Source organism: Cicer arietinum, chromosome 4, assembly GCF_000331145.2.
Source record: "Cicer arietinum cultivar CDC Frontier isolate Library 1 chromosome 4, Cicar.CDCFrontier_v2.0, whole genome shotgun sequence".
NCBI lineage: Eukaryota > Viridiplantae > Streptophyta > Magnoliopsida > Fabales > Fabaceae > Cicer > Cicer arietinum.
In genome coordinates, this window is record NC_021163.2 from 5,285,013 (window position 1) to 5,356,554 (window position 71,542).

At 31.0% G+C, this 71,542-nt stretch overlaps 7 protein-coding genes and 1 long non-coding RNA gene across 17 annotated transcripts in view; 6 read left to right on the top strand and 2 right to left on the bottom strand.

Annotated features, from left to right (window-relative positions):
• LOC101510140 (GDSL esterase/lipase At1g54790) overlaps window positions 1-1,990 on the top strand; it is a 3,099-nt gene extending 1,109 nt beyond the window's left edge. Inside the window, exons 3-5 of the mRNA XM_012714547.3 lie at window positions 1-151; window positions 497-767; window positions 1,012-1,990. The exon at window positions 1-151 is cut by the window's left edge and continues 16 nt beyond it. Coding sequence (XP_012570001.1) covers window positions 1-151; window positions 497-767; window positions 1,012-1,268 — 679 coding nt within the window. The 3' untranslated portion in view covers window positions 1,269-1,990. The remainder of the gene's footprint in view (window positions 152-496; window positions 768-1,011) is intronic.
• On the bottom strand, window positions 1,520-4,097 carry LOC101509826 (UPF0603 protein At1g54780, chloroplastic). Its single transcript, XM_004495693.4, has 3 exons — window positions 3,592-4,097; window positions 2,698-2,890; window positions 1,520-2,007 (listed from the first exon to the last, which is right to left on the bottom strand). Exons 1-3 carry the CDS (start codon window positions 4,018-4,020, stop codon window positions 1,760-1,762), a joined length of 870 nt encoding a protein of 289 aa, XP_004495750.1. The 5' UTR covers window positions 4,021-4,097; the 3' UTR covers window positions 1,520-1,759.
• A 375-nt stretch (window positions 4,098-4,472) lies between these two features.
• On the top strand, window positions 4,473-7,610 carry LOC101509505 (uncharacterized). Of its 3 annotated transcripts, XM_012714425.3 has the most exons (8): window positions 4,721-4,860; window positions 5,069-5,158; window positions 5,820-5,899; window positions 6,006-6,066; window positions 6,350-6,407; window positions 6,609-6,666; window positions 6,908-6,980; window positions 7,125-7,610. In XM_012714425.3, exons 2-8 carry the CDS (start codon window positions 5,096-5,098, stop codon window positions 7,215-7,217), a joined length of 486 nt encoding a protein of 161 aa, XP_012569879.1. In that variant the 5' UTR covers window positions 4,721-4,860; window positions 5,069-5,095; the 3' UTR covers window positions 7,218-7,610. The 3 variants fall into 3 exon arrangements, 2 of the variants coding, with proteins under 2 accessions (XP_004495749.1, XP_012569879.1); XR_003472480.2 differs by lacking the exon at window positions 5,069-5,158 and having other exon boundaries at window positions 4,473-4,860; window positions 6,566-6,666; XM_004495692.4 differs by lacking the exon at window positions 5,069-5,158 and having other exon boundaries at window positions 4,480-4,860.
• A 1,056-nt stretch (window positions 7,611-8,666) lies between these two features.
• On the top strand, window positions 8,667-13,583 carry LOC101509175 (sodium/hydrogen exchanger 1-like). Of its 5 annotated transcripts, none has more exons than XM_027333507.2 (14): window positions 8,667-8,995; window positions 9,090-9,208; window positions 9,299-9,396; window positions 9,666-9,725; window positions 9,825-9,871; window positions 9,963-10,157; window positions 10,807-10,844; window positions 11,305-11,371; window positions 11,817-11,929; window positions 12,240-12,341; window positions 12,431-12,569; window positions 12,644-12,706; window positions 12,796-12,879; window positions 12,990-13,583. In XM_027333507.2, the coding sequence occupies exons 1-14, from the start codon at window positions 8,822-8,824 to the stop codon at window positions 13,308-13,310; spliced, it is 1,620 nt and encodes a 539-aa protein (XP_027189308.1). In that variant the 5' UTR covers window positions 8,667-8,821; the 3' UTR covers window positions 13,311-13,583. The 5 variants fall into 5 exon arrangements, with proteins under 5 accessions (XP_027189308.1, XP_027189310.1, XP_012569860.1 ...); XM_027333509.2 differs by having other exon boundaries at window positions 11,829-11,929; XM_012714406.3 differs by lacking the exon at window positions 10,807-10,844 and adding an exon at window positions 10,845-10,891.
• Window positions 13,584-14,825: 1,242 nt separating this feature from the next.
• Window positions 14,826-23,873, top strand: LOC101513363 (sodium/hydrogen exchanger 1-like). Its single transcript, XM_073367152.1, has 14 exons — window positions 14,826-15,254; window positions 15,336-15,454; window positions 20,232-20,329; window positions 20,509-20,568; window positions 20,661-20,707; window positions 20,803-20,997; window positions 21,331-21,377; window positions 21,886-21,952; window positions 22,043-22,143; window positions 22,418-22,519; window positions 22,688-22,826; window positions 22,903-22,965; window positions 23,052-23,135; window positions 23,223-23,873. Exons 1-14 carry the CDS (start codon window positions 14,973-14,975, stop codon window positions 23,562-23,564), a joined length of 1,746 nt encoding a protein of 581 aa, XP_073223253.1. The 5' UTR covers window positions 14,826-14,972; the 3' UTR covers window positions 23,565-23,873.
• A 3,182-nt stretch (window positions 23,874-27,055) lies between these two features.
• LOC101508851 (branched-chain-amino-acid aminotransferase-like protein 1-like) lies at window positions 27,056-43,272 on the top strand. Of its 4 annotated transcripts, XM_012714398.3 has the most exons (21): window positions 27,056-27,099; window positions 27,303-27,389; window positions 27,497-27,595; window positions 27,688-27,759; window positions 27,944-28,036; window positions 28,159-28,296; window positions 29,393-29,451; window positions 29,691-29,793; window positions 30,072-30,260; window positions 30,370-30,470; window positions 30,698-30,752; window positions 30,939-31,025; window positions 31,895-31,946; window positions 32,886-32,971; window positions 33,801-33,854; window positions 34,289-34,372; window positions 40,574-40,645; window positions 41,276-41,356; window positions 41,853-41,888; window positions 42,689-42,832; window positions 42,944-43,272. In XM_012714398.3, exons 2-20 carry the CDS (start codon window positions 27,309-27,311, stop codon window positions 42,806-42,808), a joined length of 1,662 nt encoding a protein of 553 aa, XP_012569852.1. In that variant the 5' UTR covers window positions 27,056-27,099; window positions 27,303-27,308; the 3' UTR covers window positions 42,809-42,832; window positions 42,944-43,272.
• Window positions 43,273-47,215: 3,943 nt separating this feature from the next.
• LOC101508537 (transcription factor bHLH94) lies at window positions 47,216-49,028 on the bottom strand. Its single transcript, XM_004495689.4, has 3 exons — window positions 48,429-49,028; window positions 47,859-48,245; window positions 47,216-47,751 (listed from the first exon to the last, which is right to left on the bottom strand). The coding sequence occupies exons 1-3, from the start codon at window positions 48,924-48,926 to the stop codon at window positions 47,656-47,658; spliced, it is 981 nt and encodes a 326-aa protein (XP_004495746.1). The 5' UTR covers window positions 48,927-49,028; the 3' UTR covers window positions 47,216-47,655.
• A 21,683-nt stretch (window positions 49,029-70,711) lies between these two features.
• Window positions 70,712-71,542, top strand: part of LOC113786223 (uncharacterized) — a 1,804-nt gene continuing 973 nt past the window's right edge. Inside the window, exon 1 of the long non-coding RNA XR_003472401.2 lies at window positions 70,712-70,854. This is a non-coding gene — a long non-coding RNA (uncharacterized lncRNA). The remainder of the gene's footprint in view (window positions 70,855-71,542) is intronic.

Sequence of the window (71,542 nt, forward strand, 5' to 3'; positions counted from 1 at the left end):
ATATATCCCAGCTGAAGATTATTTCCAGAAGGGGTTATACATTTTTGACATAGGCCAGAATGACCTTGCTGGTGCATTTTATTCAAAAAGCTTGGACCAGATACTTTCATCAATTCCAACAATTCTATTGGAATTTGAAACTGGAATACAGGTTAGTGTTACTATGTCTACCAAAAAAACAATGAATTGAGACTTTTTTTTTAATTCAAAACATTTTATCCTAAAGAAAGAACGATTAAATTCCAAAATATAAAAATAGTTTCAATGTTGCTAGTTACATCCCTGTTTTTTCCAGTTACACTCAAATAGATTATTGACGTAAACTGGGTTTACGTAAAATTAAGTTTATGTACAAAGTAAACTAAGTTTACGCATGATACATGAATTGAGTTTGCATAACCTATTTGAGTGTGTAACTGGAAGAAAAATGAGCGTAACCAACATAAATGAAATAGTTTTGCTGAAATTAACACTCACTCTCTTATTTGTGCGTTAGAGACTATATGACCACGGTGCTAGGAATTTTTGGATACATAACACGGGTCCACTCGGATGCTTGGGTCAAAATGTTGCCAAATTTGGCACTAATCAATCAAATCTTGATGAATTAGGATGTGTTAGTTCACACAACCAAGCTGCTAAAACCTTTAATCAACAATTGCAAGCTTTCTGCAGCAAATTGCAGGGCCAGTATCTAGATGTAAATGTTACATATGTTGATGTCTATACCATCAAATTAGACCTCATTGCAAACTACTCCAAACATGGTAAGTATAACTAGCAAAAATTCATTATTGTCTCATCAAAATTAAACATATTATGACCTTCTTTTTTTTTGTATACAATGTTTCCAAGAGTTTTGGAGGTTAGTTGCTGTAGATTTTGAATTTCTAGCATGAAAGCCTTAGGCATCATGTGTCCTGCAGATTCTGTTATATTCATACCTATTATTGCAGTTCAAGTCATTTTCCTTTTTTAACATAATAAATTTCTGTGATTATTTGTTTGCAGGGTTTGAACAACCAATTATGGCTTGCTGTGGATATGGCGGTCCGCCATTGAACTATGACAGTCGTGTTTCTTGTGGAGTTACAAAGGTCTTGAATGGGACCACAATTACAGCAAAAGGTTGCAAAGATAGTAGTGTGTATGTAAACTGGGACGGGATTCATTACACCGAGGCTGCTAATCAATATGTCGCATCGCAAATTCTAACTGGAAATTATTCCAACACTCATTTGTCAGAAAAAATGCCATTCCTTCTCTAGCTCAAGTTCTAATTCAGTCTAATTATTGTTTTAATAATTTTACTCTATCTATGCTAGTTTCAAATAAAATTTACCAAACAGTAGAATATTAGGATGTTCTTGATGATTGTAAATTCATTTGGAAATTGTTTGAGCATAGCATTTGGTATAACATTTTCCTTTTCTGTTTACTAAGTTGCTTTTATTTTCTTAAACTTCTCTTATCAAAGTTTTATGCTTGATTAGAGTTGTATGACACAAAACACATGATATCATAAACCCTTGTTCCGACAATCGATAAATGTCGGAATCGAGTACATAAAATTTGGCATATAAAAATAGTCCAACATACATATTTTGGAATTACATTTACAAGCCAAAAAAATCTGATCTTATTTGTCAGCTTTCTCAAACTCAATTGTAACATGAGCAAGGTTACAACTGCAGATTATACATCTGAATTTAAATAGTGATAATTTGGAAGACAGATCTAGTTGTATAATACCGTTCCTTTACTTTTTGGCTACATAAGCAAAGTATTGTAACATAGGAACCACGAACGCAACAACCAACAAACCTCCGACTACAAGAGAGAATTGTCCGCGTTTCTCATCTGTCTCTTCCTTGGTTTTGAAGTTAGACTCACGCTTATCGTCTTTAACTGTGGGGCCACCAGGATCTGGAAGCCCGTCAATGGCAGCAACTAGTCGTTTAGCTGTGCTATAAATTGCTTCGTTGTACTTCTCATCCGTAGCCAATACTGCAAATAAAAAATCAGATATGAGTAGTATTGGGCCCTGAAAAAATGATTACAAACATCAACTTAAACAGTTATGGACCATATGCGTTTTGTGATAGCTAAAAAGGGATTATCATGTGTTTATTTCCAAAAATGAAAACATATCTGTCATTATCGATATGGTCGTCGTGATCATTGAGTGTTGGAGTGTTTGCCATCTTGCATGCTGTAAATGCCCTTTATACGGCACAAACTCACCTCAATACTCAATACTCAATGCATCACATGTTATGGCCATAATCATATCAGAGATGATTCCTAAGCAGTTTACTGGTTTGAGCTAAGGGTTCAAACGAGTTAAAAGATCGGGGTTCAAACCCTGGTGAAGGAAGAAGTATTAACATAACGATTAATATACTAATATTTACCTATCCAAAGAAAACGAACAGATGACAATCAACAATTCAGTGATTCACACTTGCCATATTTTCGGTAAGAAAAAAAAAACACTCCAAGCCAGTGTTGTAAATCCTTTAAAACCATTAGGTGATAGATAAATCAAACGGTAGGAAGTAACAACAAGGATCACTCCTCCTACTGTTATGGTTAAAAGAGAAAGACACAACGATGACAATTAAGTTCTTATGTGATTCAAACAGTACATGCGCCAGAAAACAACAGAGTCCATATTCACTGGCCACAAGGAAGTACCTGGAAGGTTCTCCGACACGGTAGCATCAAGGATATTTTCTCCTATGGCTTGGATAAAAGCAGGTCCACCAGTAACTGCTCCTTCTTTCTGACTTGTTACAAGAACCACAACACCCTTATCATTGCCCTCTTCCACAGAAGGATACCAACGCTCCAAAATTTGGTCAGCATACTCAAAGGCATCGGCTTTACTCTGCAACCAAAGCCAACCACATCATCAAAATATTCAACATTTTTGTTTTGCACCATTTTAACAGTTTGTTGATGGAGAGTTACTTGTGTATTGTTTTTACTGTTTTCCGATTACAATTCAACACATAGATTGTCTATTTCAAAAATGTACTTAATATAGATTGGATTTTTAGCAACTTGGATTTTTTCTGATTATCATTTTATATTAGTGGTTATGACCAATTGGTGATATGTTGTTGGGCATAACTCATAGTTAACTGATAAGTGGATAGGTTGCTTGCCCTTTGGGCTTGGCCCAAACGTTTGTTGGGTGTGTGGGGAGCAATATCCATGCAAGGTAGTATTTAAACACTTGTAATTCGTAACCTTAAGCTTAAATCACAATATATAGGTAGTGCAACTACTCTACAATCGAAGACAAATATGTACAATTAATCGAACTTCGTGATCAAATCTCGTATGTTCTTTTAATTAAGTTTTTTCGTATCTATATTCTTTTGAAGCCTGTTCTAACAATTGTAATTGGTCATCGGTTTAGAGGTAAAACAACTTTACACTAAATGTCAATATCTCTATGATAATATTAAATTGAAATTTAACTAAAAAAACAATCAAGCATTTCATCATTTATTGGTGAACAACAACAAACAAAACATATAGAACCAACACCTCAATTCAATGACATATGGTTGTGTAACTAACCGTGAGTTTTCTAAGTGTAATAAAATTGATGTGAAAGTTCTTCCTTGATTCCAAATCAGACAACAACCGTTTTAAATCAGACTTAGTAACTCTACTAAGAACTCCAGCATCATCAACCACATAAGATTCCTTAGGTGGACCCTCATTAAGCACATCAAATTCAGAAGCCAATGCATTGCCACTATGCAGAATTGGGCTAAAGTTAAGTGCTAACGTAATAGCTAAAGCTGCAAGACCCTGTTGAGCATAAGTGAACCATGTTGTGGATGAAGGAAGGGATAGTGGTTTGAGTGATAAAGTTTGATTCTTTTTTAGATTGGAAACAATGGGTTTGCAGGAAAAGAGAGAGTTTGATTTGGGTTGGAGAGAAAGTGAAGATTTGATGTTGAGGAGTGGAGAGAGTGAGTTTGGAGGAAAAAGGGTTCCCATGAGGAAGATAAGGAAGGATTGGAATGAGGAAAGTTGAACTTCCTCTGTTCCACATCAGTCTCATGTTCTCTCATTTGGTTCAGATTTTGAGTGGTCTCAATTTTTTGGCTGTGTTTGGAAGTGGATAACGTATATTGCCATGTGGATCTTTGATATGCTTCAATTTTCCCCTACTTAATTAAGCTCTTTATTATTTATAAAAAAATGAAGAAATCAATATACTTTTCTATTTTTAATCTAGACTTAATTACTTTGCCCTAAAAGTGTAAAATAATTCTAATCATATTAACATACATTTGGAAACACTTTTGCATTCACATCCTAGTGAAAAATAACTATGTATTTTCATAAGCTAGATGACGTAGCTTTGAACTTGTCAACATTTAATTTTTTGCTACTACAAAAACAAACAAATAAAATTGGTGGATTGATTAATAAAAGTAGTGATAAATTTGATAGTGGTACAGTACAGTATATTAAAAAAGCTAGCAGTTTAATAACAGTTATGATAATTATCTGGACGGTGTTCCTTCTTTGATGGCCATTCTTTTATCCAATTTTGGCATTGCCAATACCAAACCCTTCATCTCTTTCACCTCAAAACCCATCATTTCTTCTCTCAATCTCAACCCTACCTCCAAAAGGCACTTCATTCTCCAAACTTCTTTGCTCTCCGTTGGATTTTCCTTTGGCATTTCCCTAACTCCTCAACTTCCACTTGCTCTTTCATCTTCCTCGCTTCTTTCTTCCATTGAAAATACCAATTCTTGGTTTCGATTCTATGGCGATGGCTTTGCTATTCGAATTCCACCACAGTTTCAGGATGTCTTGGAACCTGAGGTACATTCACAAACTCTTCTTACTATTACTATTCTTCTTTGCGTTGATTCTGTTGTTCATTTTTTGTAATATATTTCTTAATTCATATTCAAGTTTATAGCTTTTCATGCAAGTTCTTTAGTTTTTAATTTGTCAATTCTTATCTCTTCAAGTTTGTCAAATGCAATTTAGAAAATTATAATTAAAAACTAATCTGTGAAATGTGTAGTAAACAGAAACTTCAAGTGGACCCACGATGTGTTGGACACCAGAAACATCTTTAATCCAAAGTGCTTCGACGAAGCTAAATTTAGTCACGGTTAGTTGGAAATTGGAATTAGTCACAAATTTGTGCAAAGGACTCATTCAGATCCTCAATAAGGAATCATAGCATACTTAATGTGAGCACGATTAATAAAATACAATTTGTTCCTGGTTGTGATTCCATGCACAAGGATCTCCTCCGGGAGTTGTAGTTGAGACACTAAGTATGAGCCATGGTTGTTAAAGGGATGCAAAAAGAAAAGACTGCTTTGATTCCCCATTGCTGATAATAAAAAAAGGTTTAGAAGATTGAAATTGAAAAGGTTGTAGAGTGTGCGAATAGAAGCTATAGAAACATTTCTGATACCATATAAGAATGTAGACTAATGAAACTTCGAGGGAGAAGGAAAAAACAAATTATTATTGAGTTGTGATAATTAGAAGGTTTATACAGATATGCCCATCAGCTAACTGGTGCGAAATTTACTAACCAACATCAATTAACAGAAAACTAACATCGACTAGCTGCAACCTAATGATAGAAATCTAACAACAGCAACTAACTGAACAAGATGAGTGTAATAGCTATGTATAGCTGATTGATCAGTCTAATGAACCTTTGGAATTCATTTTTAAGAACTTGCATCTTTCAAAAAGTCGCATTGAAGCATTGTGAAATTCTCAGTATAGTGAGCTTATTTTTAATTTGCTTGTAGGATTTTAGTGCTGGAATGTCTCTTTATGGAGACAGGGCAAAGGAGAAGAAAGTCGTAGCACGGTTTGTATCTTCAGATGGGTAATAATTTGTTTTATCAAACTCATAATTTTTTACTTTCTTATTATGCACTTACATGTATGTTTAGAAGGAAAAAATATAAGCATCTCATCCATGATTGTAACAGATATGCGGTTCTGAATGTTATTACTCGGCCAACCAGTCAACTTAAAATCACCTTCTTAGAGGTAATCAGACAGTCAAGGGCATTTCATTTTTTTACTTACACGAACAAAAATATTCACCCTCCATTATATGTCTGTAGGGCATAAAATTTTCACCCAGTCAATGCGATGTGTCTGCACAGGCTTGGCCTTAGATTTTGTACTGTATTGTAAAACTTGTATCTTTTCTGTCTTTTTTTATTGGGTTTTTGTGCCTCAAGTCACTGTAACATAGATTATACCCAGTTGTTCTAATTTTTATTCTTGATATAAGGTCAAGGAACTTACATTTTCTTAAATGTAGTAGGCTCAGGATATAACTGGTTTAGGCTCCTTGAAGGAAGCGGCAAAATTATTTGTTCCAGGTGCAATTATGTTTTAATTTCTGCACAATTTTGTAGGTTCTCAATGAAGTTAATTTTGTTCTATGTTTATCTTTATGGTATAGAATACATTGTTATTTACCAACATTTAATTGAGTAAATGATATGATTACTTCATTGCTCTTTCTGTTTATTCCTAGTTCTTGGTTTTGGCGTCTCATTTCGCCCACGATGTACATGCAGGAGGGTCAACTCTTTACTCAGCAAGATCAATAAAAATTAAGGAAGAAGATGGTTTTAGGTAAGCTCATTTGCAAATTGCAACTGACTTGAACCATTACCGAGGACAACATACAAATTATAGTTTTGTTTTTTGATTTTTTTTTCTTTATTCTTTTTTATTATTATTTTTTTCAAAAAAAGGAAACAAGTTATCCAAGACTAGAAGGTCTGGCCTGTAAATAATGCTAGCATAGAAAACATTGTAAGCAATTTTTCTGTTGCACCAAACTCTGAAGCATTATCGACTTTTCTAATTTCAGGACTTACTATTTCTATGAATTTGGTAAAGATGAGCAGCACTTAGCATTGATGGCAGGCGTAAGAAGTGGAAAGGTTTGTCACTATGCATTTTACTAAACCATCCATATCAAGTTGGGTATGCAATGCCAGAAACATATCATAGGTCACACCAACTTTTGCTATATTTTTGGGAACATAAAATACAGAAAAGTAAATTATCTTGTCATTTTATTATAGGCTATTATTGCTGGCGCAACTGCATCACAGTCCAAGTGGGACACTGATGGTGTAAAACTTCGTTCTGCTGCTATTTCATTGACAATTCTGTAGCTATGTCTTGATATTTTTTAACTGGGTATGCCAACTCATAGTTTCAATGCTTTAGTGATATGGTTTTCAATATTTTTGTATTAAGTAATATTGTTCGCTATTTTAAGTCGAGGTTTCTATGTAAACCTCACGGAGTATAGAAGATCGTCAATTTCTTTGTAATGAGATTATATAATTTTGTAGTGTGTATGTATTCCCCCAAAAAATATGATATTCAAAATGTTTCTTAGTGCAAAGACAGTAGGAGATTCATTCACCAGCTTCATACTCTAAATTTGAATTTGAAGCTGAAGCCTGATCCAGCTGATGAGAGTTGAGAATATTGTTGTATCAATGTAAGCCATTTATGGGATAAACAGTTAATCATTCTATTTTAAGCTACTTCTTGTACTACTTCTAATCACTTGTATAGCATTTCTGTTTATAGTTTTCACATTGATGCTTCTTTCTGATTTGTAACCATTCTCTACCTGTAATGGATGATCACATTAATTTTGTTGCATGGCTCGTTTTATGCTTAACAACCAGTAAAAGCTGAAACACAGTTAATAATGCTTGGACTTCAAATTACTAATATTTTGTTGAATGTATTGAGTCTACTTCTTCTTCTTTTTAATTATTAGTGTAACAATTTTGCTCCAAATATTGACATTTGATGGATATGATTCATTATGGTTACACCCAAAAAAAATTATTTAAAGAGTTACTGAGGTATGATTCTCACTTATTTATATTAAGTCATCTCACATGAATAATAATTAACCACTCCTATACTATACTACTATCAGTGAGCACCGGCTTAGTCACATTTTTTTATTCTAAAGAGTCTAGCGGCGAAACTTACACACAAAATATAGAAAAAGAGGAGATCTCAAGTTTGAACTCCTGTCTTTAACATATTAAATATCCTTGCAACTATTATATGAAATGCATTTAAGAGACGACTTAATCATTTTTTTAATATGGAGTAAGTGGTTATAGCACCAAAATAAAATTAAGGATCTCTGTAATAAATGTAAAATTGTTTAATCCTTCCAATGATGTGATAATAATGAACTTGAGGCAGAATTAATTAACTTGCACAAAATTAACTTGCATAGCAATATCAATGTCATTGAGTTATAAGAGTGACTAGTAACCTTAATAAGAAAAGGAGATACACGTCAGAATGTTTGGTCAATCTTAAAATTGAAAAACATTTCATTTCAACCGAAAAAACTAAAACATAAGACTGGTTGTTTGTTGTCACGCTCAACATTACTAACCAATGGCTCAACAACCAAAGTCCACAACGTAACATATCATTTATAAAAATTGAAATTTGTAAACGTCTCACGGTTATTTTAGTTGATACTCCATGGTAAAATATAAGTAAAAAATATATTTGGTTTAATTCTTGGATCAATATATGTGTTTTTTATTTATATTCTGTTACAAATGTATATAGAATCAAGTGAACCAACTTTATTAATAACTCACTACATTTTGTCATCCAAAAACATGTTTCCTCATTAATTCCTCCATTAATCATAGGGATCAACAGATTCAATTCAACTCTACTGAGAAATGAAAGTCATTCATTCTCAACTTGAGTGAGTGAGTGAATGCTAAATATAGCTATGTTACCCTCACCACTTGATTTTTCAACTTCATATCTAAGCACAAGCACAATTGTTGCACTTTGTGTATTCTTCGGACTCCTCTGCTCTTGCATCATCGTTGGCCACCTTCTCGAAGAGAATCGATGGGCCAATGAATCCATCACTGCCCTCCTTCTTGTACACACACTCAACTCATTCTTCATTTGTTCTCCACTTACAATTATGCAACTTTCTATCTCAAAATTTTCTTGGATTGGTTAAATGAATGCAGGGTTTGTGTTCTGGAGTGGTGGTGTTACTAGTGACCAAGTTCCGAAGTACCAAGATTCTAATATTCAGTGAAGACTTGTTCTTTCTGTACTTGCTTCCACCAATCATTTTCAATGCAGGGTAAGTATGATTAACTTCTCATCCTTCTCTATCTCTTTATTTACTTCATATATTATTTCTTTTGTATAATAATTTCAAATTCCATGTCAGTTTCCAAGACAAGAAGAAGCAGTTCTTCAGGAATTTCATTACTATACTTCTGTTTGGAGTCCTTGGGACAGTTATTTCTTTCTGTCTCATATCTCTTGGTAAGATCATATTTGGCAACCCTCTTGAGTTTCAACTTGTTTTAATATCATTTTTGTGAAATATATTCAAAGTTATAAATAGAGTACATACACTAATTCGTTTAAATAGACTATTCTAAACTTAACGGATCTGATTAACCAGCCGAATACAATTATTAGAAATATACGTCATTTACAACAGTTCTGAACCTCATTCCGAAAGCCATTGATCAATAGTTTCTTTCACTATCAACTACTGAATCCATTAGTTGTTTCTGCAACTTCTCTAGGTGCTTTTCTGCTATTTACAAGAATTGGCATAACCAACCTGGGCATAAAAGATCACCTAGGTGAGACAGTATTTAAAAGCAAATCATGTATATCTATCTCTCTCAATATAATAATCATTTGTCCATATTCTGATTTGTTTGTTCACATTACATGTGAAGCCATTGGTGCCATATTGTCAGCAACTGACTCAGTTTGTACATTACAAGTATATTCTCTTCCCAGCTTAAACATAAATTTACATTTAAAAAATTTATATTTGGATTATTTTATGTCTTCATTTTCCTTTTCTGTTGAAGGTTCTGAGTCAAGATGAAACACCTTTGCTTTACAGCATTGTATTTGGAGAAGGAGTAGTGAATGACGCCACATCTATTGTTCTTTTCAATTCAGTCCAAACACTTAACTTCAGCACCATGAATGCTATTACAGCCTTGAAATTGTTGGGGACCTTCTTTTACCTCTTTTGCACTAGTACTGCCCTTGGTATAATAGTAAGTTCATGGTTGCCAAATCGAGATTCAAATCGTAAATTTGAAGACCTTTTTCTTGAATCGTGAATCAAATCTTATTGTGAATTGTAAGATAAATTACCTATAAAAATATGTCATTTTAAAATAAAAATCAAGTGACATAACAAAACTATAATTTGATATATCATATATGATCCTCAAAATAATTCAAGATTCAAGTCATATATCAAATGACAAAAGAAAAGTGGTTGGTTATACAAAGTTAACAAAAAACAAAAAAGTGCTTGACTACACTAAGTTTAGGTAGTGATTCATTAGAACGAATCAAGATTCATGTCCAAATAGATATACAATAGAGATTCATATTGATTGCATTCGATCTAGTACCGAATCGAGATACGACTCACATGTACTGATAACCCAGATAAGTTCAAAGTTAGTGGGAACAATATAGCCCAGTGAAAATTCCACATTAAGGCAGCACCTTCAAAAAGTGGATTTTATTTTCTAAATGAATTTTCATCACTTTATGTGTCTTGGACATAAAATTTTCTCCAAAAAAGCACTTAATTGATTGATATTCTGACTTATTATCCGATTAATTAATACATCTATGACCCTGCTTGCAAACAAAATTTTGAAAATCTGACTGTTGGTGGTGTTGTTGCAGCTGTATGCTGACTTGCTATATGATGATGAATTTTTCAGGTTGGCCTTTTAAGTGCTTACATTATTAAAACTCTTTACTTTGGAAGGTAAAAGTTTCCTTTGATTCTATAATAAGTTCATATAAATACACTTGAAACTATGGTAAACTGGATAACATTGAAATCTGAATAATTAACAGGCCAATTAACAAGAAAGATGTGAAAAGCGCAAAGAGTATAATAGTGTCACCCGTTGCACTCTCTCTGTTACAATTGTTTATTGCGGAAAAAAACCTGTATTTTTAGTCTTCAATCTTCATGCTTCCATTCTACTTAGAAACAATGCAACAATAAGGACCTATTTGAGATCTCGGATAAATTGAAAAGACGTTTTTGATAGAATGCACAGATCTATAGGTCCTTACAGTTTATTTGAATGCTTAAATAGGTCCTATAGTGTAACAAATGCTTAACAAAGTCTCAATGCCGCGCAACCTGACATAGCATCCTTTCATTTTCAGGCACTCTACAGATCGCGAAGTTGCACTTATGATGTTAATGGCATATTTGTCATATATGATCGCTGAGGTACAATATCACTATCTAAAAAGACACTTTAGTTGATTATTCATTATATTATTTTATTTTCTAAAGGATAGGAGAGTGTTGTTGTCATGTGCCTGGAGGTCAAGGGACCCTATCCCTGACCTCACTATTGTGGAATTATTCAGTTTATAATTTAAAGCTATATATATTTGTATCTGTTAGTCTCTTTTAAATTCAGAAACATAGATCACTTTCATTCACTTCAAAATATTGTTTCTAATACAATATATAAAAACAAAAAAGAGAAAAACAGTAGGACAGCAGTAGTCTGTCACCTAACCATGATTACAAAGTCTTAAACCACTCCAACAAGTATGGGTCACCATACTTTATGCAGAGGTAACTTGGACAGCAAAATAAAACTAAAGATAAAACAAAAGATCACAAAATATTGTTGGTGAACATCTCAAATCTCATGCTTTAACAGTATCTTTTGCAGCTTTTGAATCTCAGTGGGATTTTGACTATTTTCTTCTGTGGCATTGTTATGTCACACTATACATGGCACAACGTTACAGGAAGCTCGAGGACAACAACCAAGTAAGGACAGATCGTCAACATTTTTTCTGATAAAGATTAGTATATGTTAATGTTGATCAATCTGTTAAGATGTGAAGGAAATGCCAATTAACATGAATATATTTATTGAATTTAGAAAAATCATTTCATTCCGTTTTTTCTCCTCTTTTTTTCTCAGTGTTATTGGGCAACCAGCAATCTAAACTTTGTATTGATTCTTATTTCATTGAATCTTAATTAAACAAATAAATTTGTGTAGAAGTAGGAAAAAACTAATTAAACATAAAATTTACGTCAAATCTTGAATTACAAAATGCTTTCGCAATTTCAGGCACGCCTTTGCAACTATCTCATTCATAGCTGAAACCTTTATATTTCTATATGTTGGCATGGATGCTTTCGACGTTGACAAATGGAAAACAAGCAAAGCCAGGTAGCTGAAAACTTCTCTAGCTCAAACTGTAGTGTATATAATGGTTAATTATTCAATTTTTAAAGTTAATCATTTTCTTGTTGGAGCAGCATAGGAACTTCAGTCGCTGTCAGCTCAACTTTGATTGCATTAGTTTTGATTGGAAGAGCAGCTTTTGTTTTCTCTATTGCAAACATTACAAATTGCACCAAAACAAGAGAGAGCGCCAAAATCGAGTTTCGATCGCAGGTGATAACTATTGGCTTCTAATTCCCTCAAGCATTAACATTTTCGGTTGACTTCACTGAATTTTCAAATTTCAGTTTATAATATGGTGGGCAGGCCTAATGAGAGGTGCAGTGACCATTGCCTTATCTTATAACCAGGCAAGCACATGCTAATTCTATAACTTCATTCTTTGCTAAAAAAATATGTTGTGAGTTAGGAATTTGACAAGTGATGATTTCAAATGCAGTTTTCAAAATCTGAGATAGCATCAACTGAAGACTCTGCATTAATGATCACATCAACTATAATCCTTGTCTTATTCAGTACTGTGGTGAGTTTCATATTTCTAATCCATAGATGTAAATATGATGAATTGCGTGAGGATCTTATAAATACTAATTTGGTAGCTTCCATTGCAAACAAAAAACAAAATGTGAATAGGTATTTGGTTCCATAACGAAGCCTTTGATTGAGGCTGTGAAGTTAAGGCAATCAAAACCAGCTATTTCTGATTCCACTGATAATCAAGAGGATCTGAGATTACTATTCCTTGAAAGCAATTGTTCCATCAACCAAACAAATCATCACGAATCTCAATCTCGCAGACGAAGTAGCCTTAGTTTGATGATACGTCATCCTACTACTACGGTTCACTACTTTTGGAGGAAATTCGATGATAAGTTTATGAGACCCGTATTTGGTGGCAGAGGTTTTATTCCGGCTGTTCCTGGTTCACCACCTGCTGAAGAGGAGATTTCTTGAAACACAAGCAATTAGTACATGTTTTGATTTTGGTTTTGGTTTTAATTATAAAAAATATTTTTTACGAGGAACATTGAAAACCCGGTGGTATTTTTTGTTTAAAACTCAACAGAAAATGAAATAGTACTTGTCTGTTTTCATGGTCATATAATATTTTAATTCTTGTTTCAGCAAAAATATATTGTAATGCTTGGGAATCTATGTAACCAATTTTTCTTACCATATTTGGACAGCATGTTCATAGGAAACTATTTCTATTTTGTTGTTATGAAGCAAAGATTAAATCTAATTTATAATATTTCTTCGCCAATTTTTTAAAATCTATTTCAATATTAACCGATATAAATTACACAATGAAAAAATAGTGTATGTATAGTTGATTATCTAGTGTGTTTTATTGGAAATGTTTTGTCTTTTAATTTTTTGATATGAAGATGTTTATGTAATTGCAAACCGATTTGAATATAGAGATACTGTATTTTAATCCCACACGAACAAAGCCTTGTTGTAAGTGTACTCTTTGTTATTCGCCACTATTAAAGTTTGTTTATTTGATTGGAAAGAAATAGAAGATGCAAAAGGAGAGTGGAGTAATCATTAAATTTTAATTATCTTCTTTTACTTTTGAAGGAGATAGAAGCAAAATCTTTACCGATAAAATTAAAATATAATTTTATTTGTATGACATTAAGTATTATAAAGAAGTAAAAAATATTTGTATTCTTTACACCAAAAATAAATAATTTGTACTCTTATATAAAAAGTAATTTTATTATTTTCTATTGTTTTTTTTTTACTAATATTAGACTCGTTTATTTAAGATTTTAAAAAAGTAATTTTGATTTTATTATTAAAAATGATTTTTATAAAAATGATTTTTATTAAAAATGATTTTTATTAAAAATGATTTTTATAAAAATTTACTTAAAAACAGTAAAAGTTTTTTAGATTTACTTGTTATCAATTAAAAAATAATAATTTTGACATTCAATAACTTAAATATTTTTATTAGAAATTTTAACATAATAAAAATCATATTTTTTTAAAGGTATTTTTCAAAAATAATTTTATGAAAAGCTTCTCAAAATAGCTTTTTATTTTAATCATTTTTTAAAATTTTATTATCCAAAAAATATTATCAAAAATAGATGAAATACTTAAAATCATGTTTTAAAATAAATTATTTAAATCGATTTTTCATTTTAAATTTTACTTTAAATTCTTTTTTTAAAATATTATAATAAAAAATAAAATATTTATAAAAAAATATTTAAAAAAAAAACTTAAACAATCGGAATCGGACCCATTATTATTCTCTGTTGAAATCTATTATTGCTATTTAATACATATTTAAAATCTCTCCTCCCCTGTAGTTGAATCAAATTGACTTTGAATGGAAAACAAAAATGAAAGTGGAAATGTACCTACAATGGATGGCTCAATTAATACACAAATTTTATCACAGCAGCTGAAGTAAGAATCAATACTTATAATAAAAGAATTACAAACACCATGTTAGTTTCACAGCATTCTGAATCTGAAGGCTACTCTTAATATTTCAACAATATATGACTGGTAGTTGTTCATTGCACATTCAACACTATCTGTTAATGCTATCTCCAGTCCACAACCATGAGATGTCATTTGTCCTAAATCATAAACATGTCTCATAGTTCATTTAATAGAACCAACCAAACCAACTTTGTTAATAACTCCCTTCATATTTTTGTCATTGAAAAACAACAAGTTTCCTTATTGAGAATCCTCAACATGGCTGTGTTAACCTCACCACTTCATTTTTCAGCTTCATATCTGAGCAGCACAACCACAAGCACCATCGTTGCTCTTTGTGTATTCTTCGCACTTCTCTGCGCTTGCATAGTCATTGGCCATCTTCTCGAAGAGAGTCGTTGGGTCAATGAATCCATCACTGCACTTCTTCTGGTATAGACTCAACATACAACTATGTGACTTTCTTGCTCAAACTTTTTCAAATTTTTCTTGGCTTTGGTTAAATGATTGCAGGGTTTGTGTTCTGGAGTGGTGGTGCTGATGGTCACCAAGTTCCGTAGTGTCGATATTCTAATGTTCAGTGAAGACTTGTTCTTCCTTTACTTGCTTCCACCTATCATCTTCAATGCCGGGTAAGTATGGATAATTTATCATAAACACATAAATAGCATTTATATGTTACTATTAGCATTTATCTATTATCATTATAACATTTATGTGTCATTACTAAAATTTAGTGCATAGTACTTATTACTATCATATCTGTAGGATCCTGTCTTATATACAATGCTCTATATATAAGTATGTTGTTCTTGACATAAGAGCATACAAAGAAATAAAAATTAAATCTTTTCTATTTTGGTATCAGAGCTTTTAAGATGAAAAGCTCTCGATCCAATATTTAAAAACATGGCATCAGTTGTCAATTCAAACAACAAGAATAACCTACCATCATCTCTATTTGTCAAACTAGACAGAAACCATTATTCCTTATAGAAATCTCTGGTTCTACTTGCAGTCAGAGGCTACAAACTCGATGGATATATGTTGGAAAAAAAGTGTTCTAAAGAGTTTATTACCTCTTCAAACTCAAGAAAGAACAACAACCATGCGTTTGAAGAATGACAAACCAATGATCAGCACCTCCTTGGATGGATGCTCAACTCGATGGCTACTGAAATTGCAACACAACTATGGCACTGTGAGACCTCCAAACAACTTTGGGATGAGGCTCAAAGTTTGGCTGGAGCACACTCAAGGTCTCAAATCATCTATCTCAAGTTCACAGCATCAGAAAAGGAGAAATGAAAATGGAAGACTATGTAATCAAAGTGAAGAACCTTGCTGACAAACTCAAACTTGCAAGTAGTCCAATTTCAACTTCCGATCTGATCATTCAAACCCTAAATGGTTTGGATTCGAAATATAATCCCTTAGCTGTAAAACTAACTGATCAAACTACATTCAGTTGGGTGGATTTACAAACCCAATTGCTAACCTTTGAAAGTATAATTAAGCAACTGAATAACCTCACCAACCTGACTCTCAATGCAACAATAAATGTTTCAAACAAGTCTGACCACCGAGGCAACAGGTTCAATTCAAAAAATAATTGGAGAGGTTCCACCTTTAGAGGTTGGAGAGGAGACAAAAAGGAAGAGGTAGGTGGCAAGAGTGATCACACTGCAAGATCTAATTATTCAGATGACTGGTAATTTTAATAGCGGTGCAAGCAATCATCTGACACATCAAATTGACAAGTTTCAAGACTTGACTGAGCACCATGGTAAGAATTCACTAGTTGTTGGTAATGGTGAGAAATTGTAAATTGTGGCCACAGGTTCTTCAAAACTTAAGTCACTCAATTTACACGATGTTCTATATATACCTAGCATTACGAAAAATCTATTAAGTGTTTCTAAATTGGCTACTGACAATAACATACTTGTTGAGTTTAATGAAAATTGTTGTTTTGTGAAAGACAAGCTGACAAGGAAGGTAATGCTAAAAGGGCTATTTAAAGATGGATTGTACCAGCTCTCAAGAACTAAAAGAAATCCCAATGCTTATGTATCTGTCAAGGAGAGCTGGCATAAGAGACTTGGCCACCCTAATAATAAAGTCCTAGACAAATTCTTGAAAGGTTGTAATGTCAAAGTACCACCTAGTGATAATTTTAGTTTTTATGAAGCATTTCAATATGGCAAAATGCATCTTTTATCCTTTAAGTCTTCTTCTTCTCATGCTAAGGAACCGCTTGAATTGATCCACCAATAATGCTAAGTCTTCTTCTTCTCATGTCCATATACTTCTCAACAAAATGGAAGAGCTGAGAGGAAACACAAGGATGTACCTGAGTTTGGCTTATCCTTACTTGCACAAGCTCAAATGCCTTTACATTATTGGTGGGAAGCCTTCTCTACTGCAGTATATCTCATAAACAGATTCTCGTCTTAAGTTATTCAAAATAAGAGTCCATATTCATTCATGTTTCATAAAGAACCTGAATATAAGCTTCTAAAACCATTTGGTTGTGCATGTTACCCTTGTCTCAAAACTTATAACCAACACAAGTTACAATTTCACACAACCAGATGTGTCCTCTTGGGATATAGCAACTCCCACAAAGGGTGCAAATGTCTTAACTCTCATGGAACGATTTTCATATCAAGACATGTCATCTTCAATGAAGACCATTTTCCATTCCATGATGGGTTTCTCAATACAAGAAGTCCTCTAAAAAAACAATTAACAATCCATCTACTTATTTTCCTTTGTGCAGTGAAGGTAACTGCATTAATGATGCAAGCATACCAATCACTGAAGAAGAAAATCCAGTTGAGATAAACGCAGAAGACCCTCAAGATGTTAACAATGTCACAAAACAAAATGACAATGGTTTTTCAGAAGATGACACAACTCATGAAGAGACACCAAACATAGCTCAACAACAAAGTGTGGGTGAATCAAGTTTGAATACAAATACAGGTAATGCAATACACTCAAGGAACAAGTCAAGCATTTACAAACCAAAACTACCTTACATTGGACTCACTGAGACCTACAAAGACACAATGGAACTTGCAAATGTCAAGGAAGCTCTCACAAGACCCTTATGGAAAGAAGCAATACAACAAGAGTTTCAAGCCCTCATTTCCAACAAAACATGGATACTAGTGCCCTACCAAGATCAAGAAAACATAGTTGATTCAAAATGGGTTTTCAAGACAAAATACAAGTCAGGTGGTTCAATTGAAAGGAGGAAAGCTAGACTAGTTGCAAAGGGGTTTCAACAAACAGTTGGGATCGACTATGAAGAAACAATTAGCCTTGTAGTCAAAGCAAGCACATTCAGTACCATTATTTCCATTGCAGTGCACTTCAATTGGGAAGTCAGGCAGCTCGACATTAACAATGCATTCCTAAATGGATATCTCAAAGAAACAGTATTCATGCATCAACCAAAAGGATTTGTTGATCCTACCAAGCCTAATCACATATGCAAACTATCTAAAGCAATTTATGGACTGAAGCAGACACCAAGAGCTTGGTTTGATAGTCTCAAAACTGCATTATTGAACTGAGGTTTTCAAAACACAGAGTGACACCTCCCTTTTCCTTCTAAAAGGTATAGATCATATCACATTCCTTCTTATATATGTAGATGACAAAATAGTCACAGGTAGCAACAACAAGTTTCTTCAAGCTTTCATCATACAACTTCACAATGTCTTCGCTCATAAAGATTTGGGTCTTTTAAACTACTTTATGGGCATAGAAATACAAAGAGATGCTAGTGGAATGCACCTCAAACAATCCAAATACATCGATGACTTGCTGAAGAAATTCAAGATGGACAATGCCTCACCATTAGAGCTGTCAATTTGACAAGCCCCTAATTATTGGTACCGGCCCACATGTTGGAGGGGCCAAAAAAATTTATAATTTAAAAGGCCCCAAAAAACAAAGTCCCCTAAAATTTTGTGGGCTTAATGGGCCTATAGACCCACTTTTTCAAAAAAAGAATCGATTTTTTTTTCGAGAAATAAAATTTTTCGATTTTTTCACTGATAAAAAAATTTTGAATTTTTTTTTATGACAAGTTTTCGATTTTCTTTTGATAAAAAATTTTTGATTTTTTTCTACAAAAAATTTCTGGTTTTTTTCGATAAAAAAATTTTATTTTGTTTATCTCACAATTTTCTGAGAAAAAAAATATTTTTAATTTTTTTTCGAATAAAATAATTTTTTTAAAATTTTTCAAGAAAAAAATCTCAAAATTAACAAAATGTTGGGGCCTATAAGCCCCATGAAATAATGGGCCGGGATTTAAAAAAATTTATTTTGAGAGGGGGGCCTAATATTAGGGGCTTAATAAAAAAATAAATTAAGGGGGCCTTGAAGTTGGGGTTTTTTTTTTACAGCTCTACTCACCATGTCCAAAACCGATGATAACATGTAGGCAATTCACAGTTGAGGGAGAGAAATTGAAAGATCCACTGTGTTTAGACAAGCCATAGGAGGAATACAATATTTAATTCACACAAGACTTGACATAGCATTTTCTGTAAATAAACTCAGTCAATACATGAGTTCACCTACCACTGGCAAGGCATAAAAAGAATCTTGAGGTATCTCCAAGGCTCCATCAATTATTGCTTGCACATCAAGCCATCCACTAACTTGGATATAACAGGTTTTTCCGATGTTGATTGGGCCACTAGTGTTGATGACAGAAAATCCATGGCTGGCCAATGCATGTTCTTTGGTGAAACACTCATTTCTTGGTCCTCAAGAAAGCAAAAAGTGGTATCAAGGTCAAGTACAGAGTCAGAGTACAGAGCTTTAGCTGACCTAGCTGCTGAGATAGCATGGATTTGTTCACTACTTACTGGACTTAAACTCTCATTGCCAAGGAAACTCATACTATGGTGTGATAACTTGAGTGTCAAGGCACTAGCCTCTATTCCAGTACTGCATGCTCGTTCCAAGCATATTGAAATTGATGTTCATTATATTAGAGACCAAGTACTACAAAATAAGGTTGTTGTGGCTTATGTCCCTATAAGAGATCAAATTACAGATTGTCTTACAAAGCCATTAAGCCACGTACGCTTCAGTCAACTTAGAGAGAAACTTGGTGTAATCCATTGATCACCAGTTTGAGAGGGGAAGTTAAAGACACATAAATAGCATTTATATATTATTATTAGCATTTATGTATATGTATGTGTCATTACTAAAATTTAGTGCATAGTACTTATTACTATCATAACTGTAGGATTGTGTCCTACATGCAGTGCTGTATATGTATGTATGTTGTTGTTGACATAAGAACATATAAATTAAAGCTTTTCTATCTCTCTATCTCTTTATTTACTTCATATTTTATTTCAAATGGAATGTCAGTTTCCAAGTCAAGAAGAAACGGTTCTTCAGGAATTTCAATCATATTCTTCTGTTTGGAGTTCTAGGGACAGTTATTTCATTCTGTTTCATATCTCTTGGTAAGATCATTTATCTGGCAACCCTTTTGAGTTTCAAATTGTTTAGATATATCATTCTGAATCTCATTTTCAAATTCAACGATAAACTGTTTTTTTTTCATAATTCAATTACTCAACTACAATGTGGAATGAACAGAATAAATACTCAACATAGTTTTCTATTTCTGCAATTTCTCTAGGTGCTTTTCTGTTCATTAATAGGATTGGCACAGTTAACCTGGACATAAAAGATATTCTAGGTAACACAGTTTTTGTTTAAAAACAATCTCTCTATTAATATAATCAACACTTTTTCCATTTTTCTGATTGTTTGTGCACCATACATGAGAAGCCATTGGTGCCATACTGTCAGCAACAGACTCAGTTTGTACATTACAGGTACATTCTAACCTCAGCTCAAACAAAAATTTGTATTTCTAAATTCTAACTTTATATTGATTATTTAATGCATTCCTTTTCTTTTTGTGGTGAAGGTTCTAAGTCAAGATGAAACACCTTTGCTTTACAGCATTGTATTCGGCGAAGGAGTAGTAAACGATGCTATGTCTATTGTTATTTTCAATTCAGTCCAAACACTTAACTTCAGCACCATCAATCCTATTACAGCCTTGGAATTGTTGGGGACCTTCCTTTACCTCTTTTGCACTAGTACTATCCTTGGCATAGCAGTAAGTCTAAATTGCGTGGTTTTGTATGCGCCAATTCAAAGGACTAGAGACACTAGTAATCCCATGTTAAGGCAGCATCTTCGGAAAGTGTTTCTCTGTGTTCAGTTTCTCCTTTTGTTGTCACCTGTCTTCCACATACCAAATTCAACTTCACCATTATGCTAACATACAATCTAAACATGAAATTTCATTCATTAAAGCACTGGATGGATCGATATTCAAAATTAAATTAATACATCTAGACGCATTATCAAACCAAATTTTAAATCTTGAATTGTTGGAGTTGAGCAACAGTTCTATTCTGATTTGCTAAATGGTGACTGACTTTTTCAGGTTGGCCTTTTAAGTGCTTATATTATTAAAACACTTTACTTTGGAAGGTACAAGTTTCCTTTGCTTTCTCAAGTGCTAGAAGGTTTCCTATCTAGCTGGTAGAATTTTATCCTTTGAATGGAACTTAAAACTCTGGTAAACTGGATAACGGTGAAATTTGAATAACTAACAAGAAACTTGCAAAAAAAACTGGCATAAGTAAGGAACTTTGCATTACTTGTAATACAAAAAGGAAACATAATAAGTGCAGTTAAGTAAGCAAACTAGAAGGATCTATTTGAGAACTTAGATAAATTATAAAGACCTCTGTGATAGAATACACAGTTTTATAGTTTATTTGAATTCTTAAGTCCCTATAGTTTAGTAGCTTACTTAGCAAATTCTCAATATACCATCAGTAAATAAAGACCTATTATTTGAAAAGAATCAAAAGTTTAATGACTCAGTTACAAACTTATAAATTATATGAATCTATTTGAAAGATTTGTGAAACTACAGGGATCTAAAATCTTTCTCGACTGTTGCTCAACCTGACATAGTACCTATCATTTGCAGGCACTCTACTGATCGTGAAGTTGCACTTATGATGTTGATGGCATATTTTTCATATATGATTGCTGAGGTACAAAATCATCATCTACAAATGTACCTTAGTTGATCTTATTATTTTCATAATGCTTTTCAAGCAAATACATTTGTGTGGCTTTTGCAGCTTTTGGCTCTCAGTGGAATTTTAACTATTTTCTTCTGTGGCATTGTTATGTCACACTACACATGGCACAACGTTACAGGAAACTCAAGGATAACAACAAAGTAAGGACATTATCTTTCACTTTTTTTAGCTTAAAAAGATTGGTATATAATGCAAAACCAATTACAAACAAAGTTATGAATTTAGTATAATCATTTTGATTCCATGACTGTTTTTTCTCCTCTCTTTTTTTTCTGAGTAATACTGAGGCAACCAGAAATCTAAACCTTGTTTTGATACTTCCTTTTTTAGAATCTTATACAAATAGGAAAAAGCTGATTAAACAAAAAATAAAACTACATGGAATTTTATTACAAATTTCTTTTATGATTTCAGGCACTCCTTTGCAACCATCTCATTTATTGCTGAAACCTTTATTTTTCTATATGTTGGCATGGATGCTTTAGACATTGACAAATGGAAAACAAGCAAAGCCAGGTAGTTGAAAACTTACTTAGTACTTTAAGAGCATGAGTTAATTAGCGGTCCATCATTGACTCATACATGATATTCATAAAGCACCATCAAACAAAGCACAAAACCAATGGTTTACTATCCTATTTTTAATGTTAATAATTTTCTCAACACATTATCATGTTGGAGCAGCATAGTAACTTCAGTTGCTGTGAGTTCAACATTTTTGGCATTAGTTTTGATTGGAAGAGCTGCTTTTGTGTTCCCTATTTCATACATTGCAAATTGTATGACAATAAGAGAGAGCACCAAAATCAAGTTTCGATCGCAGGTGATAACTGTTGGCTTCTAATTCCCTCAAGCTTTAACATTTTCAGTTTGAACTCACCGAATTTTCAATTTGTCAGTTTATAATATGGTGGGCTGGCCTAATGAGAGGTGCAGTGACTATTGCATTGTCTTGCAACCAGGCAAGTACATGCTATAAATTCACTTATTTTTTCCTGAAAATTTTGTTGTAAGTCATACATTTTGATCTGTTTTTCCTTCAATGCAGTTTTCAAATTCCAAGATAACATCAGCTGAAGACTCAGCATTAATGATCACCTCAACAATAAACCTAGTCTTATTCAGTACTATGGTGGGTTTCATAGTTTTATAGATGTAAATAATATGATTTGTACTAGGATCAAATAAATACTAATATAGTAGCTTCCATTACAAACAGGTATTTGGTTCCATAACAAAGCCTCTGATTGAGGCTGTGCACCTAAGGCCTTCAAAACAAGCCATTTCTGATTCAACTGATTACCATGAAGAGCTAAAATTACTATTCCTTGAAAGCAATGGTTCCATTGACCAAAGCATCAATCAGGCATTCCACAGAAGAAGTAGCTTGAGTTTGATGATGTGTTATCCTGCTACTACAGTTCACTACTATTGGAGGAAATTTGATTATATGTTTATGAGACCCATATTTGGTGGTAGCGGTTTTGTTCCGGTTGTACCTGGTACACCACTCGGTGAAGAGGAGATTTCTTGGAACACAAACAACCTCGGACCCGTTTAGTTTAGTTTAGTTTTCGTTTTCATTTTATGTTTGTAGTTTTAAATAAAAAATACCACTTGTTTTCGATTCGCCTTTTGTTTTCAAAGTTTTGTACGGAAAATAAATCGAAAACAAGGCAGTGTTTTTGCATTTAAATCTTAAAACAAAAGAGGAAAATGAAAATCAAACAAGTACTTAGCTTTTCTTCATTGTTATCCAGCATAAACTTTTAGTATTAACTTTTGCATAAAGTATATTTTATGAATATTGTAGTCTCCACTTTTATTTCCATTTGTGAGAAAAAAAAGTACTTGTCTAGTTGTTCCTTTTCATGCCCTGTGTAATACTCTAATTCTTGCAGATCAAGAGATTTTGCATAGAAAATGTTCACAGAATACTATTTTTGATTTTCTATAGTGGTTATGAAGGGAAGACTTAAAAATGTAATTTAAAGTCTTTAATTTGTTATCGATATGTTTTATACACCTTGGGATGCATACTAGTCTACAAATAATACCTCATGGGCATTCACCAAAATAAATAAACTATACTTAGGTAGCTTGCATCTTCAAATAAAATGCGTCTCATTCTATGTATGACCAAAACAGAGCTTGTTGTGCAACGAGTAACGTTGACATTTTATTGTTGAAATATTATTGAGAAAAAAATCCTATCATCACTAAATTAGATATAAAGACTAAACAATGACAATATTTGGACCGTGTGATAAATATCAGACGATTACTAGTATCTCTAAAAATGCATTTTCAATTACCAAAAAATGGGTGTAGCACTTATCACTTATCACTTAACTGGAAAATTTACAGAAAGTGGAATAAAGCGTAACAGAATAGAAAAGGAGCAAATTTGTGTTATTATTTGGTATAACAGAAATAAAAGAGTTTATTCTTTTATTTATTTACAATAGACAAAGCACTACACACATCTCTTCCATGATTGAAGAGATTGGTTTTCTATGGCTTTTGGTTCTCTCACTCCTACTTTGCTGCACCAAATAAGGTGGTTTATGCATCTCTCCCCAAACTTTCTCTCTCTCTACAATTTCTCTTATAGAGACTTCTCGCGAAACAAACAAACTATTAGGGCCTAACAAGAGTCACGCTAAACAATTTTGTGATTTTATAATTAAAAATAGGATTATAACCTATTTTAAACGGCGTCATATATAATATCATATCTAATAATTATCATTTATGAAATTGCAATAAAACGCTATAAAAATTTTAATTATGAATAATTATAATAATTATAAATCATGAGATTGTATGTCACATCATTTTTTTTTTTAGTTCAGAAATATGAGAGAGAATGACAACATCTGTTGTAATTTAAAATATGAGAGTTAATTATGTAAATTGGTAAAAATAAATGATTAAAACTGCAATTAAATCTAATATATACTCTTATCTGATACATAGTTAAGGCTATTGTAGTAAATTTTAGGTAAAATACGTGTAGTCTTTTTAAGTTACCCAAAAAAATATTAAATTGATTATCTAACTTTAAGGTACACAATCCATGTCATTAATTTTTTTAATCAAGTTAATCTTATATGTTTGTAAAAATTATAATGTGGAACTATTTTTAAGCATAAGCTCATTATAGTTATTTTTAGTTAGGGATTTTTAAAATTGTACTATAACTTTTGTTATCAATCATATAAAGAAAAATATAATTAATTTATATGTCATTTCATGACATAGATTGAGAGAATTTAACATTTAATTTCAATAACCCTAAAATCTATCTTACTCGAATTCTCTCTTGTTTAATTATTTTTTTAAAATTTAATTGAAGATTTATGTTCTTGTGATTATTACAATCAAAATCCCTTAAAAATTATACGAATTTATTAAAAAAAATTAAATAATTTTGGATTTCAATTTTACTAGCTTAAAATTAGAATAAGTGGAGTAAACATCTACAAATATAAAGGACGAATTTAACGGTAAAAGAAAAATAAATAACTAACTTGTTAAAGAAAAAGATAAATAATTAATTTATTATTTTCGTGTAACTTAAAAAATTGGATAATAAATTTTATCTAAATTTTATATTATTTTATTTATATTGTTTATTATCCACCAACCACAGTAATATTTTCGAGTACTTTAAATGTTTGTCATGTAATATTTTGTCATGTATTTATATTTATATTTTGTAGATCAAACTCACCCTTAATCTAGCAGTATGTTAATTTATTAGTTTATTTAGAGATGTGTAAGATATTTATATTTGGAATATGACATTAAAATTTAAATAGGTTAACTATACTAAACTTACAAAAAGTTGTACCACACCTGAAAAGCTTTGATATTTTAAAATATATTTACACTTTAAAGAGGAATGTGACTCTTGGTCAAGAGATAAATAAAGTCTTAACAATAATTATTGTCTTCATGATACGAATTCGGTGCTTCCAAATAATTCATCCTTAACAAAAATCTATTAATTATTTGAGTTTAATCATTTAATTTTATTCTTTAAAAAATAAAATAAAATAGCAAATTATTATAAAATAAGTAAATTAAAATTTTATTTGAGAGAAGTGAAAGCTATCATTTAGTTTACGAGAATATGTATAATCAATTTTTTAATTTATCTCCATATAAGCATCTCATTTATCTATTTTATTTGTTTGGTAAACTCAAAATTAAGAGGCACAATCAAATGATTCCTCAATTTGTATTAACAACCATCATGAGAGTCATGATTTCAAGCTCTCATATCTCACACAAATATACATTTCTCACTTGATATATATATATAAATGTGAATGATAAAGAACAAATAGATAGATAATGAGATACAATGAAGAGAGAGAAGTATATCAAATAAGATAGAGAAAAGAGAGAGAGAGATTGAGATAGAGATAGAGATAGAGATAGAGAGAAAGATAAATAAAGAAAGGGGAGATAGATAGTGGATGAGAGAAAGGATAAAGACAAGAGAGAAAAAGATAAGAGTTGAGGAAAATAATATTCTTATTATAAAATAAAATGTTATTTTGATATTTTAGATCAATTATATTTGGAATAAAAAATTATTACATGATTTGGAGAATGACAAAAATTTCAATTGTGTTGTTTAGTTCCTTATTTTTCAATAAATCAAATGTATTTAAATTTTATTTTGATCTATCTGACATTTTAGAAAATCTTATTTTATATATATTTTTAAATATATCAAAAATTGATATAGATTAACACGCTTAAATAATAAAAAATATTAATAAATTTATAATTTAATAAAAAATAAAAAATATAATTATATTTATATATATATACTAAAATAGATTGGACTAATCGATGTAAAAGACTTTCAGTGATTTATGGTATAATCTTTTTAATTAAATTGGCCATAGATTTTCGTGGGTGACCAATTTTGGTCCTTAATTAGAGCAGAGTTGACTATTACATTCGTTGTGCATAATGAAATCGAAACCAAATATAGTTTTTGCAAACCTTTTTTCATAACGTGTATCTCAATAAATTTGGCGACGACTTCGAATATAATAGGGGATGCCAAGTAACAAGTAAGTAGTAGTAGTAGCAGCATATTTATTACCATCTTTACCGCTGCTGTGTTTCCTACGTGCACGCACGTTTCAAAATCTATGTTACCACTAATTAATTTTCCCATACATACACAATAATTAATATTCATAGATTCGCAACATAACTAAGTGAGGCTATTAAAGTGTTACTATTATTATTTTGAGTGAAAATCTGATCGCAGCAGCATATGGAGATGGAGGTCGAGGTGATTCACTCATGGTCTGCTCCAAGATCTCTTAGCACCTCTCTTATGTATTCATTTTCTCAGGTATCATCATTTCTCTCTCTCTCTCTCTCTCTCATTTTCTTTTTCTTTTTCATTTCCTCTAATTCTTCTTTGGATTGTGTTTGTTTGGTTAACAAAACTTAACTTAGCGAGATGATATAGAAGTGCTTGATGAACCTCTTTATGCTAATTTCCTTCGAGACCCTGCTTTTGATAGACCCTACAGAGATCAACTACTCTCTAAAATGGTATTTATCCATCTATCTCTTTTCAAAAACCTATCAACTATTCATTCACTCATAAATCCTCCTTCTTTATTTTGCTCTTTCAATTAAAACAGGAATCTGATGGAAACAAGGTTGTTAATGATATTATATACGGTCCAGGATCCAAAAAGTATAGATTTTGCAAGGTAAATAATCAATTTATGTCCCACTTGTTCCTTTCATATGTCAATTTCTATTGTTTCTTAAAACACAAGTCTAGGGAATGGAGAAATAATCCAATCCAATCAAATGCCAATGCTTTGTTGCCAATTATTAGATTTCTGATATCTTTAACTACATCACTTATCATTATTACTTTGTTTCCTTCAGCATATGTCAAAACATAAGGTGCATAATTTGCCTGAGGATCTACTCAAGAAAGGGAAACATTTCATTTTGATAAGAAATCCACTTGACATACTGGTAACTCTTTATTTCGCATCTATTTCTGGTTTTTATCACTAAATTGGAATGGAAGTGCAGTGTATTATTTCCTATATGCTACTTCAATTCAATGGCTAATGATCTCATTGTGTGTCCTCCAGCCATCCTTTGACAAGGTTCTTCCCCCAACTTCCTTTGAGTTGGGTTTGGGGCAGCTTGTTGGTATATATGATGAACTCTGTGATATTGGAAAACCACCGCCTGTTATAGATGCCAAAGAACTTCAAAAAGATCCCGAGGTATTTGAGCTTTATGAACATGCTTGACTCTTATTACTTAATGAAGTATGAAAACAAGGTTATCTTGTGTTCATTGGAATGAGAAGAAAATAAATCCAAAGGGGAATCATAATAAGCCAAAATATGTAATTGCTTACCCATTCCCTCCAAAATGGAAACAATCGTGATTCTATCGCATCCATTGTTATCTCAATAACTGAAATGGTTTTTTTAAAAGTAAAAATTGGAAGAACAAATATATCCTTGCTATCACCCCCCAACAGCCATCATCACTGCCACCCCACCCCTAACACCATCCATTATCGTTGCGATTTATTAGCACCTGCACAGCCGCAGTCATCATGGTATATTTGTCAGCAACAAATTACAATAATAAACAGGTTTTTCTTACTAAGTGGTGTCCACTACTTGGATCAATTGACACCATCATAGGCATTACTTTCATAATCATAAATGTTCAATAAAGCTTGACTATAGATTGCCTAACACAACCTTCCTCTTCTATCTAAGTTTAAGTATAATGATTTTCGACAAGCACTACACAAGCAGAGTTGCCAGGGCTTTTGTCTCGATTATAAAATCATCATTTGTTGGCCAAGATAAAAGTTTTTGTCAAAATAAACTTGTACATATTAGATCATGTCTAACTGAATGACTGTTATTGTTATCTAGTTGTGGGGAGGGGGTGTGATAGCTAGGATATTTATAACACTTCTGCTATACATTGGTGTAATAGAATCAGACGACAATTTATACTGTCTATTAGTTTCTCTCTAGATCCTTTGTTTGACTATGAATATGAAATCTTTGAGTTGTACTGTTAACATGGATGTGTATGTCCCCAAAACCACATATAACATTCTAGTCTTCTAGATCAGAATACATTTTTTTTTTTTGAAAGATCATTTTTTTAATGAAACTCTATCAAAGCAATTCACCTTGTTCTTTCAACATGTCTTGGAAATTTTCTTTTTCTTTATGTCTAAATTGCTTTAAGTTTTATGTTTTTCTTGGTACATTAGATTGACTTGTATGAATTAAAAACCTAAATTCTGCTTTTAATCTTGCTTCAATTTGTGATCTTGTTAATTTTCAGGGTACTTTACGAGGTCTCTGTAATGATTTGGAGATTCCTTTTCAACCTGCAATGCTCAGGTATGTAGACTGTTCATTTTGCAAGTCCTGCCCTTGTGCTGCTATTTTTTCCTGTCTTTCTTTTTTGATATTTTCTTGCCTATTTTGATTTGAAGTTTTTGGAGAGATTTAGTCATTGAAAATTTTGTCAAAAGCATTCTCTAAGTTATAAATTTAGTGTACATAGAAATTGCGATAATGCAACAGTATTTATGCATACATGCGCAGAGAAGTGACTACTCAGCTTTTAAACTTGCCAGTTGGGAAGCAGGTCCAAAACCAATAGATGGCTTGTGGGCCCCTTGGTGGTACAAAAATGTACATAAATCTACTAGATTTGAGGTACAAAGCAAGAATCCTGAGGTATGCAGTTGCTTTGTGTGCAGCCTTCAGTTTAGTTCCGGTTGTAAGGAGTCCAGGCTATTATATTATTTGCAGTAACAACCAATATATTTTTCAATAGTTGTACCATTGTCCATAACTAGTATAGCTTAATCTTATAGCAGTTGGATACAAGGTTGATGTTTTATAGCTATCCCTCTGCCTTCTTTCCATGTAAAAGATTAGGTTCCATATATTTCCCTATTATTGGTTTGCGGAAATCCTGGCTGAGTTTATGCTGTGATGTTATTCCCTTTCAGCCACTTCCCCTTTCTCAATATAATTTGTTGGCGCGAACTCTGCCTCACTACAACATGCTCCGGAGCCATGTAAAGAAGAAGTTATCCATTCTGAGCTCTCCTTCACCTCCTCCCGACCTTCCAGTTCCTGCAAATGAGAAATTGGTTGCTTGGGTTGGTGATGAGATTGTGACACGTGAGAGTGCTAAGGTACTTATTTCACAACATTTCAAGGTTTCCTGTCAATAGAATAAGGCATGTAATTTATGTGGTTGAGCACACATTCTCATGATTTTAATTGTTTTCTGTGATATATCAGGTTTCTGTGTTTGACTCAGTTGTCCAAGGAGGTGACTCAGTTTGGGAGGGTCTTCGAGTGTATGATAAAAAGATATTTAAACTTGAGGAGCATCTAGATAGGTAGCGTCACAAACTTGAGAAATTGAAAGTTAATGTCTGATGCTGTCATTTTATCAATAATTATATAGCTGATTAGCTAACAAGCACAGATTGAAATATTGAATGTTATTCAGTTATGTATTTTGGTTTCATTTCCTATCAATTTTACCAAACTTATAAATTGGTAATTCATTATGTACTCATAATATGATTTTATTAATGTAATTGATTTTCTTAAATCTCGCCAGGATGTTTGATTCAGCTAAAGCATTGGCTTTTGAAAATGTACCAACTCGAGATGAGGTGAGTCTGAAGATGCCTTCTGTTATTCTATCATTAGTCACTCTGACCGATACCTCATTTTATACCTTGATGGGCTCTGTGTTTGATGTTTCCGCTGGATCTTACCAAGTGCTAAATTTAGTTGCCTCTAGTATTGTTTAGTTCTTCATAATTCATAGTGATGGGTATAGTTGTAACATATTGCAGATTAAGGAAGCTATTTTCAGAACCCTAATTAAGAATGGAATGTTTGACAATGCACACATCCGACTTTCTCTGACACGAGGAAAGAAGGTTTTATTCTCTCAGTCTCTTTGTTTCAATTATGTAATTGATTGCTAATAATTATAAAATTCTATTCGATCCTTCATTTGACATGGAAATTACCAGTATTATATAGTAATGGTAGAGGCTACAGGGTTTTAAGAACAGGTTACATGCAAACCAAAGACCTCAAAAACTGATTTCTTATTTATATATGCATTTAAATATACAGTCTTTATACATTATATTGACCTGAATCTTAATAATGATGTACATGCAAAGAGGGCATTAGAAACCTATTTAATATGAATTGTGTTTGTACGGTACTGGATGTTATTTTTTAAGAGATATGAAACTTATACCTGGTCTCTTGAGTAATCTTTTTCTGCCTGTATGGCTCATCAATGAAACCACGTAGATAGGCAATATGCTGAATGGTAGCTTACTGTTTCACTAGTGGTGACTATATTCTATACCATTTGCAACCAAAGTTATGGAATTGATAGAGACCCAAGTAGAGATCATAAGTAAAAAAGGGGATATTATGTAATAATGAGTGTGGTAAGGATATATGGTAAATAAAGAGCGAGGTAGGATGCTTAGTAGACAAGTTTGTTATTGCCTTAGTAATATAAATAGTGAGGTGAGTAAATTGTGAGGGGTATGCAAGAATATTTTCTGTTAGAAACCATTTGGTTTGGCTTAGAGAGAGAATTATCTTCTCTAAGAGGAGCTTAGCTCTGGGAGTAGGAATATCATTCTACTGTAATTTTCCCTTTTATAAATAATATACTGTTTTCATTATTCTGAATTTGTGAGTTCCATCAGAAACCATCAATCATATTTAATTCAGTTGGAAACCCCACCACTTACCAACTCTATGTTATCTTCTTTTCAAGGTTACTTCTGGGATGAGCCCCGCATTAAATCTGTATGGATGCACATTAATTGGTAACAACCTATCCTTCAGCAAATAACAATGATACTGGTTCGAAAATATTTATGTTCTTTCGATAATATGTGTATGTCAATGTGTTAGAAGTATTTAGCAAAGTTTTTGGATTAATCTAACAAAACATGTTCTATCATTTCCATTTGATCTTGGATCTACTGTACAATGTGATCTTCATACAGAGTGATATATTTATATATTATAGGAATTGAACGGAATGGAATGCTGGGAAGCATAGTGCTAACAAGGGCCTAAGTGTTGTAAAGTTGAGAATGTTACACAGAATGAATGGTCACACTACAAACATAAGATCCTAAGTGAATATATTAGTGAGAAAGTAGAAGTGGCACCCATTGAGGAAAATATGCTAGGATCAGGCCTAAGAAGGTTTGGACATGTCAGAAAACGTCTAATAAAAGCCCCACTCAAAAGAATTGATCAGATGAGGGATAACCTAATAGTTAGAGGTAGAGGAAAACTATGAAAAGCTCTAAGTGAAACCCTTAGAAATCTAGACTTAAATGGTCTCTGAAGATTTGGTTTCTTGACAAAACATAATTTCATCGTAAGATCCATGTACCAGAATCTAATTAGTGGTAAAAAAAACTTTTGTTGTTGTTGATTTACTGATTGCATGCATGCTTTATCATTCGAGACCATAAGAAGAAATACCATTCTCTTATTTGATTTGACATGATGGATTATCTAATTTAACTCTTGCAACTTGCAAGGCAATTTAAGTTACATCATGTTCTTTTAGGGATTTATGTAATTTTTTTATGATGGTTAATTGAGTCATTTAATGGACTTGGCATGCTAATAAGAGAAACAAGTTAAGCTTTTAAGTTTTAAACCTTAATTATTTCATGTCTCAACAATATGCTTTGCAAATGGACAGACAATATTATACTGAAATAGGTCCTTAATGAATTATGCAGTGCTTGCTGAATGGAAGCCCCCTGTTTATGATAATGAGCGCGGTATAGTTCTTGTAACTGCCACAACACGCCGTAACTCACCAAATGTAAGTTTCTTGTTTGTTTTTATTAAATAACTGTTAATTGTCAATTAATCATGAAGAAAGTAAAAGACAAAATACTTTCATATCTTATTACTACATCCCTAAGTTGTTTATATAGGAAAAGAAATTACAATAGTAATAATGACAAAATGATAAAATAAAAATAAACAGAATAATATAAAATAAAAGAGAATCAAATATGATTTCCCTTGATTCTTCAACAGATCAAATTAGTAATTCCTTTAAAAACAACATACATTAATATTATAATATTTCAAGACTCTTATTTTTTCTTTCAATATTTCTAGTTAATTTTTATTGATAAAGTTATAATTTTTAGTATGTAATTTGAATTTTTTTACCAGACGAGATAAAGAAACTACTGAGTTTCACTGATTAAAATATTAAAACCTACCATGAACCCGAATAACGTACCGACTATGTATTACCCTCCATGCACGCAATACTTCAAGAGTTGTGTATCGTGTACCCATACCACGTACCAAAGCAAATTGCAAACCAAGTGACTATGGACATGAACATTTGCCCAAGATTGGCCATACAATATATGATAAATCCGTGCACATATTTAGATTAGACGGATGAGAAATTAGCTTCAATATTGCTCTGTTGTTTAATTCCCATGCTTTAGCTTATGAAATTCTTTGATTTTCGTCATTAAGATAATTGTAATTGGCATGGTATTGCTTGTAATACAGATTTTAATCAATGAGATTAATTCAAAACCAACAAAGCTCCTGTTTGATTGACTTGCTCTTTTAGTCTGTCTAGTTGACTGCCTGTTACCCTATTTATTTTTTTGTTTTACCAGAATTTGGATTCAAAGATTCATCACAATAATCTCCTCAATAACATTCTAGCAAAGGTAATTTCCTATTCACCTCATGAAGTTTTACATATACTAGTGCAAAATGGATTACATTATGATTTATCATACGTACAGAAACACACATTGATGATTTATTACTGCTGAAGAAGTTGTAGTACATGACAGTGCTGTCAAATAGCGCTATAGCATAACGCAATTTGAACAAATCGATATTGTTTCGCGATACGTTATTTAATATAAAATATTGTCAAATAGCCGCTATAGCGGCCCTATAGCGCTGTAGCATAGTGAAATTTGAACAAATTGCTATTCTCTAATCCACAATTGACAGCACTGGAAAGTGAAAGTTTAACGAGTGCAACTATGATGAAACCATAGTTTTTTACATTTTTTTCATGTTAATATCCTGTCTTTCTGAATAATATTTCTTACAGCTTATCACAAAAATGTCATTATTTGGCCTGGTGCAGATAGAAGCCAATAATGCAAAAGCAGACGATGCAATCATGCTTGACAAAGATGGTTATGTATCTGAAACCAATGCAACAAATATCGTATGTCATGGACTTTGCCTCAACTGTTATAAGGGTCTTTGTTCTCTGTTTTGATAATTATATACTAGGGTAATTGCCAGGTAGCAGCGAGGTGGAGTTCAACTCCTAGACTGTTGATTTACACAATATTGATAATTTATATTGACGGCATATCAGTCAATTTAATGCATAGCTTATGTAAAATCATCCCCCTGCATAATGTAAAAGTACACAAAATATGGTCTATGTTCATTTTCCCAAATCGGTAGTAAAATCTTGTCAAATCTCGTTATTTTACAATTGAGAAGGATTATAAGATTTTCCTTTTTTGTTTCTTTTTGCACAAAGTTTTGCTAGCAACTGTTAGGTTCCTTAATAGAACTCAATAGCGAAAGGGAATTATTCGTCCCGATTTTGTATTGATTGAAAGAAAAAGATACATAAGAGCGAATACGCTCCTCCAATGGTATAAACCACTCAATTGCTAATTTTGTCCAAGATCCTTTCAAATGGGTGGGAGCCTTTATTTATAGGCTGATTATACAAGGGATAGAATCCAACTAACACTAACCACCTAACTATAAAACTGTAACTACTAACAACCTAACCATAAAACAAAAACATCATTATTTTCTATTGTTTTTCCTGTAATAAACCAATAAAGGTTTATTCCTGTTGGGGTTGATTGCAAGTCCCACATCCTTTAGTGTGGGAGAATAAGGAGAAGGCCAAGGCTATATATTGGATTTTAGTCATTTGTTTTCAAATGCACCAGTCAGCAATAGCACTTTAAGCTTGTATCTGAATTAGTTTAAATATTTGCTTTGTAAGAGTGTGGTTGTACTGGGGTGTCTGGGGTGTGAGTGAGAGAAGTCTATGTGTTGTAACAATTTTCACATAGTATTAATTCTCTGGTTGCCAGTTTAGGCAGCCGCCGTGGTTTTTTCTCCGGTTTTGGAGTTTTCACGTTATATTCTTGTGTTGTGATTGTGTCTTAATTTTTAATTTATGCTATTTTTCCCAACAACTGGTATCAAGAGTCAAGGTTCGGAGGTTCGGCAGGATAATTTTTCTTAGTATGCTCTGTGGTTGCAGCTTTGTCTGATCTTCCACATCAGAAAAGAATTATCCTTGGTATTGTTAGGGGAAAGGTGATACTGTGAAAGTGCTGTTTAGGGAGGTTCTGGCTAAGGAAAGACTTGGTATTTAAGCGTGTCTGTTGTGACCCACCTCTCTTTCCTGGGAACTTACCTGGTGCACAGTTTACAGTCTGCGTGCAGCTGCTATGTCTTATTCAAGTGTTATGAAGTTTGACATAGAGAAGTTTGATGGAAGAATCAACTTTGGCTTGTGGAAAGTACAAGTCAAGGATGTGCTTATACAATCAGGATTACACAAGATGTTGAAAGGAAACACTTCCAACATGGAGGACGACAAGTGGGAGGAACTAGATTTGAGAGCTGCAAGTGCAATTCGTCTGTGTTTGGCAAAGAATGTTCTTGCGAATGTGCAGAATCTGTCATCAGCCAAGCAACTCTGGGAGAAGCTTGAAGGGTTATATCAGGCTAAGGGCATCTCAAATCGGTTGTTGTTGAAAGAGCAATTCCACAATCTGCGCATGGATGAAGGTACGAAAATCTCTGATCATCTTAGTACTTTGAATAATATTGTCTCTGAGTTGGAATCTATCAAAGTTGAGATTGATGATGAAGATAAAGCGTTAAGGCTCATTTTGTCCCTTCCACCTTCCTATGTTCATCTTAAACCTGTTCTGATGTATGGGAAGGAAAGTTTGAGTTTTGAAGAAGTTGCAACTAAAATTATTTCTGAAGAAAGGAGAATGAAAAATGATGAAAGCACTTCATCAAGCTCAATGTTGCTGACTAGAAGTGGGGCTAATGGGAAGAAGATACATGCAAAGAATTTGGTGTGCTGGGAGTGTGGAAAGCCTGGGCATGTGAAGAGAAATTGTCCAGGTGGAGCAGTATCTGAAAAAGACTCTGAGACAAGTGCTGGCAAGGTCTCCCTTGTTTGGGGAGATGATGGTGATCTCATCTAGAAGATAAAGTTTGTCCTTATGGTATTTCTGCTATACCATGAAAAAGGACAAGTTATTGCTAGCGGATTCAGAACAACACACGGGCATTGGTTGGCATTGATGCAAGGTGTGTGGTGATGTGTCGATGGCTGAAGAACTTCCTGGAAGCCAACATGGGAGTTGCACCATTAATTTCAGCAAGGTTTCGACATGAGAAAATTCTTGGAATGGTTTAGTTCCAAGTGGAGAAAATTTTTGGAATGGTTTAGTTCCAAGTGAAGTGTACTTTTGATGGTGGAGTATGATTGTCGGTAAGACAATGGAAGCGGAAGTTGTAACTCTTACAATCAAGGTGGAGATTGTTGGGGTTGATTGCAAGTCTCACATCCTTTAGTGTGGGAGAATAAGGAGAAGGCCAAGGCTATATATTGGATTTTAGTCATTTGTTTTCAAATGCACCAGTCAGCAATAGCACTTTAAGCTTGTATCTGACTTAGTTTAAATATTTGCTTTGTAAGAGTGTGGTTGTACTGGGGTGTCTGGGGTGTGAGTGAGAGAAGTCTATGTGTTGTAACAATTTTCACATAGTATTAATTCTCTAGTTGCCGGTTTAGGCAGCGGCCGTGGTTTTTTCTCCGGTTTTGGAGTTTCCACGTTATATTCTTGTGTTGTGATTGTGACTTAATTTTTAATTTATGCTATTTTTCCCAACAATTCTTATTTACATCTTCATTATTCCTATCAATACCTTCCCCTTCAAGCTCAACCTTGTCCTCAAGGTTGAATTCCGGAAATTGATTTTGGATTGTATTAACATCTTCCCAGGTGGTCTCCTCTGCAGGCTTTTGCTGCCATTGAATTAGCACTTGTTGCACTTGTTCTCCCTGTTATTGTATGGTTCTTCTGCCCAATAACTGTGAAGGCGTATATGCAGGGTCCTGCCCATGTAAATCTGTAGGTAGGGCTGTTTCCACCTCATGTTTTTCCACCGCCAACTTTAATTGCGAAGCGTGGAAAACCGGATGAATGCGAGCCTCTGTTGGAAGTTGGAGTTTAAAGGCTGCTGTCCCAATTTGTTTTAACACCAAATAAGGACCATAATACTTAGCTGCTAGTTTAGGATGTAGTCGTGTTGGCATAGTAACCTGCCTGTGAGGTCTGATTTTTAAGTAAGCCCAATCTCCTTCTTTAATCTTGGTGGGTTTCCGGTGACGGTTCGCAAATTTGATCACTTGGCAGTCCCTTGAAAACTAGTATTATACCAATATTCTGCCCATGGTACCATGTCTGTCCAATTTTTTGGTTGTTCCGAACTAAAGCAACGCAAGTATGTTTCCAAGGTTCGGTTAAGTACCTCCGTTTGTCCGTCTGATTCAGGATGATAAGATGTACTCATTTTCAACGTAGTTCCTTGCAACCTGAAGAGCTCCCTCCAAAATTGACTCAAGAAGGTTGGATCTCTATCGCTTACTATAGAAGCTGGTATACCATGAAGCCTCACCACTTCCTTCACGAATATTTCAGCAATGGAGCGAGCCGAGTAAGGGTGCTTGATGAGAATAAAATGACCATATTTGCTGAGTCGATCCACCACCACTAACAGCGCGTCAAATCCCTTGGCCTTAGGCAAACTCACAATGAAGTCCATACTAATGTCTTCCCAGATTGCATTCGGAATCGGTAATGGTTGGAGCAGCCCCTCCGGAGATGATGCTTGATACTTACTTCGTTGGCAAATGTGGCATGCAGAAACATAGTCGTTGACTGTTGTTTTCATGCCAATCCAAAATAACGATTGAGCTAGTCGTCTATACGTGCGAAAGACCCCGGAATGACCTCCTATCGGAGAGGTATGAAACTCATGCAGCAACTTGGGTATCCAACTAGACTTTGGTGGCAGAACCAATCTCCCCTTGTAATACAACCTTCCATTTTCCAAAGTATAGTTGCCATGTGACTCTGGCTTCTCCTTCAAGTCTTCACATATTTTATTTAGCACAGGATCCTGCTTAACCTCTTCATCTATGAGGTTTATATCCTGCCAAAGGGGTCTAGTCACCACTTTTAATTCTAACTCTTCAGATTTTCTTGACAAGGCATCGGCAACTCTATCAACGCAAGTATGTTTCCAAGGTTCGGTTAAGTACCTCCGTTTGTCCGTCTGATTCAGGATGATAAGATGTACTCATTTTCAGCGTAGTTCCTTGCAACCTGAAGAGCTCCCTCCAGAATTGACTCAAGAAGGTCGGATCTCTATCGCTTACTATAAAAGCTGGTATACCATGAAGCCTCACCACTTCCTTCACGAATATTTCAGCAATGGAGCGAGCCGAGTAAGGGTGCTTGATGAGAATAAAATGACCATATTTGCTGAGTCGATCCACCACCACTAACAGCGCGTCAAATCCCTTGGCCTTAGGCAAACTCACAATGAAGTCCATACTAATGTCTTCCCAGATTGCATTCGGAATCGGTAATGGTTGGAGCAGCCCCTCCGGAGATGATGCTTGATACTTACTTCGTTGGCAAATGTGGCATGCAGAAACATAGTCGTTGACTGTTGTTTTCATGCCAATCCAAAATAACGATTGAGCTAGTCGTCTATACGTGCGAAAGACCCCGGAATGACCTCCTATCGGAGAGGTATGAAACTCATGCAGCAACTTGGGTATCCAACTAGACTTTGGTGGCAGAACCAATCTCCCCTTGTAATACAACCTTCCATTTTCCAAAGTATAGTTGCCATGTGACTCTGGCTTCTCCTTCAAGTCTTCACATATTTTATTTAGCATAGGATCCTGCTTAACCTCTTCAAATATTCTGGATAAGGAAGATGTTTAACGCCTCTATTTCGACTCTGCATGGTACCTCCAACCTGATTTGAGCCACTGTGTGATGCCCCATAACCATTCCTACCAGATTCTGTGGGTGCAACATTTTTTCCAGCCACCGGGTTGGCCCGAACCACACTCGACCTGGTTCCTTGGTAGCGCGACCCAATTTTCTTGCTGCGATTCCCATCGTACTCCATAGGATGCAATTCCCTGTGCGACTCTTCCACGTCTCTTGCCACCTCCATCGCTCGAACTAGAGTTCTTGGGTCATGGGGTCGAACAAGGCCGCGAAGCTCTTTGCGCAACCCATTCATGAAATAACCCAGAAGTTGTTCTTCGGGAACCGATTTCGCTCGAACTCGTGAATGAATTCATCCACACTTCCACGTTGTTTCAAACCTGCAAGATGTTCGAAGACAGACCTGCGATGCTCCCCTCCAAAACGATGTAAAAGTGCCTCGGAGAATCCTTCCCAAGTCGCACTCTTGTTTTTGTCTAACCAGAACGCGAACCAATGCAAGGCGTCACTCTCCATGCTAATATGCGCAAGATTTAATCTTTCTTCAGTTTTTATTTTCTGAATCATAAAGAACTTTCCAGCTCTGTTCAACCAACCAAAGGGATCGATTCCTTCAAAAGTGGGTAATTCCACTTTCTTTAACCACCAACGTGAGGCTGGATTTTCTTCCTCTTCTGATTCTTGCTCGGAATTCTTCACACTCTTCTCCGATTTTGAGCTCTCGGACGATTATTGGGTCTTTCTTTTTGCTACTATGATCAATTATTGCATTGCACTTCTCAATTCTGCCATGCCGTCCTTCAATTGTTCCATATTTGTTCGCATTCCAAGAAAGACTGTTTCATGCTCCCTGGTCCACTTTTCCATTGCTGTCATACGTGATTCCATGGTGCTTCCCATGGTTGTTGATGATCCGGCAGGTCGGACCAATTGTTAGGTTCCTTAATAGAACTCAATAGCGAAAGGGAATTTTTTGTCCCTGATTTTGTATTGATTGAAAGAAAAAGATACACAAGAGCGAATACACTCCTACAATGGTATAAACCACTCAATTGCTAATTTTGTCCAAGATCCTTTCAAATGGGTGGGAGCCTTTATTTATAGGCTGATTATACAAGGGATAGGATCCAACTAACACTAACCACCTAACTATAAAACAGTAACTACTAACAACCTAACCATAAAACAAATACATCATTATTTTCTATTGTTTTTCCTGTAATAAACCAATAAAGGTTTATTCCTATTTACATCTTCATTATTCCTATCAGCAACTGACAGTGACAGACTGCATGTACATTTCAACTAATATATTGCTCTATTTTATGTAGTTCATGGTAAAGAAAGGCCGTGTTTTGACACCACATGCTGATTACTGTCTTCCTGGCATTACTCGAGCAACTGTAAGTTGTGCAGACTCACTTTGTTTTTATACTATTTATGTTTCATGAGATAAATGTTTTGAGTTGGATCCCTGTTCTATTTCTTTAATATAATAAAAATATAATAACAGGTTTTCAATATGCATGACTGACATCTGGTTAAACTCTTAGAATTTGGAAATCTGAAGAATTAAAGGTGTTAGACAATATGTACTTTGATGGTGAAGGATCCAGGATTTGTAAACCACTTTAATATGAGTTCAATATGGTAAATGGTTTAGCTTGCTTTCAAAATGCAATGAGATTAAGATGTATTCAATTATTATTATTATTATTAGATTTTTGGCTTTAGGCCTAACTCAACCCCAAGATATAGCTCAAGAGGGGAGAATTACCCAAGTCATATAAGGAATAATTTGGCCATATTCAACATCCTATTTTATTTATTAGCAAGGGGCCCATTTTAGTGGATAAAACTAATTTTAAAGAAAAAAGAGTCAATAAGTGTATAATAAATTTAACTTTATACTTTCACTCAAAGGTGCCAAATTCCTTTTTTCTCAATGAGATTTGTTTATTAATGCATTTTATGTAGTGGAAATTATTATTATACTTTGGTACTTATGGAACTAAGTTGTTTCACAATTTAAGGTTATGGATCTTGTGGTGAAAGAGCAGTTTATTTTAGAAGAGCGAAGAATCAGCCTGTCAGAAGTGCATACTGCAGACGAGGTTCACCAATTATATATATTTTTCTCGAAATCTGTTAATTTAAAAATAAAAAAAAAATTCCATGAATAATATTTGTTGGTGACCTGTGGAAATGAGAAATATATAGCTAACTGGAGTATGTTTCATGAGTTTTTTGAACCATGCCATGAGATGTCACCGGCACAGGATTACATTTATTGTAGGATTGAAGTTCATTGAAAATAGTAATGTGTTACTATATTAATATCTTACTCCTATCACATTGACCTAATTAACTGCTTTCTGGTTTTCATATTCTATTTTGGAATGGTAGCAAAATTTAAGTTCACTCTAATATGAGATTCAGTGCTTTTATTTCCATTACATTATCATAATACGGATATGTTAAGATTCTGTTAACTTCTGCTATTTCCACTCATTATTGCTTATCTTCAATATCCAATTCTCCCTCTCTCTCTCTCCATGGGTTTGAATATTTAAAATTATGTCAAGTTATAACTATAAGGCTGCCTTGCAGGTATGGACAACAGGAACAATGGGAGAACTAAGCCCAGTAAGTGCCTTATACCTTGCTAATTTTTGTCTGAATTATGTAGCGACATGATATATTACTCGGTTTGAATTTTCCGTTCCTCCTAGTTTGTTCAAGGATTATTTTATTTACCTCATTTAGAATATTGATCAATTCCTTTACTTTATCAAATTCACAAAGGGAGGTTGTCATTGAATATATTTATTGGTATATATTACCATGATGATGACCAACTTCAGTGTCCAGTCAGCTAACATTTTGATTATGTGTTGCTAGCAAGTCCCATAGCCAATCGATTTCCCCGAATTTTATAAGTAAATTGGTTAAAAGTAAATGTAATTTATGTAGAAGTCTCACTAGTGGAAATCAATCTATGAATCTCAACGTGCATTTAATGATCTAAATGCTCGACCTCTTGAGAGCCTGAGGTCTCCATAGACTTGCAATGAAATGTAAATGATCTACTTCACATATCCAACTCAAGATTTTTTTGATGAAATGTCCAGCAATCCTTGACGAGTCCCTATCCCTTCTGAACTAGACAACCATGCCCGTAGTTTGAATTTTTACACTTGCTATTATCACAAAAACAGAATTTTTACGCACAATTAACATTTTCTTTTTTATCAACAAATGTTAGTATATTAGTTGTTATGTACTAAAATTTAAACTGATCCTTAAACTACTATTTCAACCCTTAGTCCAACCCAATCAAACTACCCAACCCCGCCAGATGTTCAATTAATTTGGCTTCTTGCAACGATTTAGTTGATTGTTATTTTCTCATATGATGTGCAAAAACTTTTGTATATCGCCTCCAGGTAGTGAAGGTTGATGGACGCACAATTGGTAATGGAAAAGTAGGGCCAATAACTAGAAAATTGCAAGTTGCTTATAAAAAGTTGACCGAACAGTCTGGTGTACCAATAGAGTTGGCCTGAGATCTCTACCTTGAGACTTGAAAGGTATGCAATACTTTTCTTGTGCTTTTAGCTGTGTGAAAAACTTCATACCACAATATTTGGACTTAATTTTCACAATCCCAATTTTCTTAAAATTCTTCTTCAACTATGCAGTTGGAACTTGGAAGTTAGTGAAAATGACTGATGTGCCACTGCTAATAATCTCAGCGTCTTCCTTTTCTCAATCTAGAATAAAATGTATTGCTTCGTATTGTACCTTTCGGTCCCAGATATTAGTGCATGAGTTCTTAGTTTATAAATGCAATTTGAAACAGCTTCCATTTTTATCAGTTTTTGTACTGCACTGATGCAGAAGGATCCCTATCTTCCTACTATGCCGTGTATCTAAATATAGTATTTCATCTGTTACTAGTATTTTTCTCACTCTAGATTTACATGTTAAAAATATATAAGAATGAATCGAGTGTTGAATTTGATTTTCATTACACTTTGAGCATCACACAATCACAAACAAAACAATAAAAAATCACAATGAGTAATGAAAATCGTACGTTGAGGAATAAAATTTCAAACTTCTTTTGTTCTTCAATTTTTATCTACACAAGTATGGCGAATTCTAGTAAGAACCACCACCACAGGTAGTTACTTCTATCACCAATTGTTGGATTTTTTTAGTTCTATTAGATCTTAGCATGTAACCTCCACACCAAATATAACTCTGTCCCTCTCTCACATTCTCGTTGATCAATGAAGTGAGACTAAATAAATATTTTTTTTGTTAATGATTATTTTTGATTGAATTGTTATCATTAACTATGTGAACCAAAATGAAAATTATCTTGATGAGCATAACTTTTGGAATACTATTTATTGCTAGTTCTGTAATTTTCTTTTAACATCTGTTTAGTCTCAATTGATTCTATCTAAGTTTAACAACTATAGTATAAACTATATCGTAATACTACTTTTAAAAATACTCGATGTGACTGAAAATTAAAATTAAACTTGTTATTCTCTCCTAAAAAGTTTTTTCCGAAGTCCATATTATTGCAGTGTGGAAAAGAATGTTTTAGGTCAGCTTCACCTCCAAAGTACTACATCATTTGTACTGTGATCCATCCCTATACATAATTCACGAAGGTAATAAAACATTCTTTGACTCAATCTTCTGTCGCCTTGCTCTACTTTATTCTGTACTACTAAGTATTGGCACATATAACTAAGGTGCAATATTAATGGGTCCTCTTATTATTTCCTTGTGTTGATTTGAGAATCGTATGTATTGGTGATATCAATCAATTAATCACCAGTGTTTCATGCCGGTCAACATTGGGTATATATAATATATTCACTATTATATCACTTTCGTTCCTTTCCCATGTAATTATTATGTTTTATACTTTCTCTTAGAGCTGCAATCCTACTATAATCTTCATGTTTAGATATAAGTAGCACTACTATAATCTTCATTTATACGAAAACTTTTTGAAATTATTTTACCTTACTTAAAAAGAAAACATTTAACGTATATTTAGTGCTTAAATGGTTTAATAATTGAATTTAAGTCATATACAATCACAACAATTAGATAGTTAAAGATATTTTACTACTTCTAAAAGTCATGTCCTAGTACAATATAAACTGTACATAACAATTAAACTTTTAATAATTTACCTTATTTAAAAAAATGCTTGGTTTTCTATATTGATTGATGTATTGAATGTCTCACAATTTCTTATTTTTCATACATTAAGATATTTGGAAAAATATTTAGTGTAACAATAAATAATATACTTATTTTCCTTAAGTCCTAATTCAATTGATAAATACCGATATATTATTAAGTTGAACATATTTCAAGTTCGAAATCGGAACCTCAGTTGAGTGTGTAAGTTTCTAGTATTATTTAGGTAAAATACATCCCACAATGCTTTAAGTTACACGAAAATAATATGTTAATTTTTTTTTTTTTGTAATAAGTTAGTCATTTATCTTTCTTTTGGTGTCAAATTCATCATTTATGTTTGTAAATATTTGCATCAATGATCTCAATTTCAAACAAGCAAAAGTAAAATCCAAAATTCTCCTAATTTTTTCAATAAACTCATGTAATTCTTAAGATATTTTGATTGTAATAATCATACTAACATAAATCTTCAATCAACTTTTAAAAAATGATTAAACAAGAGAGAATTCGAGTGAGATACGTTTTAAGGTTTTTGAAATTATATGCGATTTTTTTTCTAATATACATCATAAAATCACATGAAAATATATTGTGTTATTTAATATGATAGCAAAATTCATAGTTAAGTTTCAAAAGTCTCTAAGTAAAAATGACTGAAATGGAGTTAAGACTAAAATTAGTTCAACATTGTAAATTAATTGATTAATATGATATTTTGGTCTAATTTAAAAGACTAAATGATATATTTTACCTATTATTTATCATTTCGTTTAGTTATTGGTTTTGATTATAATTATTAGGAGGAGAGAGAGTAAGCATAGAAATAATGCAAGAGAGAGAGAGGATAGGGATGTATACAAACGCCATATTCCCCACAGAAGAGAACAAGAAGGTTAAAACAAACAGGTGTATTGAGAGTTGGAATCTTCTGAACTACAATCCAGGACCTTATTCAACAATCGATGAATGAATGAATCTATACTATTTTATTTTATAATATGATATATCTCATATTTTGCTCAGCTGTACACGCGGACGCTATGACCCTTGTTGTCAAATCTCACATTAAAAATTGGGAAATGAGACGCTGAAAAATAAAACGGTAAGGGATCAAAAACATGTTATAGTAGTTTAGATAAATGTGTCACCTTATTTTAGAGAATTTTAAAAATAGAAAATATTTGAAGAACTTTTTTAGACTTTTCAAGTTCTTCATTTTAGGAAAATTTTATTATAAAGAAAAACAAACCTAAGTTAAGGGAATTATTCTTGTTCACTTTTTTAAAGTATATTCTCATTCCTTTCTAAACTTTTAAATCGACTCTAAATTAACATGTTATTAGTTGTGTGTGTGAAGTACTTCGCACTATTTAGCAATGACTAATTCTCATTGAAGAATCTACTGAACAAACAAATTAATGGATTGTTTTTTTAAATCAATTTTTTTTCTACAAGTGATTTACTTAAATCTCTAACGCATATCAAATTTTTGTGTATAGAATAAGTAGATCAATGAAGAAAAGAAAAAAAACAGCAAATTACTCTAATTGCTTGCTCAAATCACTCAATTATACATCTCCATATGATAGTTGAACTCAAAATTTAGTACTAATAGTTAATAGTTAATAGTTAATTTGCATGCATATATAACTTTATTCTTGGAGATACTCAATAACCCCACCACCTTTTAAACATAGGGATCCGAGCTTACTATAGTGTAGTACTTTTATGAGTCCATAATTTTCCAATGTGCTAAAATGAGTATATTAATGCTTAAAAATCAATCAAATAGTATTTGAAAATATAAATTAATAACTCTTATTACCCTTCAATTGACACAATAATTCGACCGTGGAACCAATAACAATCAAATCAATATTCAATCAATAATAAATAAGATAAGAACTATTAATTTATAATTTTGATCAACATTTCAAAAAGTTTTAAATGACATCCACTTAAAATTTGTCATAAAAATAATTATAGACACGAAAAAATTGAAAATTCTTGTATATAATAGACACATGTACACTCAAAGACATGCATGCATAAAAAAAATGTCTAAGTAAATTTGATAATGATGATAGGGTGGACTCTTTTTTTGTTGTTGTGTGTGAAAAATGATTCAGAGAGAAAGCTTTATCTCTTTTGAAACTGTTCTCCGCAGCTTTCCCCTGCAACACAAACCTATTTAGTACACACTACAGACTAGGTGTGTCCTCCTTTGACAGTTACAGACCTTTCTCTACTACAAGTCCACAACAGAATAATATAACACAAGACTTTTATTTGTTATACTTTCTTTTAATCAAATTTTACACAAATAACTTAACATCCAATCTTTAGAAGATAAGCTTTCATTATACTCTACCTCAAGTTGGACAATAATTTTTATATTATTGGAAAACATAGAATCAATTATGGAAACAGATCCTCTGCAGTGAAATTTTTCTACTGTGGAATCACAACCACTAATTTATCTCAACTGGTCAAAGTCATTGAAAAATGATTAAATGATGAGTAATTCTATTAGGGGTGAAAATTACACGGGAGAGAATTTCGTCTCGTATATGATGAGATACATATTTGTCATTGATCAATATTAAATTTAATGAATTGGAATATAGAGTCAAGACTAATTGAGGGAGATTTTTTGGTTTTATGGTTTGTTAGCATAAATTCATTATTAAACCATGACAGCCAAATGAAAGAAAACAACAAAGATTAATAAAAATATATGTAACAACAGCCAAAAATCTTTAGCTCTCATTTTCATTCAATGTTATTTTGAGAAAGAGGTCAACTTCTACTATGACAATTTGGCTTATGGTTGTTGTGAAGAACACAAGTCCTACCAATTTCAAAGCAAGGGAGGTAGAATTGACCAATGTAACTTGGTAGATTTGTCTCAAGCACAAAATACCATTACCTTCTCCACCCCAAAACCTCTAAGAAAAAGAGAAGATAGATAGAGATCAAAAGGATCTAGTTATAAGAACATAATAACATAAGAAGGAATAATCCAAAAAACTTCCTCCAAGGTGCCTACAATTTTAATTCAAGCATTTCAATAACTAGGCACATCTCTTGAAAGAAGAAAAGAGAGATAGGTTTTGAGGTTAAAACTTGTTGTGGAGTCAAAGGAGTATTCCTGAGCAACATCAGACTACAGCAGATCTTAATTCAACATTGTCTCTTGTTGAATCCTATTCAACATCTGGTATACAGCTGCAGCTATATCATCCACTGATCCCAACTTGCAATCATCTTCTACCTGGAGAACAAAAATTTCAATGCATTTTCTCACTATAAACACTTGAAAATTGTCCAAGAAAATCTAAATCCACAACAAAAAGTAAAAGAAATAAAAATAACACAAACCTTAACACTAAGAGAGTATAGTACAATTTCACAAGTAGTAGTAACATTTAGATGCAGGATTGTGAGATGCATATTATGCAAACCAGATACCATTTTCAAGAGCTGCTTTGGCCTCTTTTTTGATCTTATTTTAAGATTTGCATGGCTTTCAACCATTGTGACTTCTATATCAGCAATCTCACCCACTTTCTCACCAATTACTGATGCAGAATTACCACCACTTGTTGAATACTGTGGAAATGAAAAGAACTCAGAAAATGACTTGTTTGATCCTTCACCAACATCATCAGATTTCACTTCTTCTTTTTTAGAACCAAGAAAATGCAATTTTTGCTCAAGCTCTTTAACAAAGTTAATAGCACCTCCAATTATAGAAGCTTGATCACCCTGCATTCACCAAACAAACACACTCATGATTCAGGTTCGATCCCTGCTACTAACAAATAAATTACCACACAGCCTAACAAACTAACAACTAACATTTACCTATAAAAAAACACACTTGATTAAGAAAAACTAGAAATGTGTAAAAGTGATATTATGTAAATACTAAGTAGTATAATTAAGTACCCTTTGGATGTAAGAATCTGGCATTAGAGAACGAAGAACAGAAAGATACTGATTCATCTGTTTTCTTCTATTGCGTTCAACAGCAATGTGAGTCATTCTTTGATTCTCAATTTCTTCTTTGTTTTTTCTACTTCTTGCTCTGCGCCTTTTGGGACGAAAAACAACTGTATCAAAGTTTGGATTTTTACTACTTGGGTCAGTTGTTTCTTGAAGTTCATTCAAATGGGGTGTTGTTGGTGTTGGTTGTAACATTGACGAGGATGTTGTTGTTGTTGTGTTGTTATTCTCTGTTTGGTTGTCTAGAAAAATGAAAGATCCATGCTTTTGTTGTTCTTTAGTGACAAAATTGAAATCTTCATAGACAAAGTTGGTTGATAGAAAGTTGAAGTTGTAACAGTCTTTGATTCCATAACTAAAAGGGTCTTGTGTTTGTGGATATACCACTGTTTCTAGTGCCATGGTTCTCTCTCTATCTCTTTCTCCTTCAGGTAAACACATAACAATCAATTTTTTTTTTATTTTTTAGCCTTTAAGGGGAACTGGAAGATGATGAACAAACTTTAAAGTGTTTTGGGCTTATAAAGGCCTTTTCAACAATCGACACATTTGCCCCTCAAATTCAATTCATTAATATAAATATTCTATCTTTTCTTTTAACAGTCCTTTTTCTAAAATCTTGTTAACATTTATTTATTGTTTTTAAAGTTCAATGTACTATTAACTACTATTTTGTCAATAATACCTTAGTTATTTTTCCAAAGAGGAAAGATGGAACGAGACAATAAATTGTTAAGAGTACTATACAAATGATTTCATCAAAATTCAATATTTTCTAAAATATATAAATAACCTTAAAACAACGATTGAAAAAGAATGAAAGGAGTATCACTTTCACCTTTTGGGACGAAAAACAACTGTATCAAAGTTTGGATTTTTACTACTTGGGTCAGTTGTTTCTTGAAGTTCATTCAAATGGGGTGTTGTTGGTGTTGGTTGTAACATTGACGAGGATGTTGTTGTTGTTGTGTTGTTATTCTCTGTTTGGTTGTCTAGAAAAATGAAAGATCCATGCTTTTGTTGTTCTTTAGTGACAAAATTGAAATCTTCATAGACAAAGTTGGTTGATAGAAAGTTGAAGTTGTAACAGTCTTTGATTCCATAACTAAAAGGGTCTTGTGTTTGTGGATATACCACTGTTTCTAGTGCCATGGTTCTCTCTCTATCTCTTTCTCCTTCAGGTAAACACATAACAATCAATTTTTTTTTTATTTTTTAGCCTTTAAGGGGAACTGGAAGATGATGAACAAACTTTAAAGTGTTTTGGGCTTATAAAGGCCTTTTCAACAATCGACACATTTGCCCCTCAAATTCAATTCATTAATATAAATATTCTATCTTTTCTTTTAACAGTCCTTTTTCTAAAATCTTGTTAACATTTATTTATTGTTTTTAAAGTTCAATGTACTATTAACTACTATTTTGTCAATAATACCTTAGTTATTTTTCCAAAGAGGAAAGATGGAACGAGACAATAAATTGTTAAGAGTACTATACAAATGATTTCATCAAAATTCAATATTTTCTAAAATATATAAATAACCTTAAAACAACGATTGAAAAAGAATGAAAGGAGTATCACTTTCAGATTAATAATGCAATTGAACTCTACTATACTCAACACTCAATTACTTTATGAAAATGAAAAATAATTTAATCAAAATTTAATAATATTTTGGACTATATAAATAATATTAAAACAACAAATAAAAAGGAAGAGAAAGAGTTGCACTTTTGATTGTCACAATGAAATTGAACTCCATTTTGCTCTATATTCAATTCCTCCAAGAGTCTAAGCCATAAAGTCTTCTTAGTCGTCTCAACTACCACCATGTATTTTAGTTCAATTGTAAACATATAGATGCATATTTAGGATCTTAGGTTAGGAAGTACAAACTATTTAAATTTGAGGGTTATTTATGTTTTAGTGCCTATAAATAAAATTAAGACTTTTCAAATTTAGTTTTCATAAAAATTTAGTATTTTTTTGAATTTTTATGGATTATTTGAGAGATTAAAAGTATTAATTTTTTACAAAATTTTTCAAAATACAGATTAAAGGTGAATACAAAAATTTAGAGATTAAAAAGTTAATTTTTTTTATAGAAACAAAAAATAAAATTTTAAATTTTACTGAGACTAAAAACTTATTTAACCCTAAATTTATTTAATAATTATTATTATCATTGATTAAAAATAAAAACATAAATAATAAATGAAAAAAATAGAATTAAATGTATTTTTAGTTGTCTAAAATTCATAAAGTTCATTTTTATTTTTATTTTGAAAATTGACCTATTTTCGTTTCCTAACTTTTGAAACATCTTATTTTTAGCCTTATTTTTTTTTTTTAAATAAAATATTTAGTTTGTGGTCCTCTTGACAAACAAAAAAGAGATACTAGTACAAAATTTCAAGGACAACACAATATACTTTAAAAGTCGAATACAAAAATACATCATTGTTCAAATAAGAGACTAAACATGAACTTTATAAATTTGGTATCAAGAAATCATTGAATGACCATTCAATTGCCGATGTTCTTGAATACATATTTTTCATGGTCATTCGTGTGTGGAAAAAAGAGATAGAATGAAGATTTAAGTTATGGTGCAAACCTAAACAATTACAATGTGCAAAACTATAAAAGAATGAGGTAAATGGTGTAAGTATTTATTTTCTTCACACATTCATTATGGAGTATATAGTATGTCTAACCCTGTAAGAATAATCACAATGGATTGAAATATTATTTTTAATTAACAATACTCTGCAGCAAGACTTCATATCATTCATATCACTGATATAATTTGAATCAACGCATCTTCTAATTGAATGATCACCTAGTTGATTATCAAACATGATACCATTATATGTTCTACTCTTCGAGTACATTAAAATCCACTTGATCGATACACAATGTTGTTTACCTCATTTGGACATAAACTTACATACTTGATTTGCAACTTGTGCCAAATTTGGTCCAGTGTAACCATATCATACATTAAAAAGACAATTTGGCAGAAGGGAACCTTTGGCATATACCCAACAAATGTATTTGTCTTAGGACACTTATTCAACTAAATCTTAAAGTGATTCGTCGATGGAACACTCATAGTATTAGTATTGTTCATGTCAAATCTATCTAGCTGGCATCTTCTTAGCTTTGTTGGGAGAGCCATAATTTTCAACAACTCATATCCCTATGAATGTTCATCCCAATAATCTTCTAATTAAGTAGCATCTAGGTCATTCATGTCAAACTTTTTCCCAACGTGATTTTTCAGTTCATTTACATCATATACATGATTATCACCAATTAACCAACACTCATACTCAAATATCTCATAGTCAATCTAAAACGTAAAGGAATCAAAATACCTATAGCATGCCGTTGAAGTTTGATTTTATCAATATTGAGAGTGTTTCAATTTACAAACTATTTTTCCTTGTCCATTATCAATTAATCTCCCTTGTTGTTTCACATAATTTTGTTCATCTAGATTAACATGAAGAAACAATTTCCGAATATAAGTAGTCCTAGTATCTAGCAAGGCTAACTCTCCTCTAATAGAAACATGTGTGATGATCATAGAGAAATTTCATCATAATTAATCTTCTTACGTTGCGCGTATTCTTTTTATACAAAAAAAAGTCTTCAAATTTTTCTCTACTTTTTCTATTAATGTTGGTTTTCCTCTTATACGCTCACTAGCAACAAATTGTCATTTTTCTTTTAGAAAATTAAACAATCTACTATGATGTTCAACTTATCAATATCATTATTGTTAATTAATTTAAGACTTAAATATATATATCTAATTCTTTTCAAAAACTTCACTACATAAATGAACAACATTTTCTATATAATTTTACAAATGGCCCGACCTCATTGCAAAAAATATCTTATCTAACAAATATTTCACAGGAATGAGATGTAAATTGTTTGTCTTGGTGGTTTCCGAGGAACCAACCCCTCGATAAACTAACTACAAGCACACATTGTTTCTTTTAATTCAAATTTTGACAAACCAATCTATCTATTTTGGAGTTCAATTTTCAACAAACCAACCTATCACATGTGTGTTCCAATAGCTTGAACCAAAGCATCTCCTAATCATGTATCATCCTCCATTTCCATTTGTTCAATATGACACAATTGAATAATTTCAAATCATTTGTTCCTAAACTTCTGCCACTTTAACGCTAGGTAGGCATACATCATCTCAACTTACCTCACAAAGCTTCCTTTCAATCATTTTGTATCATTCGAACTTCAAAGAGCATATGTACGGAAGAATATATTTTTAACAAGACTTCAATATGAATAAATATCAAATTTGACGTTTGTTAAGAATTTTAGTCAGCGGTAATTAATTTTTTTTAATTAATCTTATAAAAAAAGTAATATATTTTCAAAGTATTGTTTATGGAAATTGAATTTTTTTGTTGAAACTTACAGTTTCACGAGAATAAATGAATTATTGAAAAATATATTGATTGAGAGATCTTTTAGAAATGATTATTAGTTTCATTTTTTTTTTTTTTGTATTCAAGATAAGAGGAATTACAATAGAAGAAGGGTCGACAGGGTGAGGTAGGAATACATGGTGTGGTAGGTGTGTATGAACTGAACTTATTATAAAACAACATGCATGGTCATCACTTTTGCAACACTTGCGGTCATGTCTATATTTGAATGAAAATGACATATTGAAAAACATGATGGACACAATTCCCCTAAACACGCAAAAATGTTGTCATTTACTGTTGGTTTCAAATGCTACTTATAATTCTTTAATTATTAGTAAGTACTCCTCCTACCCACCATTTCACATAAATTAATTAAAACAATAATAATATTTTTAATATAAATTATTTTTATTAAGTATTTGTGTTTATCATTACTATAAAGCTAAGAGTTCGTTTAATATATATAATATGATAGATACATAATTCGATATAAAGTAATAAAAAAATAATATAATAATATAGATATTATTTTATTATATATTTGATGTACACGTAAAAATAAATAATTTAATATTATTTTATTATGACATATATTTGGAACACACTTCATCATTATATGATTGATATATTATCTGTAAATGACAATACTATCATTGTGAATTAGTCACACAAAAATTATCATTGTGAAATAATTATGTACTATTGAATGAATTTTATATTTAAAATAATTCATTAACACTATTGATAAATAATTTCAAAAAAAAAATTATAAAAAACAGGGCATAGATAACTATTTTATTTGTTGGATAAATTTCAATATATATATATATATATATATAAAAAAAAAATGAAAAAAAAACCTACCTTGGTGAAATATTATATTTATTTACAAAATTTTAAGTTAATATTTAAAATTTTATAATTTTGCGTAGTAATTTGTTAGATTATATAAAATGATAAAACAACTTTTGTCAAAAATAATACATACTTTTTAAAATTAAAAAATTGTTCAAAATATCTAGAAGAGTTAAAGAAAAGAGGAAGTGCAACTTCCGCCTTAAGTATTTATGTTATAGAAGTTGATTTTTCTACTTCTACATTTTGGATATCGGATGTGGTTCTCACATTTGTGCTAATGTTCATAACTAAAAAGTAGTATGAGATTGACTAAAGGTGAAGTCGACCTACAAGTTGGAAATGGAGCAAAGGTTGTTGCCTTAATTCTAGGAACTTATAATTTGATTTTACCTTCAGAGCTTATTTTAGAACTTAATAATTGTTATTTTGTTCCAGCCACTTGCAGAAACATCATTTCTATTTCTTGTTTGGACAAATAAGGTTTTAATATTATTATTACGAATAAAATTTGTTCGATTTATTTAGATAATGTGTTTTATGCAAGTGCGCCCATGTGTTATGGACTTTATATCCTAGGTTCACATTGTTGGGTGGGGAACACACATATACCTATCTATAACATAAATACGAAAAGGATTCGACCATATTGGCTGGAAACGCATATCCAAGCTCCATAAAGAATGATACTTGGATTAATTTGATTATGAATCATTTAAAAGTGTGACTATTGCTTACTTGAAAAGATCACTAAAGCCCCATTTACTGGTCATACTGAATGAGATAGTTATCTTTTGGGTTTAGTACATAGTGATATATGTGGTCAACTAAACAAATCTGCTAGAGGTAACTAACGACTTTAGTTGACATAGTTTTGTGTATCAAAAGAGACACAAATGAGAAACGTCTTTTGAAAAGTTCAAAGAATTTAGGAATGAAGTGGAAAGTCAATTTGGCAAGACTAAAAGCCATACAATTAAATTGTGGTGGTGAGTACTTAAGCCAACAATTTGGCGACTAGCTGAAGGAGTGTGGGTTTATATCCTAACTCACTCCTCTTGGAACTTCTCAATGGAATGGTGTTTCAGAAAGAAGAAAATGCATCTTGCTAGACATGGTACAGTTGATAATGAGTTAGTCAGATTTATACTACAGTTTTCACTCTTAACCGTGTGTTCCATCTAAAGTGGTAGAAAATATATCATATGAGATATGAATTAGTTGAAGACCAAATGTTTCTTTTACGAAGATTTTGGGATATGAGGTTTATGTGAAACGTTTGATTTACGATAAACTTGGTCCTAAATCTGATAAACGTATATTTGTGGTGCATTCCTAGAAAGGGAATTCATCAATAAAAGAAGCGATGAGATGAATATAGAACTTGGAGAAGTTCAAATTCCATAAACCAATGCATCATTTATGATAAAACAAGAACCAAAATCACAAAGAGTTTGTAGGTGATCCTCCCATTCAAGTATCAGAAGAACCTCAAAGGTTTGGGATACCATGTCATCAACTTGAAAGATATGGACTTATCCTAACTCAAGAAGGTGAAACGGAATCCATGTACACTAACCAGGGATGTACATTGGTTGATGCACCTAAAGGGATAAAATCCATAGGGTGCAAGAGGGTATTCAAGAAGAAGACTAATAGGGATGGTAAGGTAAATATTTTTAAGACAAGGCTAGTAGCAAAATATTTTAAATAAATTCATGGTATAGACTATGATAAAACCTACTCTCCAGTAGCAATGCTTAAATATGTTAGGTTTTACTTGTTATTGTTATATACCATGATTATGGAATTTGGCAAATGGACGTCAAGACTACATTCCGTAATGAGAATCTTCTCGAGGATGTGTATATGACATAACATGGGGTTTTGAAAATCCAAAGGATGCTGGAAAAGGTATGCAAGCTACAAAAGTTCATTTATGGATTGAAGCAAGCTTATAGTAACTAGAATCTTCGTTTTGATGAAGATGTAAGATAGTTTGGATTCATTAAGAATGAAGATGAACCTTGTGTCTATAAGAAGGTCAGTGGGAACACAACAATGTTTCTGGTGTTGTATATAGATGACATACTGCTCATTGAAAATGACATCCCTACATTACAAAACGTAAAAATGTGGTTAGAGAATTGCTTCTCAATGAAGGACTTAAGTGAAGCCTCATATGTATTCAGAATCATAATCTATAGAGATAGATCACTGAAGCTACTTGGCGTGAGTCAAAGTACATATGTTGACAAAGTGATTAGGCGCTTCAATATGCACGACTCAAGGAAAAGACTTTTGCCTATGTCACATGGCATATACATGTCCAAATGACAATGTCGTACTCCATAAGATGAGAGGGAATACATGAGTAAAATTCTCTATGCCTCAGCAATAGGATCTATCATGTACGACATGATATGTACTAGACCAGATGTCTCGTATGCATTGATCATGATGAGCAGGTACTAATTAGATTTTGGTGAGTGTCACTGGACCGCAGTTAATAACCTCTTAAAATATATGAGAAATACTAAGGATTAGTTCTTAGTCTATGGTAGTGAGGAAGAGCTCGTTGTAAAGGGTTACACTGATGCTAGCTTCCAAACTTGCAATCTAGCATGTGTTTTGCCTGAATGGTGGCGTTGTAGGCTAGAAGAGTTCAAAGCAGGAGACAATCGTTGATTCTACTAGAAGTTGAGTATATTACTGCCTCTAATGCAACAAAAGAGGTTGTTTGGATCAGAAAATTCGTTGTTGAACTAGATATAGCTCCTAGCATTGCGGATTTGATTAACCTTTATTGTGATAATAACGGTGCAATTCAGAGATATACTTTGGTGTTTCCATCTTATTCGAGAGATCATCAACATAGGAGATGTGAAGATTTGCATAGTTCCTATCTTGGATAACGTTGTGGACCCACTTAAGAAACCACTTGCTAAGGAGAAGCATGATGATCACACTAGATCTATGGATATTAGGAGTATGTCTAGTTGGCTCTAGTACTAGTGGAAGGTTGTTAGAGTTAGTCCTAAAGGTCAACAATTTTTCCATGGTTATTATATGTATCATGACACTTACTATTATTTATATAGTAAAATGAGTTATTTTAATTTATTATATGGATTTATTTAAAGCATAATAAAGTTATTACAATAGTTAGTCTATTTAATGGAACATTAAGTGTGACTTAATCGTGCGACTTTATTTAGCATAATGACACTATTTTTAAACTATATGTAGTCAAGTTTTACTGTTAAATGAGACAACATTAATGTACCGAGACTATTATGTGATGTGAGTAAATTGATGATAATATCAATTATGGATATCAGAAATTAAATTTTCACATAAATATAAATATTATGAGTAATATTCAATTATGGATATCGAAAATCAAATTTTTACATAAATATAAATATTATGAGTAATATTTGTAAGTTTCATTCACATATTCATGTGACTATAATAAATTAATTTCAAGAGCCAAATGACCATTTTAGAATTAGTAAATTAATTCCTAAATATACACAAATGAATTTGAAGATAATAGTCACTTAAAGGTTTCGCACTCATTGCGAGGGAAGGAGTATGTTAGAGAGCAAAGAGAAATTATTTTCCTTGATTCAAAAGGTGTGTGGTCCTGAAGGCCGAAACTGAAACAAACGAAGCCTTTTAAGCTTGTAGTGGGTGCATAGCTTTTAAACTAGATAAAGTGATAACATCCATTTGTACCCAAAAAAAAAAGTCATAACCTCCATATATTTATGTAGCTAGTAACTTTTGGGCTTGATAAACACTACTACATATTGAAGCATTATTTCAAAGCTAAGATGCAGAAAAGGTTGGAGTAAGAATTTTGTTGCAAGAGAGGGAGCAGCATGCTTCCATTGTCAGAAAAAAAACATGTGCCTTCAGAACAAACAGAAACAACCATATATTCGAGCTATTTATTTTCTTTTTTATTTTTGTTATTAAAACTTACATAGGTACTACTAAATTTCCGTAATTAATTAAATTTGGTTTTTACATAGTGATAATGGTGCTGTATATATATGTACATGTTGCCTAATTTTCCCAATCACATGTACTACTATTTCTTTTGTTAATTTCAGTTTAAAGTTGGAACTCAATCTTCAGATTGAGTTTACCTATTTAAATGTAACAAGAAAAAAAAAATGAAATAGATATTAGGAAACTAGCTAGTCCTAATTAATTTGTTGTTGTGAAATAAATTTTTTTTTATTCGAATGGATGAAATAAATTTAAGTATGATTGGTTAATCCTAAGGTAAATCCTGACAAGTGACTTTGATTCAATTAATTAAGGCAATGTAGATGCAATTATAAAGCACACCCCAAATATGCCTAGTAGTACATTTCGAAGTTAGAAAAATACCCCCTTGATTAATATTAATAATTTATTAGCAGTGTGAATAATATTATTGACCTATCTATCTATAGAACCATTAAAAGACACGTTAGACCCAACTGGCACTCACTTTATTGTGCTTCAAAAAATATTGTTGCATAGTAGTAATAGTAACTATATATACGTTGAAAATGAAGACGGCTAATTAGCAATTTTAATTAATTATATTGGGATTAATTGTTCTTGATTTGTTAATGTTGTCCCATACATATAATTAGCATCGATCTTGTCAGTTGTTACAGATCACAAATAAATTAATATCATGTGCGGGGTTAAGATTTAATTAAAATGGTTCTAACAAACGGTCTATAGCAAACAAAAATTTAGAAAATCCTTACATGTTTTTGTCATCTTTAGTGGGGCCTATATGTTAGTATAGTGTGGATTTATTAATTCTTATTGAATAATAATTCATAACTATTTGTAGACATGCAGTATAGTACATTGTGGCTTGTTGTGGTTGTTTTTATGCATAGATACAACAATGGAAGCATATATATTTGTATTTGTGTATATATACATTACACAACAAGGAGTGGTGTGTCTGCTTCTGCATGTGTTGATGTGAACTGTGAATACGTATATATATCTTCGAGGAAATCACTAAATAAATAAATAAATAAATAAAGCTGCGATGTTGAAATCTACTTTTCACTATATCGATTCAGGTGATCCAAGTGGATAGATACAAAGAACTCAATTTGAGAGTTTTTCATAACTACCGTAATTTCGTCATTTTGTTAAATTTTCAAAGTTTTGTTTTGTTTAAATCTAGATGATTCACTATGTTTCTACAATTTACACAATTCAAATATATAAAATTTTATAAAATAAATGAAAAATATTATTTATAAATTTATAAATAAAAATAAAATATTCAATTTAATAATATCGATATTTAATAATTTGTTTTTCAAACTATGCTGCATGTATCAACAAAAGAACCAATTTTCACTTTTATAAGGATGATCAAGTTAATTTACAAGTAATTATGAGCTGAATTATTTTGTTTAATAATTTTTTGTAAATATTAAATTTTATCTATCAAACTCCTCTCCTCTCTAATAAAAAAACTTTTATTATATATATTAATCATATTAATTTTAGATTTATTGTGAAATTTTATGTGTTTGATCGTTGATATAGTATGACTATAATCAAGTTTGAATTAGTGATATATAACGAGGTATTGAGGAGGATAACTTACTCATCTCATTACTATATTTATTAAATAACTTATCAAATAAATATTTTTCAAAACTAATAATTGAATTAAAAGTTATTATTATATAGATCATATCAACATATTTTAACATTAACATATAACTATTTTTCATGCCATCAGGATCCAGAACAACATTATATATGATTAAATTGTTAACGTTAATCTTGACACAATTTATTTACAAATAAAAAAATTATAGATTAATATCAAAATTTGTAGATATGATCTAAACGATACATAGTACTTTTAAATTTAACAATTGCTTTTGAAAAATATTTATCTGATAAATTATTTAATGAGTACAACTCTTAGGGTAACTCTTCAAATGTAATTTGATCCTTGTTATATATATAGTATTTAATTTATATAGATTATAATTGTAAAGAAATTTTATACTTTCAATCAATCACAATTGTCATATTGTCATATGATTAAAAATAAATTATATTTATTTTGGACATAATATAATTATAATTTTACTATTATATGTATATTGTTGTATGTCTATAGCTAAAAATTTCACTATTATAGGATTGATGAATATGTGTTGAATATATTTTAAAGTAAAATTTTTACGAATAACAAACGAAATATATATCAGATTAGTAAATTTAAAATTACCAAAAAAATTAAATTTTAAATTACTAAATTCAAAATATTTTAAATATAATGTAATTAACATTTATTATTAATTGAAAATACTCTTTCATATTATTTTATATTTTTACAATAATTGAAGCGTTAATTTTGTCAAACACTTCAATTAATTTACTCATCAACTACAAAATAGAACATTAGTATCTAAATACTACTAGATACGTATAGCAATTGTAGCCTTGTAATTATAGAAGAAGGTCTGATATATATATATACTTCAATTGGAATAAAATATAACCAAAGCTAGTTGATATTTATTGCAATAAAAATTAATAATTTTTGTCATATTTAATAATAAAATCTCTAATTTATGACATTTTTAATGACTCAATTTATTAAACATTGAATGTAATTTAGACAATAAACGTAACTTTTTATTGATATTGGGTAGATTAAATGAAAATCAGCAATATCTTTTTAATATATATGTGTAATTCAACATTTTTGTGCTTATAATTCATTACAAATAGAAATTGAACCCAAGGATCGTAGCAATGATATATACACTCCTAATTGTTTTTTAAGTGAGACATGTGACTTATTATTTTGGACATGTTCAACTTCCTCTTTTCAATTTCCATCAATACAGCAGCTAGCCCTCTTCACTCTTCACCGGACTGTCTTCTCAAATATCCTCTCAATCAAAACCTAAAATACGAGATCCAAATATGTTATGCCTTTAATCATTTATCTAATTAATTAGATTTCATTCAATCACCACTCGTTATGAGAGAGGAGGAAGGCATTATAATGTGGGTTTCAAGGGCACTATATATATTTGTTAGAACTGAGAAAAACAATAAATAATTAATGAAAAACAATTGAACATCTGTATACACAACCCTTTTAGTAGGGGTGTGTTGGGATAGTGATATATACATAGGATGTATGAGATTTTGAGGAAATGCATGCATATATGTCACTCTTAATTACCGCTAGCTAGCTGTTTTCACATTATGTATAGGATTTTGATGGAAGACTAGTGAAGATTAATCAACCAAATCTTTGTTTGTATCAGGTAACACATGTTTCAACGGAAACAAACACACATTTTATTTCAAGGATTAAGATTTCTTGTTTTCTACGAAACACAAGCCTAGCCTTTGTCCCTTATGGTTAATGGTTATGGATGACATCCTACATGCATAGCCATATACCACTAGTTGCATGCATTAATATTATCTATATATATAAATTAATTATTAATCTCATTTTTTAATCATTATTATTCCTATTTATCATATAACTTATTCTTATGTCATGGCTTAAGATAACTAACTAATTCTTATTAAAAAAAAATGCAAAAATAATTTGATAGATAAACTAAATGAAATTAAAGAAGTTTTTATATCTAGATTCAACCTAATTAAGCTGCTATACCGTATTATTGTTATAGATTATCTATTTCTCAGAGAAAAACAAAACTTCTTACATTTCATAATAATTGATTGAGATTTGAGATGCATTTTCTTAGTTTTGAATTACTTAAATGAAAGTTTGTTTTTCCAGGATTTTAGGATCTTAAATCAAAGAAGATGTGTCCACTAACAAAGGCAGTACTAGTACTAACTGAAAGTACAACCGGTGCAGATAAGGTCTCAGAGACCACTGCCTCCGACTCCGTTATCAATATACATTATAAATGGCAAAAAATAATTGAACTTTTAAAATTTGAATATCAAAGTTAACAGACAATTAAATGTGGGATATATAAGTAATTAATGAAAAGCTATCATTGAATTACCTTTTCAATAAAGTGATAAAATTTGAATATGATTTGGTCCTATATATGCAATGCATTGCATTATGCATGAGCATATGTTAATCTCTGTTTGTCCAATAGCTGGCTGTCAATATTATTGCATAGAATAAAGTGAAGAGTACCTTCAATATAACGAGTTAGTAGTATTGAAAGTCATAATTGCTTGATTCTCACTTCACTATTCTGCACTGTATTTGAACTGTGGAACCACAAAATTATTTGATAGAATTTATCAAGGACAATAACTTATCATCACTTTAATCTTTTCATCATGTTCTATCACACTTTTGTGGGTCCTATAAATTTTAATCAATGCTTTATTTCCTCGTGCCTAACTATAATATTTGGAGACTGCAGTTCTGTTTTTATATTACCACCATTCAAAGAGATATCCAAGATTTGGATATATGATAGTACAATATTTTTTATATGGAAAGAGAAAAATATATGTGAAGTGATAGTGAAAAATCAAATAAACAAAAGTTATGATTCTCTAAAATTAGTACATCATTCAGTAATAATGGACTGCTAATTTATAGTGTACAGTACGTACTTTACTACACTATTTCAATTTAGTTTTTGTTTAGTTATGTGGTGAAAACAATTCTAGAATAGAAAACCAAATATTAAATCTGATTAAAAACACAGTGACTTATTGATTTTTGTATTTCAATACTGTTGAAAATGTGAAAATTAGAAATTTTAATTTGTAATTTTAACTTTACCGTGATTTACCACTGTAAAATTACCTAGAGCACTCAAACACACGCTAAATGATATATGAATAACCATAACTTTGAAAGTTGTGCAACCAAACATATGTTTAAATTACCTTATATACCAAACGTAATTTTGAAACTGTCCCTACTCACTACTATAGGTGGAATTGAGATAATTAACGGTTTGAAATTGCGATGATTATTCAATTTAATCTTGCAAATTTGGTTTATAGCAAATTAGCAATTTACTCTTGAAACTGAAAATATCAATTAATTTAGTCATTGTTTAAATTTAGAACTACAATTCGAAAAAGTTTATGTTTATCTTGATGCACTAAGAGACTTTTCAAGTCAATATATAATTATTTATTTATTTTGATGGATGTCTAATAAAAAAAATATTTTCATAAAATGACAAAACTAATATCCTCAAAAAAATACTAAATTGAATCATGTCTTTAAATTTAAAAGATTAAATTAGTCAAAAAATTAAATGATTAAATTGACTGACTTTTAATATTTTAAAGATTGAAATGTTTATTTATTTGTAGTTAAAAATGCTGATTTATATATTCAGATAGAATCCTTATTTAAGTCATAAACAAAAACTATTTATATTTGTTAATTTTATTTTAGAGAAATGTGGACCTTAAATTTATGCACAATTTCGACCAAGACGAAATCAGATCAAATGGGTTTTGCCTGCCATTGAACCAGACCCACACTTGGTCACTTTTAGAAGCCAATTAGCATGGAAATCAATAACAAAAGGTAAACACTTTATTTTAGAAACTAAATTAGTTTTCAATTATCACTCTTACTCAATCTTTAAATTATATAAAAATAATAGAAGATAAATAAACTTTGTGATTTTAGTTAATTTCATCCGTTAAGATGCTAGGGACTAACTAGAAATTTCTTTGTCTATTTTAAGGACTTAATAAACAAATTTCAGAGAAAGTGATACTTCAAGGAAGGTATATGTTTGTCCTCTAATGTATAGTCCAATAATGGATATAGGTTAACACACAATGAATATTAAAAAAAATGTCTAAGGTAACAACTGAGGTTGGATCTAACAGAAAAGATTAAATTTTTACATTCCGGTTTAAATTCTTGTAGGAAGATGTACTTATATTTAATGTCCTACATGTCTCATATAAAATTACTTTTGATAGAAGAAATCTTTAAAAAATAGAAAGAAAGAAAAATGTCCAACAACATGTATTAGATTTTGTGTGTTTGATTTTGCAATTACTAAAATAGATTTTAAAATAATTGTGTTTGTAAAATTAATTTTAGTTAAATGTAAAATAATTTATATTTGGATATATTTAGATAAAAGTGAGTTGAATAATTGATTAATAAAAATCATGTTAACACTTAAAAGTTACAAATCTTAATTTCAAGTTACGATCAATAGTTGATTTCTCAAAAGTATAAACGGTAGTTTTCACATAAAGATTTACCTTCGAGAAAACTGACACATTAATTATAAGGATTTAGAAATAAGGATTTAGAAATATATGATTGTCATATAATAATGACATGCAAAGACTTACATTCTTCTATAATGGTATGATGATGAAGAATAAAAGAAGTAATCCTCCAAATTTCAAATATCTCTTACCTGTTCGTTCTTTCTCGGAGTACATTGTTTATGGTAATTGACATAAAAACTTTATGGTAGAGAGAAAACTCTTACAATTATCAATTAGTAACTTCCATCAAGTTACTAATATTCATAGAGCTTATTTGCACCATTTTTCATAGATATTAATTTGCACCCTTTCACATTAGTCACCATTATGAATTTAATTATTCATTAAATTATTCTTACAAAAAAAAGTGAACCAAATATTAAGGAGGGTGTATTAGATTAGGATTTGAAACGATTTTAAAACACTTTTTGTGATGAAAAAATCTTGAGATATTCAATTAGGATTACATGAATTTTTTTAAACAAAATGGAAATTTGCAGTGGCATTCAATTAAGACTTTTTATGATTTATAAAAAGTCTTGTGGTATTTAACAACTTTCAAATTTTAAGAGACTATTTTCTACAACAGATTTCATGAAATTTTGATAGATTTTTCAGTCATTTTTTAGTAAGAAAAAATATTTTCATACAACATAAAATTACTATAGATTCTCAATTTTTTTTTAATTTCTTTTATTCCTCTCTCTCATAATGACTCTTAAAATAAAAATGAGTTGATAACATTCTCAATACATCCTTGAAAATTTTAATAGAGATGATAATGATGACTAGTATAATTAATCTTCAAGATATTACATAATACATATCATCATAATAATTCTTAAAATGAAAATAGATTATTAATCTACTTTGTACAACCTTAAAAAAATTTATAGAGTTGATAACAATGAAAATATTGTATATAAGATAAAGATAATAATCAAAATAAAAATAAATTTATAGTCTTCTTATACATCATTGAAGATTGTGCTGATAGAAAAATGATGAACGCATTGTTTTAATAGAATAATTTAAATTTTAACAACAACAAAAACATACACTGAAAATATTATTGGAGAATATGTTGTAATAATTTATTTTCAATAACTGTTTAAAATTCCATTTAATCATTAAAAATAATCTTTTCAATTTCTATAAATTTTTACGATAAAAATAATCTAAAATCCAAATTACAAATCTTAATAATCTTAATAATCTTTAAAAATCTTAAAAATCATTAAAATTTTAGTCTAATCCAATATATGTGAAGATTCAATCTTTTGCTAGTAACAAATTCCTCGTTATGCTAAGATTGATGTACAGGAAAAGTCCATTGCATTTTTTGTCAAAAAGATTTTAACTAAAATTCTTTGGACCGCCCACAATCCTTACCTACCTTCTTTATGTCTCAATCCAAAATGCCTTTTAATAATTATTGTGATTCTTATAGTGAAAAGTTCATTCACATCCAATCAAAATCTTCTCTAGGCTTTTGGTGTCTCCAGGTAATAGGAAGCTTACCCCTCCAGTTTTCTAAAACATACACTACAAACATTATAGTAGATCAATTTGTGTGTTACTTAGACCGTAATATAAAAAGTTCCTTGATAATTAATTATACACATATCGGTCACACTACTGTTAGCACACGTGCCACTAAACAAAAAAACATGGTTGGTATATTCGTTAGTTTTCACTTACTGGCCGCACCTAACATTAATTATAAATTATGTTCTATAACTAGGGAACTATGTCTGTTACTATCAAAATTAGTGGGAAGAGAACAAAACTATATACACAAGGAAACAAATTAAGATGATTTTGTAAATGAAATCCCTCACTAACTACTAAGAGAAAGGTATAGTTAATAGTTGTTTCTACCTTTATATATATTGAGGAATATGAATTCATATAATATGTTCCATATATATGTGTGCCAGTGTCATACATCATTGAATTTCTAGGAAATGTACATAAAGTAGAACCTTCCAATTTATATATTACTGCATGCTTATGGTTGGAAACACGTACACAAACACACACACACATATATATTAATTATATTTAATTTTAAATTGAAACTAAATATATTAATTTTTCTTTAATTTGGATAGTTTGATCTCAATTGGATAATATTTTTATTTTATCTTTTGTTCATATTTTTAAGATTTAATTGCAATTTTGTTCTTTCTATTTTTATCAAATCACTGAATTGGCTCTCAAATTTTAAAAGTCGACATATTTGATCTTTCTCTCATATTTTCTAATTAAAAAAATTTTAATTTAATAAATTTTAAATGATGTGACATACAATTTTATTATATATATATTATATTAATAAAAGTCAACAGTTTTCATTATAGATTTAATATATTTTAAGTTATGTGGCATATAATTTCATGATATATAATTATCTAGATGCATTATATATTCATATGTCATTATTTAAATTACAAAAAAAAAATTGTAGTTAAAATTTAAATTTTTATAGAGTTTTATTGTAATTTCATGTGCGTTGGTCGTTATGTATTATTGTATTATATATCACATTATTTAAAACATATCACAACACTATTTTTTAGTTAAAAAATCAGAATAAGAGACTAAAAGTGTCAGATTTTAAAATAAATGGATCAATTTCGTAAATTAATAAAAATAAATAAACTAAAATTATAATTAAATCACAAAATTAATTCACACAAAATAAATTTTTTGAATAGGATTGTCTTATATATATATATCTTAATTTGATTCGGTAGCTATTACGTTGGGTTGGACATAAAGGACTTTAATTGTCATCATGGATTGGAATAGGAGTAGCAACGTGATGTATCCATTCATAGACCTTACAAAATTCCCTCTTTGTAATGAAATTGCACCCTATATTACTAAAATACGTTATTAATCAATATATCAAAGCAGGGCACTGCAGAGCATATTAAAACAAGGGGCTGCCGAGAAATAAAGGAAAATAAAAACCAGTTTGTAAAAGTGGAAAGCAGTTTCGAACTTTGGCTGTGGAACAATCAAGACAAACAAACACGTCCCCTCCTTTCCTTTGAGTTTGACATTGACAATGATGTTTCACAAAATTTATTTAGATGTCGTGGAATTTATAGAAACTACTAAAGACTAAAACAATGCAATGCCAACAATTTTTACACGATTCATTTACTCATTTACAGCATCTGCGCTCGTTACGCCTTTAAGGTACATCGGTTTCATGTAGATCATCTATTTTTCATTTTGGTTAATATAGTTTAAGATTCTAGAAGTCGTTCAATTTTGTTGAAATTTTCATAAAATTCAATGTCAACCAGAACCAACTCATGATTCATTGCGTTGGGTTGATTTGAGTTTGACAAAAATATTGTTGAATTTTAGTTTAATTCAAGCCGATAAATTTAATTGGATCAAGCATGAATTCATCCGACCTGTGTACAGCCCAAAGAAAAGATAATATGTTTAAATTGTGAGTTTAATTAATTTTTATACAACATTAGTGTAAGAAATTTAATTTATCAGCACATCTCAATCAATTATGTTTGTAATCTTAGAAGTGGTTATATTAAAAATCAAATATTTTTAATAATTTAATATTTTAATTAATTAAAAGTGTAAAATTTATTTACTTGACTGTGATGTCAGAAGAATATTTTAATAATAACAACATTAATAAAATCAGACTTGTCTACTCAACTTGTAAATACTGAAAAATTTATATATCATATTTTTCATATTCAAAAATGGGACATTGCATTTATGTGTGAATTTATTGACCATTATACTTATTTACTATTTCATATATGACAAAAAAAATAAGTAACATTAATAAATGATTTAAAGTCTATTTTATTAAAAAACGAATGAGTAGTATAATGGATTGGGTATACAGGTATACAAACTGCCATTTACTTAGGACCCATTCGGGTTAGTTGTGGTTTTTGGTTATGAATTTATCATCACAATTACGATCATAATAATTGTAGCTTTGAACCTAAACAAAATTCCAAATTAGGTTGCGTAGGGCTAGAAAAAGAAAGGCCTAGAGGAGCCATTTTGTGATACTCGTGTCTATTTCATGTTGTAGGTTTATTGTCACGGGGCCCTATAATGAAGGGTTTTTTTTTTAATGACATTTATTGGTTCAAATTAAAAGAATAAATTAATCAAAAATAATAAAAAATACAAATTCGTTAAAAAAAAAATAAACAGTCATAGTATAAATTAATAAAATATTTATGAATTCAATAAAATTAAAATAATCAAAATATCCATACATTCATATATGCAATTTTGCTACGTTAAAGTCTTTAATTGAAATATCAATATTGGATCAAAGTTAATATGTTAGATCAAAATCATTTCAACTAAAAATGATATAGAAAAGTGATTTCAACTAAAAATAAAGATAAGGATGCCATAGTGAAGTTGACATTTGCAATTGCAATAATTACCTTTTATTACGAGGGGTTTCGTTCAACTGTATACTAACTAAGTAAAAAGGCATTTAGTTGTCCAAAAAGAGTGAAAAGGCACTTGGTGATGATAAAATAGGAGTAAGGGTACCCCTTAGGATTTAATTTGTGCACTATTTTTTTCTTGCTTTATAAAATTTAATTAATTAATTAATTAATTGAAACAAGCTCAGTGATAGCATCGAACTACTTCAACAAAACACAAATTGTACATGTTTTCTCTGTATGTTTGTAACATTGTCATATTGGAGGTGCAAGAATCAATTGTTAAGCCCCTAATCAGTGATCACAAGTTATCAGGCCAGTAAAACAACTTAATGTCTTCCTAGCGTAGTGATTTATGCCCTATAGTTAATGATCAAAGAAAATAAAAATGAAATCAACGTATTTAGAAAATTTTACCTTATATCCCACATTTATATTTCTATTCTATATTATATATATATATTATTTATTTTATTCTTTTTTAAAAAATAATAATTATTATTATTATTTTTCTACTCCATTAAATTTAACTTGGATTTTAAAAAATTATACAAAATTCTTTTTTGAAATTCATATATTTCTAAAATTTTAAATTTTAGGAAAATATTTTTCTAAGTTTTTTAATACATAAATGTGTGAAAATTTTATTTTAAATTTTTTAGTAAACCTTAAATTTTGTGAATCAAAAAACTTTTTTAAAATTTTCTGAGTATACTTTTAGTAGGGTTTAAAACCCTAAACTTTGGGTATAGGAAAAATATATATATTTTTTTTTAATATACAAATGTATTGTTGGGAATCAGAAAATATATTTTATATTTTTCGATACACAAATGTATTTAAAAAAAAAATGAACTATGTGCCTGAAAATTTGGAAAAAATAAATTTTACTATACAAAAAATGTGTTTTAGTAAATTTTAAGGTTTAAATCCTAAAAAAAATATTCGTTACACAAACGTGTTTTAAAAAATTAAACTTAATTTATCAAAATAAAATTTAAATTTTTTTAAAAATATATATTCCGGAAAAGTATTTTATAAAATTTCCATAACTTAAATTGAATCTATTAGAGCATAAATTTAAAAATAATGATAATAATAATAAAATAAAATATTTTATATAAAATATCGAATAAGAATATAAATGTGGGGTGCGTGCTAAAATTTCTACGTTTTTATTGTTGTGAGCATGGGCTTGGTCAGGCAAAAGAGCATGATCCATTCATGACGTTGGTCGAGCAATTCATTCAGCCCACATGCCCATGTGTTTAGATAAAAAAATATTATTATTATTATTATTATTATTATTATTATTATTATTATTATTATTATTGTTATTGTTATTGTTATTGTTATTGTTATTGTTATTGTTATTGTTATGCTTAATTGCAATTTTAGTCTTTCTATTTTTACTGATTTACAAAATTGATCCCCTTATTTTAAAACTCACAGTTTTGGTCCCTCAATATAATTTTTTAACTAAAAAATGATGACGTGAGATGTTTTAAATAACGTGACATATGATAGGATATTTTAGAATGATTAATACTTATAAAATTAAAATAAAACATCGTAAAAACTTAAATTTCAACTTCAATTTTTTTTTATATTTTTAATTTAATTAATGAGATATAAATAATTAATGCATCTATAAGATTCTATATTATAGAATTGTATATCACGTCATTAAAAATATGTTAATTCGTCGTTTTATAGTTTAACAATACGAGAGAGACTAAAACTGTCAACTTTTAAAATAAGAGGATCAATTCCGTGAATTGATAATAATATAAAGACCAAAATGCAATTAACTCTTATTTGCATTGTCTCAAATCTCAATTTTAGGTGTTTATTGTTTTATAGGTTTAGTAAAAGTTGTTGATGGAAGATACCAATAGAGTTGCATTGCATAGGCGACAAAAGTTACAAAAATCTTAGAGATTTAATTATTGAAAAATTTTATTTGAATTTGTTTTATTTATATCTTTTTTTAAAAATAAAATTGATATACTCCACCTCAAAACTAATATACGAAAATGTATTACAAATATTTATTTTGTGGTTTCATTTTCATTTTACGATATGTTAAAGGTGAAATAAATAAATATTTTTATATTAGTTTTAAAATGATGTATATTTAAATTTTTTTAATAAAAAAAATATAGATGAAAAAAATCATTTTTCCGGATTACAGTAGATAATTCACCCCTGAAGCCGCAAAAGAAAAGAACAAAAAAAAGGCGATTGTTTATCAAGTGTGAAGTTCTTATCTATGGTTAAAGCCTTTTGATACTCAGGTTTCTTTTCATTCTTATTTCCTTTTCTCTATAACAATTCGTTTTCTGAAGTATAGAATTAATTGGGATTTGTGAAATGTTAGATTTAATATGAAATGAAATTGATTATTTCTGCAAGTATTAGTGCCAATGATAACACGTTGGAAGCGTAGGAAATGATTTTGAGATTATTTTTTGTTTGAGAAATGGTTTTGAGATTCTTAATGAGTTGATTAGATGAAGGAACCGTAATTTTTTGTTTGATTTTATCTTCTGTTAAAATAATCCTAATAACTAGGGAAGTGTAGCTAGTTGGTTAATCCTTTTTAGTTTTGGGTGAAAACTCAAAAGTATTAACCAACAATTAATTATGCACCGCTTGATTTCTATCGCACCTGCAATGTTTGTGTTTTGGCTTAATAGATAAGAGTCTAATTGCTTATGTACCGTTGAATTGTGTTGTTCTGGTAAGTATTGCCTGATTTTGTAGCAGAGTGAATGTTGTTAACTATCGAGGTCGCAATATGCATATTGTGAAAATTTATTTTGTTGTGATATCATATAATAGTTTGAGAAATTGTATTTCATTGTATAAATATTATACTTTGATATTTTATATGAGTATGTTTGAAAAATAAAAAATATTTTTTGGTATATTAACGGTTGATTAGTAATTGTATAAACAATAATATAATTATTAGAGATAATA

Coding starts and splice junctions, on each gene's coding strand:
- LOC101509505 (XM_004495692.4), top strand. CDS start 4,558: ATGGCCATTCTTTTATCCAATTTTGGCATTGCCAATACCAAACCCTTC. Junction 4,861..5,819: donor AGGATGTCTTGGAACCTGAG/GTACATTCACAA, acceptor ATTTGCTTGTAG/GATTTTAGTGCTGGAATGTC. Junction 6,067..6,349: donor TTAAAATCACCTTCTTAGAG/GTAATCAGACAG, acceptor TAAATGTAGTAG/GCTCAGGATATAACTGGTTT.
- LOC101509175 (XM_027333505.2), top strand. CDS start 8,822: ATGCTAAATATAGCTATGTTACCCTCACCACTTGATTTTTCAACTTCA. Junction 10,158..10,844: donor GTACTGCCCTTGGTATAATA/GTAAGTTCATGG, acceptor TGAATTTTTCAG/GTTGGCCTTTTAAGTGCTTA. Junction 11,930..12,239: donor AGCTCGAGGACAACAACCAA/GTAAGGACAGAT, acceptor TCGCAATTTCAG/GCACGCCTTTGCAACTATCT.
- LOC101513363 (XM_073367152.1), top strand. CDS start 14,973: ATGTCTCATAGTTCATTTAATAGAACCAACCAAACCAACTTTGTTAAT. Junction 20,330..20,508: donor ATTCTGTTTCATATCTCTTG/GTAAGATCATTT, acceptor CAATTTCTCTAG/GTGCTTTTCTGTTCATTAAT. Junction 22,144..22,417: donor AACTCAAGGATAACAACAAA/GTAAGGACATTA, acceptor TTATGATTTCAG/GCACTCCTTTGCAACCATCT.
- LOC101509826 (XM_004495693.4), bottom strand. CDS start 4,020: ATGGGAACCCTTTTTCCTCCAAACTCACTCTCTCCACTCCTCAACATC. Junction 2,891..3,591: donor TTACACTTAGAAAACTCACG/GTTAGTTACACA, acceptor CTTTGGTTGCAG/AGTAAAGCCGATGCCTTTGA. Junction 2,008..2,697: donor CGTGTCGGAGAACCTTCCAG/GTACTTCCTTGT, acceptor TTTTATTTGCAG/TATTGGCTACGGATGAGAAG.
- LOC101508537 (XM_004495689.4), bottom strand. CDS start 48,926: ATGTGTTTACCTGAAGGAGAAAGAGATAGAGAGAGAACCATGGCACTA. Junction 48,246..48,428: donor CAGATTCTTACATCCAAAGG/GTACTTAATTAT, acceptor TGGTGAATGCAG/GGTGATCAAGCTTCTATAAT. Junction 47,752..47,858: donor TATACTCTCTTAGTGTTAAG/GTTTGTGTTATT, acceptor TTTGTTCTCCAG/GTAGAAGATGATTGCAAGTT.
- LOC101508851 (XM_012714398.3), top strand. CDS start 27,309: ATGGAGATGGAGGTCGAGGTGATTCACTCATGGTCTGCTCCAAGATCT. Junction 30,261..30,369: donor TGACACGTGAGAGTGCTAAG/GTACTTATTTCA, acceptor GTGATATATCAG/GTTTCTGTGTTTGACTCAGT. Junction 41,889..42,688: donor CAATGGGAGAACTAAGCCCA/GTAAGTGCCTTA, acceptor TATCGCCTCCAG/GTAGTGAAGGTTGATGGACG.